Source organism: Lycium ferocissimum, chromosome 6 (genome assembly GCF_029784015.1).
Source record: "Lycium ferocissimum isolate CSIRO_LF1 chromosome 6, AGI_CSIRO_Lferr_CH_V1, whole genome shotgun sequence".
Taxonomy (NCBI): domain Eukaryota; kingdom Viridiplantae; phylum Streptophyta; class Magnoliopsida; order Solanales; family Solanaceae; genus Lycium; species Lycium ferocissimum.
The window spans coordinates 52,584,090-52,656,178 of record NC_081347.1 but is presented as its reverse complement, the minus strand read 5'-3'; the positions used below and the strand labels follow the sequence as shown (position 1 = coordinate 52,656,178).

General features: G+C 36.8%; 2 protein-coding genes and 2 pseudogenes across 3 annotated transcripts; 1 reads left to right on the top strand and 3 right to left on the bottom strand.

The window, feature by feature from the left end:
• Nucleotides 1-25,895: 25,895 nt before the first annotated feature.
• Nucleotides 25,896-26,879, bottom strand: LOC132061383 (uncharacterized; annotated as a pseudogene).
• A 5,032-nt stretch (nt 26,880-31,911) lies between these two features.
• On the top strand, nt 31,912-33,239 carry LOC132060444 (uncharacterized). The gene is made up of 4 exons (XM_059453485.1): nt 31,912-32,524; nt 32,614-32,713; nt 32,797-33,051; nt 33,093-33,239. Exons 1-4 carry the CDS (start codon nt 32,346-32,348, stop codon nt 33,237-33,239), a joined length of 681 nt encoding a protein of 226 aa, XP_059309468.1. The 5' UTR covers nt 31,912-32,345.
• A 13,901-nt stretch (nt 33,240-47,140) lies between these two features.
• On the bottom strand, nt 47,141-47,612 carry LOC132060811 (ubiquitin-conjugating enzyme E2 variant 1D-like; annotated as a pseudogene).
• A 514-nt stretch (nt 47,613-48,126) lies between these two features.
• On the bottom strand, nt 48,127-56,329 carry LOC132059801 (probable peroxygenase 5). Of its 2 annotated transcripts, XM_059452582.1 has the most exons (7): nt 56,287-56,329; nt 51,798-51,836; nt 51,616-51,714; nt 51,409-51,494; nt 50,404-50,498; nt 49,786-49,911; nt 48,127-48,424 (listed from the first exon to the last, which is right to left on the bottom strand). In XM_059452582.1, exons 2-7 carry the CDS (start codon nt 51,829-51,831, stop codon nt 48,289-48,291), a joined length of 576 nt encoding a protein of 191 aa, XP_059308565.1. In that variant the 5' UTR covers nt 51,832-51,836; nt 56,287-56,329; the 3' UTR covers nt 48,127-48,288. The 2 variants fall into 2 exon arrangements, with proteins under 2 accessions (XP_059308565.1, XP_059308564.1); XM_059452581.1 differs by lacking the exon at nt 56,287-56,329 and having other exon boundaries at nt 51,798-51,952.
• Nucleotides 56,330-72,089: the final 15,760 nt, after the last annotated feature.

The following is a 72,089-nucleotide window of genomic DNA, read 5'->3' as shown; positions in this document are numbered from 1 at the left end:
CCACTGCATCTGCAAGTTGAAGTCTTCAAGTCAGTTTTCAAGTTGAAGTTTTGAATACACCATGCCTGCAAGTTGAAGTCTTAAAATATAGGAAGACTTCAAGTTGAAGTTTCAAATCCACCATGTCTGCAAGTTGAAGTCTTAAAATCCAGCAAGTCTTCAAGTTGAATTTTCAAATCCACCATGTCTGCAAGTTAAAGTCTTAAAATCCAGTAAGTCTTCAAGTTGAAGTTTCAAATCCACCATTTTTGCAAGTTGAAGTCTTAAAAAGTGAGAAGTCCTCAAGTTAAAGTTTAAATCCACCATGTCTGCAAGTTGAAGTCTTCAAATCCGCCGAGTCTTCAAGTTGAAGTTTCAAATCCACCATGTGGCAAGTTGAAGTATTCAAAGTTCGCCAAATAGTCTTCAAGCTGGCCTTTGAAATTTCCAGTCTTAAGGTGGACAATTTCTATCCCTTTGCACCTTAAGCTGGCCTTTTCGCGGACTCGTCAATAAAAGAAGTCAAACTTGTCAGTCTTAAGGTGTCAGAGGCAATGTTAATCTCTCACACCCTAAGCTGATTGCTTCATGGATACATCATTAAAATGAGCTCTACTTGTCAGTCTCAAGGTGTCGGAGGCAATGTTAATCTCTCGCACTCTAAGCTGATTGGTTCATAGATACATCATTAAAATGAGCTCTACTTATCAGTCTCAAGGTGTCGGAGGCAATGTTAATCTCTCGCACCGTAAGCTGAATGTTTCATGGATACGTCATTGAAAGTAACCCCACTTATCAGTCTCAAGGTGTCGGAGCCAATGTTAATCTCTCGCACCCTAAGCTGATTATTTTGTGGATTTGTCTTTTGATACTCTGTTAATATGGACATTTGGCGTCGTGGATTAGTCCTTTGATAATCCGTTAATATGGATATTTGGCGCCGTTGATTTGCTGTTTGATATTTCGTCGATATGACTATTTGGCATCTGGATTTATCCTTTGATGTTCTATCGATGTGGATATTTGGCATCATGGATTTGTCCTTTAGTATTCCGTTGATAAGGATACTCTGTCGATAAATGCATTCCGTCAATATGAGAGTCCCATCGATATGAACATTCCATCATAAGGGCAAGCTGTCGATATGGACATTCAACCGATAAGGGTATTCGTCGATAAGAACATTCCATCGATAAGGGCATTCCATCTTCTTGAGCAAGAACTTGTCAGTCTCAAAGTGTCGGAGGCAATGTTAAAATCTCGCATCCTAAGCCGATTGTTTTGTAAATGTATTGTTAAAATGAGCTCAAATTGTCAGTCTCAAAGTGTCGGAGCTAATGTTAATCTCTCGCACTCTAAGTTGATTGTTTCTTGGATACGGCATCAAAAGGGTCTTTACTTGTCAGTCTCAAAGTGTCGGAGGTAATATTAATCTCTCGCACTCTAAGCTGATTGCTTCTTGGGGACGTCGTCAAAAGCATCTTTATTTGTCAGTCTCAAGGTGTCGGAGGTAATATTATTCTGTCGCACCTTAAGCCGATTGATTCATGAATATATTAATAAAAGGATGCCGCGTGTCAGTCTTAAGATGTCGGAGGTAATATTATTCTCTCATAAATTAAGCTGATCTCTCATGCACTTTTTATGTTGGACCTACAAAAAAAAAAAAAAGGGGGAGAAAATTACCTTCGCTTCAGCAATTCTTGATCGGCAAAACTTGAAGTCAAATTGACTTGAGGACGTGTTGAGTGATGCCAGATTAACATGAAGAGGGGTTTATATAGTTGGTGAAAGATAGGACTAAAATATATTTAGTCGATGTGGGATCAGATTCGGTTGCTGGACTCTCCATGTCCAAGTAAAAGTTCCCTAGAGATTTGATTCCTTGTCAGATTCGGTTGCTGGACTCTCCATGTCCAAGTAAAAGTTCCCCAGAGATTTGATTCCTTGTCAACTTTGAAAGTCCAAGAATTCATCACTTAAAAGAGTATGCATAACATGTGAAACAAGTTAATGACCTTCAGATGCAAAAGTGGTCACATGTAGACGTTAAATACCATGAGCAAAAACTATAAGTCATCTTAGTTTTGACAAGGTGAGATGTCTAAGTTGCAAATTGCCTCAATTTACACACACACAAAAAAAAAAAAAAATGAATTGCCGTTATTAATACTTCAAGTCTAGTCTTTAAAAGTTTGCACTTCAACAAGACTTGAAGTAGGGGGCATTTGTAGTGGTGTAAATTTTATTAAATTCAAATCCGTACAATAATTTTGAATTATATTAAATTCAAGATATATTAGTCCAAATAAATTATGGGCTAATGTAATTGGATTAATTGTTTAAGTCCAATAAATATGGATTTAATTAAAAAAGTCCAAATGAATTGGGCTAGCTCATTTAATTGGGCTATAAATGACGAGCCCATTTTGTTAAGCCCAAGATGATGTCTTTTCCAAGAGGTCCAGCTTGGTGCCACGTGTCAAATGAGGTGACACGCCAAGTCAAACAAGGGAGCCTATAAGATCATGCCACGTGTCAAAAATGACACAACAAGCCTAGTCAAATCAAAGGCCAATAAAAGTACGCCATGTGTACATGTGACATGTTCCGATCAGTCAAATATCGCCATGTAAACTGAAATCTGATTGGCCGAAAGGAGTTCGTCCTTATCACAACTCCTCCATCCTACAACTATAAATAGGGGTCTCATAATTCAGAAAAGGGGACATAAATTTAACAAGAAGCCGGTGAGAGCTCGTGGATCAAACGCGCGCATTTCTCTACAAGCCGAAAGCATTCAAGCACTCAAGTATTTCTCTTAGAAGTTCTAGAGATCCGTACGAAGATTCAAGACCAAGCTCAAAAGCCCTTGAATTCAAGTCCAAGTCAAAATCAAATCCATCAAGTTCAAGATCAAGCTCAAAAGCCCTTGAATTTATTGTTGAAAAGACGAATCAGAGGAATCATAGAGATTGTAACACTCATATTTTGAAATCAAATACAACGATTGTTGCGATATTTTCCTGTCTTGATTATTATTTTCTCGACACGAATTTTATTTTCTACACACTTATCTCTACTTGGTCCGTTCAATACATACAAAATGTACTAGCACAAGAAGATAGAACTATACCGTTCCCATAATGAAGATACATTATATTAATCTTGTGCCATAATCATACCAATGGCTTTGTCCAAATTCCATATTAGATTGTGAACATAAACTTTATGCTTATAAGAACCGATGATTTAATCTGTCGTGTATAAGCTAAACTCTATACACTAAATCATCTTCTATATAAGTAAACGACACACATACTAGTACATGACCTATTTAACTCTTTATTAAAAATTGAATAAATAATTATTCTATAATAAATACTATATCCAAACACATGGTTAATAGTATATATCCCAACACATATAATCTTTCAAGCGTTCAAATAGTGAGTGTCATGATGGAAGGAGGCAAATCATCACAACAAATACTATCGTAGGAGGCACGTCAATCAAATTTTGCTTGTCACTCTATTAAGTTGTGTTAGACAAGCTTCACTTTTCACTAATTCAAGTTTGTCTTTGACGTATCTCCTTATATGTAAGTCTAAATTCTATTTCCTAAGCACATGATTTTTATTTAAAAGAAGGATGAACATGATATGTGTGTGTCTGTTTTTTCCAGTCATTATTCCATTGTTGTAGCAGGTGGTTTGGGATGTGAGAATTTCTAGGGGTAGAGGGAGACGTGTGAGGATTGAGTAGAGTGGTTTTGGAGAAAATATGGGGGGTCTATCGTGAAGGTGGTGATTGGTATCCTCAAAAGTAATATATTCTTAATCAGGATATACGTTAACGCTCAGGTGTGTCAGGACTATTATTTTTTTCCAAATTTTGAAGAATGTTTTGTTCTCATGCATGTTCTTTTATTTAACTCCAAGAGATGTGTTTTTAAATTTTAGTTAACTTTATCAAGTACAATTAACAATAAAATGCATAAACTGTAACTATTTATTAATTTCCTGCCATCAATTAATTTTTGAATTATTCTTGAACATTTCTCATACTCTACATCTGTTAAACTAAATGAAATTTTTATCTTATTCTATTTAATTTTCTTCCAATATGCTTTACAAGGAAAAGGCATGGTGTCTCCCCGTTCCCTCCCACCAACCAGAAAAATGAAATGGAAAAGATTTTTTTCTTTTTCCCTTTTTTGTTTTTCCTTTTTTATCTTATTGTAAGAATAAAGTCTCAATTTTTTACTTCTTAACCTTTCATATCTCAATTACTATTTTTCTGTTCTGTATTATGCAGGAACAAAACGTTGGAGTGATTATCATAACTACTACTACCAATTTTTTCTTAATTTTCTTTACTTTGTGTGTATGGGATTGTAAGTTTTCCTTGCTTTCCTTTATTTTTTGCTTCAGGTGGCTCTCACTACTAAAAAACTGCAAAAAATCGACGGACAAAAACCGATGCACTGCGTCAGTTTGAAAAACCGCCGGAAAATCGACTCACTACGTCGGTTTTTTGCATTTCTAATTTTTTTTAATTATTTTAATTAAAAAACTGACGGACGACGTCGATTTTATTTTTAAAAATATTTTAAATAATTTGCAATTCATTTTGTTTTTAAAAAAAATAATAAACAATTTTTTTTTTTAAGAAACCGACAGACAGGGTCGGTTTCTTTTTTTTTTGTTGGTCAAAATCTGGTCAACAGGCGAAAAAAACCGACGGACAGGGTCGGTTTTGTCCGTCGGTTTTTTTTAACAAAATGGGTAGACGGGTTTTATTCCCATTTCTTCTCCTCTTCCCAAATAAAACTCCCCATTCTCCTAAAACCCTACCCACCACCCCCCTCCCCTCAGCCCATTTCCCCGCTGCCCAGCCCCGCCGCCTGCGCAGCCCGGCCCCACCTACCCCGGACTCGTTTTTAACTTAATAAATTGAGGTTAGTTTCTTTTAAATTAGGGCTTTTAAAATTCTTTCAATTTTAGTTTTATTTGTAGATTTTAGGCCTAATGTTAGTCTATTTAGCTTTGTTAAACATCATTTGCAATGTTATTAATGTTGAATTTGTGAAAAAAAATGTAAACTTTATTTGACTAGTTTCCTTATCTTTTTTTTTTTTTTTTTTTTTTTTTGCTTGAGATTGTGCTATATTTCATGTTCTTTGTCAATGTATTTGTGTTAGCTTAGTTATCATTCTTTGTAATATTATTGATGTTGAATATGTGCAAAATGTAATATTATTGATGTTGAATATGTGCAAAAATGTATACTTTAATTATTTGACTAGTTTTTATTTTTTTTATTTTGTTGGATTGTGTTTTTTGTTAGAATCCATAAGTTATTAGAATTGTTATTGATCATTCCAAATTAGAATTGGTTGAGATTGTGCTTTTCAAAGTTAGAATTGTTAAGTTATAGTATTTCTATAACCTCAATACTAAAATGTAGACTTTATTTCTCTAGATTTACTTTTCAATTTTTAGAATTGGTTGGGATTGTGCTTTTCAAAGTTAGAATTATTAACTTATGTTAGAATTATTAATTTATAATATTTCTATAACCTCAAAACTAAAATGTAGACTTTATTTGACTAGATTTACTTTTCAATTTTTAGAATTAAAGTTAGAATCCATAAGTTACTAAAGTTAGAATTGTTATTGAGAATTCAAAGTTAGAATTGGTTGGGATTGTGCTTTTCAAAGTTATATTAAAGTTAGAATCCATAAGTTATTAAAGTTAGAATTGTTATTGAGAATTCAAAGTTAGAATTGGTAAGTATTGTGCTTTCTTAAATTATTGATATTCAATTTGTGATAAAAATGTAAACTTTATTTGTCTAGTTTACTTTTCATATATATATATATATATATATATATATATATATATATATATATATATATATATATATATATATATATATATATATGTTATATCCCGTATCTTTGTACATTGGGATATTTTAAGCTAATCGCGATAAGTTAAGGACAAGACTATTTTGGGATACGAGGTAAAGACTTTTAACCTCCGATTTTATTTTAATGCACAAGTGCTTATAAATTTTATTTGGTATAGAAATATTATTGGAGGTTAGGGATTGATTAATTGTGATTAGATTACTAAGTTAAAATTAGTGATTAATTAAATTAATTAAGATTAATTACTAAGTGGGCCCCACCCGATATTTTAAAAAAAAAAATCCAAGAAGTGGATTTGTGACAAACAAAGGAGGGGGACATGTGTCCTCTTAGGAGCAAGCATATAAATAGAAAGTTGATGAAGACATTTCATTTCTTTCATTTCATTTCCAAAAAGAAATTCAAAGAAAAAAAAGGGGAGCAAACCATGGCTGCCATCGTTCACGTTCCAGCCATGGCTGTTTTTAGAAAAAAAAAAAAATTGCTTTGATTTAATTCCAAGGTGATTTACAAGTTCAAGGAGGTGATAGCAACATCGGATATTGAATCGAGGAAGGAGAAATTGCGAAATTGGAGCAATTAAGAGTAGAAATTCCTCCGAGAAAATCGTGGTAAGATTTTCCTATTTTATGGTGTAGTTGTGTTAATAAAGTTGTAATGAAATTATTAAAATTGAATTGGACGAAATCGGAAGTAAGAAAATACATGAAATTGTTAGTATGTGAAATCGTGGGTTGAAATGGATTTGGAATTGTTATGGGGTGAGTTGTGAGAATTTTATATGTATATCACATTGTTGTTGGTATTTTTGTTGACAGGAGGATAATTAGAAAGTCGGGTTAGGCGAATATATAGGGGAAATGCTGCCCGATTTTCGTTAGGTCCTTGAATAATGAAAAACCCTAAGCGAGACATATAAGTTAAAGAATAAGTTCTATAAGCGATGGCCTACGAATTTACGAACTAGAAAATATAGTTACTAACGATAACGTTACTCTTATATTAAATAGGCTAAAAGAGAGACGAGGCGAACGGATTTACGGATAGTCGCTAACAGGTATGTAAAGCCTATCCCTTCTTTCTTTTGGCATGTCCTAGACGTAAGTAAGATATGATATGAGCTTCGGGGTAATTCTATTCATAAGTTTCGAGCATGATTTATGATTCTTATTCACTTTTTGATATTAGAATTCTTAAAGTGGTCGAGCTACAGCCCTCGAGTCTTCTATATGATTGGATAGTAAATGATATATAAAGGTTCCTATTCCTAAAGGAATCTGTAATAAGTAATGTCCTTAACTTTCATAAGCTGTCTCGTATTGATTTGATACATATGTATGGTTCCTGAGACTTTCCTTAATATGACTATCGTTTGATACTTGAGTGTTAGTTAATTTACTTGTCGATTGAGTCTCAGATGGTGACCTAGTTGTATATTGTTACTCACTACTCGCTCGTGCATATGGTTGTTACATCTTTCACCGAGTCCCGGGCCGGGTATGTTATCACGCACATTTTACTACATTATCCACCGAGTCCCTCACTAGAGGGCCGAGTACGTTATATGATGATATAATGATATGATGACATGATGATATGATTATTCACCGAGTCCCATAATGGGCCGGGTACGGTATATGACAATATGATTATTCACCGAGTCCCATGATGGGCCGGGTATGGTATATGATAATGATATGCATGATCTCATTCGTAAGATACAGGTACAGTGACTTCTTGACTATTATACTTGTCTCCTGGAATCCCTACTTCAGTTATGATCTTTCTTATTGTATTTCATGCTTTATATACTCAGTACATATCTCGTACTGACCCCCTCTTCGGGGGGGCCGCGTTTCATGCCCGTGTACGTACGCTCGTTTTGGTGATCCGCTGTACTTAGGATATCTATTCAGCTATCTTGGAGTGCTCCCTTGTCCCGGAGCCTAGATTTTTGGTACAGATCCTTTTGTTGTATATATGTGTTCATCCAGGGGTACGGCGGGGCCCTGTCCCGTCATATGATACTGTTGTTACTCTTAGAGGTCTGTAGACATATGTGTGGGTTGTATATAGTCATGTTGTGTCTATATGACTTATGTTTAGGGGCGTTATGTTTTGGCAGCCTTGTCGGCTTGCGAGTATATATGTTTTGGGATGTTGTGTGTATATATATATATATATATATCGCGTATATATATATATATATGTATTGGAAGTTGTGTGTGTTATGGTAGCCTTGTCGGCTCGTGTATGGCTGGGACGTTCCCCTATATTATGATAGCCTTGCCGGCTTATGTGTGATGTTATCTGGACAGTTGTAACTCCTCGGGAGACAGGTTACTGTGATATGTGTATATATATATATATACGTCTTGCCTTTATATATATATATATATATATATATATATATATATATATATATATATATATATATATATATATAAGTTCCTTATCATGCTAGTTGTGGACTGATTATAGTTAACAGGTGTATACGAGTGTCCAGCTCGGGCACTAGTCATGGCCTACAGGGTTGGGTCATGACAAAAATGGTATCAGAGTAGTTCATCCTCGGAGTGTCTACAGACCGTGTCTAGTAGAGTCTTGTTTATCGGTGTGTTGTGCACCACATCTATAAATAGGAAGCTACAGGACATTTAGGATGTTATCTTTCCTTCTTACTCTAGATCGTGCGATAGAGCTATATTATCAGGATAATTCCTCCCTAACGGATTATTATGTTTACAGCGATGCCTTCAAAGAAAGCGACAGCGCCCGTAAAAGGCAAGCCGCAGGGGCCGGAGAGACCGCCAGATCCGAGAGTTACTAGGGCCCATGCCGAGCCTTGTTCCCGAGGTTGTGCTCCGTCGGCCGAGCACCGCCACACCGCCACTACCGTAGGGCTTAGAGCAGCAGCCACTGCAGATCGGGGGCGGCTCCACCGCCACCTCCCCGAGGTTCCGCATCCGAGCCTCCGCCCCTCGCCCGGGGGGCGGAGGATAGGGCTATGAGAGATGCAGCCTTCGCCATCGACTAGACTAGTGGCGGCAGGCGTACTCGCAGCACGGGTTAGAGGTGATTATGTGGACGTACATGATAGTTTAAGGGCTCGTGATTTCGACTTGTAATCCCCGTAGTTCCACGGTCAAAGCTCGGGGAGGATCCCCAGGAGTTTATTCGACAGATGCAGCGCACGCTGAGGATAATTAGAGCTTCTGAGACTGAGTCTGTCGAGTTGGCTTCATATCGGTTGCGTGATGTAGCTGTTAATTGGTATGAGTCCTGGGAATTGTCTAGAGGCGAGGGTGCTCCTCCAGCGGTGTGGGATGAGTTTATAGAGGCCTTTCTTGGCCACTTTCTACCTCCAGAGATGAGGCGAGCTAGAGTTGATAGATTCTTGCATTTGAGGCAGAACGGCAGGAGTGTTTGAGACTATAGCCTGGAGTTTGATTCTTTGGCTAGACATGCGCCTACTATTGTGGCTGATATGGCTGATAGAGTGCACCATTATGTGATGGGGCTGGATCATTACATGATTGATAGTTGTATGATAATGGCTTCTCAGCCCGGTATGGATATTGCTCGAGTGCGTGTGCATATGCACAGGGGGTAGAGGACCGACACAGAGGACGTCAGCCCGATAGAGATCATGACAGGGGTCAGCATAAGAGAGCTAGATCAGCTGGGTATTCTGGCGAGTTTCGAGGCGGGCAGCCTCAGCAGTATAGTAGATATCCTTCTCAGTCAGCCCGGAGTGCACCCCCACATCACCGGGTAGGAGATTTGATAGCACGGGGTAATCGGTGAGCCGGTCGCAGCTCCAGGCTTCGTGTTCGGCAGATGCACAGGAGTTCGGGTCGGGGTCGAGGCCACCTTGCCTCGATGTTCTCGTTGTGGTAGGCCTCATTTTGGGGAATGCCGTTTCGCTGCTGGTGCTTGCTTTACTTGCGGCCGCCAAGGCCATATTATGATGAGCATCCGTTTGGGGTAGTCCGTGGTGCACCACCCACCGGGTCGGTTGCTAGTTCATCTTCTTCTGTAGCTATGCGCCCTATGGGGCAGGGTATTCAGACACCAGCAGGCCGTGGTAGAGGCCGTGGCGGAGCTTCCAGTTCTAGCGGTCCTTCGAACCGCATATATGCTTTGGCTAGTAGACAGGATCAGGAGGCGTCACCAAATGTGGTTACGGGTATATTATCTATCTTCTCCGGACGCGTATATGCATTGATAGATTCAGTGCTCCACCTTATCATATATATCTCCTTTTGTTGCTAGTAGAATCGGGATAAAATCTGAACCGATTGAACCATTTGAGGTAGCTACACCGGTAGGAGATTCGTTATAGCAAAGCAGTATATAAAAAGTGTTCTGGTGAATATATATAGTCGTCATACTTTGGCAGATTTGAGAGTTAGATATGACCGAGTTTGATGTTATTATGGTTTGTGGATTGGTTAGCTTCTTGTTATGCTAACGTTGATTGTAGAAACAAGATAGTTCGGTTTCGCTTCCTGTGGGAGCCAACTATAGAATGGCTAAGGAATACGGCATCGCCGAGCGGGTGTTTATTTCATACCTCAAGGAAGATGGTTAGAAAGGGTTATATTTATCATCTGGTTCGTGTGCATGACTTGAAAGCAGAGGTACCGACTCTTCAGTCAGTCCCGATAGTCAATGAATTTCCAGATGTATTTCCAGATGAACTTCCAGGTCTTCCTCCTGAGCGGGAGATAGAGTTCATTATAGATGTGTTGCGCATACTTAGCCCATATCTATTCCTCCCGCGCAGTGGCACCGCAGAATCGAAAGAATCAAGGAGCAACTGAGGGATTTGTTAGAGAAGGGCTTCATTAGGCCCAGCACATCACCTTGGGGAGCACCTGTACTGTTCGTGAGAAAGAAAGATAGGTCGCTGCGGATGTGTATTAATTATAGGCAGCTGAACAAGGTGACCATAAAGAATAGATATCCCCTCCCCAGGATTGACGATTTATTTGACCAGTTGCAGGGTGCCAAGTCTAATTCATATGCTACTTGACCCACCTTGCGGATGATTTTGTAAGGTTCAACATACCGAGGACTCAACTTTCCTTTCTTACCAAACCTCATCACCCCTTTCATTGGTGACACCTTCAAGAACACCCAATCATCAACCCGAAATTTTAAATCTCGCCGGCGGTTATCCGCATAAGACTTTTGGCGACTTTGAGCTGTCAACAATCGATCTCGGATCATTTTGACTTTTTCACCGCTTGCCGAATCAGCCTCGGGGCCTATTAATCGTACCTCTCCGACATCAAACCATCCAATCGGAGATCTACACTCCTTCCGTACAAAGCTTCGTATCGAGCCATTTGGATACTAGAACGATAACTATTATTGTAGGCAAATTCTTATTAGGGGTAAGTGGTCATCCCAACCACCACCAAAATCTAAAACACATGCCCTTAGCATATCCTCCAAGTGTCCGAATAGTACGCTCTTTCTGTCCGCCGCTCCGATGGATGAAATGCCGTACTAAGCCTTACTTGAATACCTAGGCCCTCTTGAAAGGATTTCCGTAACTTGGTCGTGGAACTGTGTCTCTATCTCGAAATAATAGATATCGGACGACTAGCGAAGTCGCACAATTTCCTTGAGATACGGCTCGCATAGTCTTCCTCGCTGAGTACGTGGTTCGACCGGGGAGAAATGAGTCGCTTTCGTGAGTCCGTCCACTATCATCCATATAGAATCATACTTGCCTTGGGAACGGGGCAATCCTACAATGAAATCCATATTGATCACTTCCCATTTCCATGTAGGAATTTCCATTGCTTGTAATAACCCTCCTGGCTTATGATGTTCTATCTTCACTTGCTGACAATTCGGACATTTGACCACAAATTCTGCTATGTCTCTTTTCATGCCATCCCAAAGAATACATCGATTTAAGGTCATGATACATTTTTGTCGCTCCGGGTGGATGGAATACCGGGAGCAATGAGCTTCTTCTAAGATTTGGCGACGAAATTCTGCCACATCCGGGACACATAGCCTATTCTGGTACCTGAGAACCCCATCTGTCGAGACTTCAAATGGTGACCTTTCTTTTGGAAATTTCACACCTTTATAATATTCTAATTTGGGATCCTCGTATTGTCGCTCTTTTATTTCTGAATCCAAGGACGAAACTATGGGATTATTGATTCTAACTCCTGCATCGCCTGAATCAATTATTCTCACTCCAAGGTTAGCTAGATGACGGAGCTCATAAACCATTTCTTTCTTTCCTGGAGGGACTTCACATGAACTGCCCATTGATTGGCGGCTAAGTGCATCAGCAACTACATTGGCTTTTCCGGGGTGATATAAAATATCAATATCATAGTCCTTCAATAATTCTAACCACCGCCTCTGTCGCAGATTCAACTCCTTTTGTTTAAAAATATATTGGAGTCTCTTGTGATCTGTATAGATATCCACATGCACACCATACAAGTAATGTCTCCACATTTTCAATGCATGAATAACTGCGGCCAATTCTAGATCATGAGTCAGTAGTTCTTTTCATGTTTTCGCAAACTGCCTCGAAGCATAAGCAATGACTTTTCCATGCCGCATTAATACACATCCTAGCCCGACACCAAGCATCACAATATATAACATAGCCATCCGGCCCTTCCGGAAGCGTTAGAACCGGAGCCGAGGTGAGTCGTCGTTTTCAACTCTTTGGAAGCTACGCTCGATGTGCGTCATTCCACCGAAACTTTGCTAACTTTCGGGTTAACTCGTCAATGGGGCCGAGATGGACGAAAAGCCCTCTACAAACCTTCGTAATAACGCCAATCCCGTAAAGCTACGAACTTCTCTCGTAGGCGCGTCGGCCTTGGCCAAGTCTTCAGCCCCTATTTTCTATTTTCGAGTATCAACTCTAATGCCATCATCCGAAATCACATGGCCCAAGAATGTCGCGAATTTAGCTAAAACTCGCACTTTGGAAAATTTAGCATACAACTCTCGATTTCGGAGAATTCCAAGAACGATTCGCAAGTGATCTGCATGTTCTGATTCTGTGCGAGAATACACCAAAATATCATCAATGAAGACTATCACAAATAGATCTAAAAGAGGCCTGAATACATTATTCATTAAGTTCATGAACACTGCTGGGGCATTAGTCAGCCCGAACGACATCACTCGGAATTCATAATGGCCATATCTTGTTCTAAAAGCTGTCTTGGGAATATCTTCTTCTCTGACTCTCACTTGATGATAACCCGACCTCAAATCTATTTTTGAAAACCACTTGGCACCCTGAAGCTGATCAAATAAATCATCTATTCTTGGGAGAGATACCGTTCTTTATCGTCACTTTATTCAACCGCCTATAATCAATGCACATTCAGGGAGCCATCCTTCTTTCTCACAAATAAGACCGGTGCTCCCCACGTGAAGAACTAGGCCTAATGAACCCCTTTTCCAAAGAAATCTTTCAACCGTGCCTTTAGCTCCTTTAATTCTCACGAGCCATTCGAGGCAAGAGGAATAGAGATAGGCTCCTGATTCCGGCAACACATCAATGGCAAAGTCAATCTCCTTTCTCGGAGGAATCCGGAAGCTCATCCGGAAATACATCCGGAAACTCACTTACTACCCAATGTGCATCGGAAGGCAGAGACTCCGTCTCCGTATCATGAACTCGAACTAAATGATAAACGTAGCCTTTAGCGATCATCTTTCTTGCCCTAAGGTAGGAAATAAACCTACTCGGAGTAGCCGTATTACCTTTCCATTCAAGCACGGCTCTCCCGGGAATTGAAAGCGAACCAATTTCATTCGGGCAACAACATTACTGCGTAACAGAGGCCAACCAATCCATACCCATTATAACATCAAAGTCTAGCATCTCTAGCTCAACTAAATCGCCTTTGTCCGACGATCACATATCACAATTATACAATCTTTATATACTTGCTTAGCTATCACGGGATCACCAACCGGAGTGGATACCTCTCAAAAGGTTTGATCGGCTCCTAAGCCTCACCCAATAACATTTGCAATATAAGGAGTAATATATGATAACGTAGATCCCGATCTATCAATACATACACATCATAAGAGAACACAACAATGTACCCGCGTGACCACATCTAGGGAGGACTCAAGATCTTGCCGTCCATGCATGCATATAAGCGGCCGCGTAGGCACCCGGCGATACTCCCCTCGGCCTCTACCTCCCTTCGGGGGTCCGAAGTCCGCCCGTAGGACGATCGAAGCATCCTCGTTAATGATCCCGTGGCCGGGTCCTAGCTCTGCCACTCATCGACGGGCAATCTCTCATCATGTGCCCTACCCGGCCGCAAGTATAACAAGCGTCCGAACCCCACGGCGCACTATCCGGGGAATGTAATCTACCGCACCGATCGCATCGCGGCATCGGAGGTCTCCTTCCGACCGTGATCACCCCCGACCGTGAACCTCGGGGCCCTTGAACTCGGCCCTCGTCCCGATCGGAAAGAGCGATCAAATCTTCTCGTCCGCATACCGCGGGAGGTGCACTAGTCGCCGACCGACTCTCGAGTGCCTAGAAAATGTCCGCTCGATCCCCCTCTATAATCACGCCGCCCGTGGCCATAGATCTAGATCTTTTGCTCGGCCCTCTATCAACATCACGTTCACCTCTTTGTGGAGGTTGTTGCCCTTCAAGATTTTTGGGTACGCAGCTTGAATTCGGGAAATGTCCATCCCGTCTTGTAATGAAGCCGTTAGGCAATCTTTGAATAAATGTGGCCCTAAGCCACTCACAAATCTATACACCCGGTCACCCATGTCGGCCACCATCGCGGGGCATACCTAGCCAAGGAATTAAATTTAAGACTATATTCTCGGGCGCTCATATTACCTTTGCTTCAAATTCGAAATCTATCCGCTCTAACAAGCGGACCCTCGGGTGGCAAATAATGAATGAAGGCATCGACGAACTCTTGCCACACGGGAGGAGGCGCATTTTCTTGCCTCGACGCTCTCCAATTATTGTACCATAAACCGCCACATCTCGGAGTCTATATGATGCCAACCCACCGACTCGCCTGAAGCATGAATAATCCGCAAGGTTCTTAGTATCTCATCAATGAAGCTCTCGCGGGTCTTCATCCGGCTTTGACCCAAAGAATTCGAGGATTTAGCTCATAAAGTCACGAGCTCTCGTACTAGCTGAGCGATCACTTGGCCCCACGTTCTGTCGTTGTGCCTGAGCGGCAACCAACTGGGTCAACAAATTGATAGCTTCGGTCACTTGCTGACCCGGTAGCGGCGTGAGGAACTGAATAGAAGCCCCTTCCGTAGGCAGTAGGAGGAATATGGAGGCATTAGAGTGGCCTCATGACGTGACTCTCCTTCATCAACATTCATAGGCGGCTCTCTTCGCCCGCCTCTTTGTCGTAGTCTTGCCCTTCCGGGCGGCTTTAGCTTTCGGCGCATTTCGAAATCACAACATACTCATTAGGGAGGATTAAATCTTATACTCACTTATCGCACGATCTCATATGAAGAAAGATGGTCATTTTTCCTAAATGCCCCGTAGCCTCCTCGTTTATTAGCGTGGCGCGCAACACACCATAAACAAGACTCTACTAGACACGGCTCGTAGACACTTCCTAGGACCGAACCGGCTCGATACCACTTTTGTCACGACCCGAACTACGGGCCGCGACGGTATCCGGGTTGAACCACCGAACACCACTCACTTACCTGCTTATCTACTATTATTCATACTATAAGCTCATAATCATGTAAAACTGGAATCTTTCTGAAATACATTTGCTTTTATAACATAAGCCCTTCGGCTATCCAAAATAATATATACATGCATATACATAAAAGCCATGGGACTAGACTACCCACACTGTGTATCTAGGAGCCTCTACTGGAATACTAGACATCTGGACGGGACAGGACCCCGTCATGCCCAAAACATGAATATACAGATATATATATACCAAAAGAGAAATCTATGGCACTTCCTAATATGGAGGCTTCAAATCAACCTGCTAGCTCCTATGAGTCTGGGTCACCTCCCTGTCTACCTGTGGGCATGAACACAGCGTCCGAAGAAAGGACGTCAGTACGAATATTGTACTGAGTATGTAAAGCATAAACAATAAAGAAGCATCAATAACTGAGGAGGCATAAAACAAGGAGCAATCTGCAACTGACTGAATCATAAGGATGATCATGCATGCTGACTTACTTTCGTACTTATCATCGTATCATATATGTCCATACTGTAATAACTGCCCGACCATATAGGTGCGGTGTAATAATCAATATCATTAGCATCATCAATAGCCTGCGTCCAGCATCCCGCATCCAGATATTATCCTGCCGCCCTACTAGTGGTGTCTCCGCCCATGCCATTTGGCCACGGTGTGTGTGTGGGGGCCGCCCCCGCCTTGCGGTGATCGCCCGGCCATATAGGCGCGGTGTGATATTATCATATGCTCATTACATCATGCTTATCATAATATGCTCATCATAGCTCATCATGGTATGCTTGACATCATATACGTATTACAATACATGCATAGGGACTCTTATTATTCATACTTTATCGGGGTGACGTAAGGTCGTGGACCCCGATGTCATTATGAGCATTCTTACGTATTCCCCTCACCTTGAAGGAACAAGCGTAAGGTGAGTGTGCACAATGATCAATATCATTAAATTACATAAATGTCATCATTCGCTTCTTAGAGGCATCGTATCATAGGCTATAGCATTTCTAGACTTTAGCTTGCTATCATCATTTTCGTATTCATCTTATATTTCTTATCTCGTATAGCTATTCATGAGAGAGGACTCTTAACTTTCTTGGAGATGAAACATTCATAGTAAAAGAGGAAATTCATGCCTTAGAAGGAAAGGGATTAGCCTCACATACCTTTGCCGCTTAACTATTCTAGTGCTCGCTCGTGCTCCTTGAATGCACTCGTTTACCTTCAATGGAATTCGTATCATCATTAGCTATGTCATCGTAAAAACATACTTACTAAAGCTATAGAAATTTGGGCAGCGCTTCCTTTGTTTATACTACCTTCCGCCATATTCCATAACAACTCCCAACATTCATAATTATCATCACAATATGATTAACAACAATCATCATTCGTTCGTATGATTCGCATTTCATAATTCACCTCAATTTCCCATAATTATGACTAAAAATCCATCGTCATATTCTTTCGTATCCAACACTCATTTCATGTTCTATAGGTCATTTACAACATATTTATATCACAACCCAACAACATTCATGATTCAATTCCAACTATGTCTCAAAACGTCACTATTCATCATTCATAACCCATTTTGCTATTCTCTTTTAATGACCAAGTATTTCAACTCCCAAAATACCTTAAACAACATATAAATATCATGAACCTTACCTTAGATGTTTTAGGAACAAGCCTTGGTTGCTAATACTCCTCTTTGAGCAAACCCTAGTTTTTCTCCATTTGGGTTTCTTGACTTGGATGATCTTTGATGATTTCCTTTACTCTTGATTCACTTATTTAATGTTTGTTGATCCTCAAATATCCATTTTGAAAACTTGTGTAATAAATGAAGAGAGGTTTTAGAAAGTGGTGTAGTGTAGAAATGAAATGAAATAAGCCTTGGTCCTCATATTTAATGAATTGGAAATATGGCCGAGGTGAACAAAGGGTCCATGGAGGTTTACGGTCCGTATTCCACTTTACGGACCGTCCCTCGTGGTCGTCTTTAACCTTAAGCAGAACCAGAAACTTTGGCAGCATGCATGGTGATTTACGACCATGGTTTACGGGCCGTATACTAGTTTACGGCCCGTCCTCCACGCACGTATTTAAGCTTAAGAAAAACAGAAAGTTGAGATTTTGACTGCTTGGAGGACGATCGCACTATACAAATCGCAAATCACTTTACGGGCCGTGTACACTTTTGTTTTCTTGCCGGGAAATTCTCGCAACTTATTATTTCCACAAAATTCATGATTGGCCATTCCTAACTTAACAACACATCATATATCAAGTTTTCCATCGTTCTACTCGTCACTCAATGGAAAAACGGAAAAATTCCGAGGTGTAACAAAGACCCCATTCGAGATTACACCGCAGCAGTACTACTATATAGGGGCGATTATGTGTACTCGGGGTTGCCGGGCTACGGCGACGAGTTATGCGGGGAGAGGCGCTATGCCCGTTATTCCCGTTCATCCGGGTTCACAAAGATGTATCATGACCTCGATATGCTTGTACCGGTGGGATGGTATGAAGAAGGACACGTTAGAGTTTATTGCTCGGTGCCCAAATTGCCACCGGTTAAGGTCGAGCATCGAAGTTCGGTGGATTATTACGGAGATGGAAATTCCGACTGGAAGCCGTGGGAAGCAATTAATATGGACTTCGTTACGGGTTTACCTCGCGCTCCCACGGAAGTATGATTCCATATGGGTTATTGTAGATAGGGTGACAAAATCGGCCCATTTTCTTCCGAAATGTGACTACTTATTCGCTGAGGACTATGCAAAGTTATATATTAAGGAGATAGTAAGACTTCACGGAGTTCCCACATCTATTATATCTGACAGAAGTGCTCAGTTTACATCTAACTTCTGGAGATCATTCCAGGAAGGATTGGGGACACAGTGAGTCTTAGCACGCATTTCACCCTCGATCGATGGACGTGCCGAGCGTACTATTCGGACGCTAGGAGATATGTTGCGGGCATGTGTGTTATTGACTTCGTAGGGTACTGATGATCATCTGCCACTTATTGAGTTTGCCTATAATAATAGCTACCATTCAGTATTCGAGGATGGCACCGTATGAGGCTCGTATGGCGAAAGTGCAGGTCACCTATTGGCTGGTTTGATGTTGGGGAGTCGAAGTTAATCGGCCTAGATATGATTTAGCAAGCCATTGATAAGGTGAAACTTGTTCGGGAAAGGTTATTAGCAGCTCAGAGTCGATAGAAGTCATATGCATATAATCGACGTCGACACTTAGAGTTTCAGATCGGCGATTGGGTATTCTTGGCGCGTGTCACCCATGAAGGGTGTAATGAGATTCGGCAAAAAGGGGAAGCTCGGCCCGAGGGTATATTGGGCCTTATCGGATTGTTCGTAAGGTAGGCAAGGTTGCCACGAATTAGACTACCCACTATCCGATTAGGAAAGACACCCAGTGTTTCATATGTCTATGCTTCGCAAATGTATTGGTGATCCTTCCAGGATATTCCCCGTGGATGATGTCCAGGTAACGGAGGAGTTATCGTACGAGGAAAACCCTGTAGCTATACTGGATCGCCAGGTAAGAAGGTTGCGTACTAAAGACGTGGCTTTCGTTGAGGTATTATGGCGGAACAATAACAGGGAGGAGATGACCTGGGAAGCCAAAGAGGAAATGAAGAATAAGTATCCCTACTTGTTTCCTATGCCTACGGGTAATCTAAACTCCTAAATTGGTTATGTAGATTGATAAATGAACTATATGTGATAGCTATAAAAGAGACTCCCCGAAGTCCTATAAGACCTTGTGAGACTAGTATAACATTCGAGGACGAATGTTCTGTGGGGAAGGATGTTATATCCCGTATCTTTGTACATTGGGATATTTTAAGCTAATCGCGATAAGTTAAGGACAAGACTATTTTGGGATACGAGGTAGAGACTTTTAACCTCGATTTTGTTTTAATGCACAAGTGCTTATAAATTTTATTTGGTATAGAAATATTATTGGAGGTTAGGGATTGATTAATTGTGATTAGATTACTAAGTAAAATTAGTGATTAATTAAATTAATTAAGATTAATTACTAAGTGGCCCCACCCGATATTTTAAAAAAAAAATCCAAGAAGTGGATTTGTGACTCACAAAGGAGGGGGACATGTGTCCTCTTAGGAGCAAGCATATAAATAGAAAGTTGATGAAGACATTTCATTTCTTTCATTTCATTTCCAAAAAGAAATTCAAAGAAAAAAAAAAGGGGATCGTTGACCCCTATGGCTGTTTTAAAAAAAAAAAGAAGAAATTTTTGCTTTGATTTAATTCCAAGGTGATTTACAAGTTCAAGGAGGTGATAACAACATACCGGATATTGAATCGAGGAAGGAGAAATGGCTGTTTTAAAAAAAAAAAAAAAGAAGAAAGTTTTTTGCTGTAATGATTTAATTCCAAGGTGATTTACAAGTTCAAGGAGGTGATAACAACATCGGATATTGAACTATTCCTCCGTAATAAGTAATGTCCTTAACTTTCATAGTACGTATTGATTTGATACATATCCCGAGACTTTCCTTAATATGACCTCTTTTTTTAATTAAGAAATAAATCCTAAAATTGGGTCAATGTATAAAATTTGTAAACATATTAGTATTAAACCCTTTGGACATATCAGGCACCAAAATTTCTTCACCTTGGTCATATTACCACAGCTTACTTGGCCACTTTGCTATTTAGCGGCTTCAGTTTCTTCTCCAACAAAGATACCACGGCCAAATCTACAGGTTTGCTCCTCTCTATCTACATCATCCATTGATTTCTCTGATTGTATTGTTCTTTAAAATTAGAAATATTGTTAAATGCAACATTTTCCCCAAGTTTCAGATTCCTCAGCCCATTGTATTGATCCAAGATATGTCCTTTTGATAAATTTCATACCTACAATTCTTCTTATTGCCTTCTTTGTTGTGTTAAAACCCTTAAAGATAAGTGAAGATTTGTTTGTGGATTTTGCTTATTATGCTTTACAAGTCTTAAAGATTTGATCTTTTTTTGGTAGATAATGTACCCATATTTAATCTTGTGTAAAACCCTCAACGATGTTGAAAAGTCGAAAGAAATGAAGATTGATTTTTGGGTTTTGCTTATTATGCTTTAAAAGGTTAAAGATTGTATTTTTTTTTTTTTGGTAGATAAGATACCCATGCTTAATTTTGTTTGTAATTCAAAAGGTTGGTACTTTATTGTTATGGATGAGCAGGGGAATGAAGCTCACAAGTCTTTATAGTGGGTAGAATAGAAAAAAGAAAAGATCTTTATGAATTTATGATGTATTTAGTTGGTATTGGTAGTGGTTAAAAAATATATATATATTTCATTAATTTTACAAATTTCATTGAAAGGTTTTTGGAAAAGCTTAACACACAAATGGGTTTCTGTGAAATAGATGTTTTTTCTTCTAATTTATGTTTGTGATTTAATCCTATTGTCTGGGTTTGAGAAGAGTTAATGTTTTAGAAGCTGGGTTTCAATTTTTTGAGCCAAATTCTAGTTTAGAGTTGATTTTGTACTAATTTTTGAGTTCAACATTGTTTGGAATGAAATTAAAGTGAAGAATACCCTTCAAAACTCCATTATAGAGGTCAACAAAATTCTCAACCTTAAACTAGAGAAATTCAAAGCCTATTGAATTTTATTACTTGCAAAAAAGTGAATATTATGTTATTGCATTCAGATGTAACAAATAAGAATATGTTTTCAAATAAAAGTGACTTTTTTTTTACTTTGTTGTTTTTGTTATCGTGTTTTTATTTGCTAGGAGCCTTCCTCACTAAAAAAATAAAGAGATATAACGAAGATTACACAAAATGGGTTTTTTTAAAAGTAAAGATTGCATACTCTTGTTTACGTCAATGGTTTCGTTGGCTTTTGCTTATGTCCATCAAGATGCCATGTCGTTTGTAGGTATTTAACTTTAATGTAAATGGAAGTGACTGAGAAGTGTAGTGTGACTGACTGAGTTAGCTGTTACTTTTGTATATTTCAGATCTTGTGCGGGCATTTTCTAGAAAGGTGCTTGTTATTGGTGCCTTTTGAAGAGTACTTGGAGCTTGAGTGAGTTAATTTTTTATTTTTATTTTTGAAAAATATACATAGTAATGACTTGGTTTTGGTTTCTTTAAGACATTTCTTTGATGGTTTGTGTTTATAAGAAAATTTGAGATTATCTTTATGGTAATGTAACATTGTTCATTTATGTTCGTTGAATGTCTATTGTGTTATTGTTTGTTTGTTTTTTTTTGTTTTTTTTTTTTTTTTTTTTTTTTTGTGCAAGTTTGAATCTCTTGCATGATTTCATGGGTTTAATGTTGCTATATTTCCTTAGATCATTCATTTCTCAAATGGTTTAATTTTATTTTTGATGAAGTTTCAATCTTTGAGGAGATATTTGTTTGGTTTTACAATGTGGGATGAGTTTTTGACTCAAAAGCTTTGTCTTGTACATACTGATAACTATTTTTCAGATGACTGTTTTTCTTCTTTTTTTGGTTTTCTTCTTTTTTTTGGTTGTTTGGCGCGGTGGATAAGAGGTGTCAAGTTCTAAGGGAGTGCCCAGGTATTAATGCCCCCACACAATCTATAGTAGGTACATGCTGGTACTCAGTTCATTCCGTCCTGCTTTCTCTAATCATATTCCTCACTTTTCCGTGCAAAAGAGTATATTTGAGTGTAAAGGGCAGTACCTACTTTAAACCAAAAAGGCCTTTAAACAAGCTTTACAACTGCTGATAGTAGATGACGGCACCTGCTGATCGGTGTCTTCAATATCCATTTCACACGTATAACACCTGTTGCAATTCACCATACCTCCTCTACAGGTTAAACAAAGTCAGTGTTGCAATTCAACAGAGAAAACAATATTGAGAGTTTTGCTTTTCCTGAATCTTCCTAGGCCACTGTGTGATAGTGCTACCATATATAGATATTCCATTTTAATTTTTCTTTCATGACCTTACACACATTAATGATGGCTAAGTTATTACTACTGTTAAGTTTAATCGAAAGTCGTTTGAATGCCATGGTTCTTTAGTTGCAATAAATCTACACTGCATTGAGTGATAATGACATAATGGAAATGTGTATGTTGCAAGTCATGCTTTGTTGGCTCAACTCCAAATTTCATTTTTCAGTTGTGGCTTGACTATAGCAGCTTTTTAAATGCTACCAGTTGGATGATTGATGGTTGGAGCCTCTGCCTTTTTTTTTTTTCAATTTGTTTTCATGAAAGTGGGACACCGTCATGGTTAATCACAAAGCATAATCAACTGTATCTGTTTTTTTTTTTTTTTTGAATGAAATTGAAGAGTATATGCCTCTGTGTTAAAAAAGTGAAGACCCAGTAGTGCAAGTAAACCTTGAACTATTGCCGACACATTGATTATTGAAATGCACGAAGTCTGAAAACATAATACTGAAATGTACATGGATTATGTTCAATGTGGTCTCATTATATTCACCTTTATATTTCGGTATGGTTAGAACTATTGTCGGCTTTGCTTACCAATCATTAAATGCAAAAGTTGTGTATGGACTATGATGCCTTATACTTGAAGATACCATGATTCTGTTAAACTTGGATGTATATTAGTTCCTCCGATCGAGGCAGATCATTTCGATTGCGTGTGCCCATGGGTAAATTTTAAAATTCATGAAATTCAATTGCATTTACTTCTAGCGGGGGCCTTTGGAAAAGATGCACTAATTGCGCGGTAAGAATCTTTTTGTCATTTTTTTTGCCATTTTTTGATCAGTGAACAGAATAAATCTTTTTTGGTTGAAAAATCTCTACTCTTGCCTTTATATTTTTTTAATATCCACATGTGGTAACAACTGTGTGAGTGGCCATTGATTTTTTACTGATTTTTGGAGTTTTTTAAAATGGAAACCTTGGTGCAGGAAGGAAATTATGTTAGTAATCAAGTGATGATGGTTTTATAAATTTTGCGGATAACAAATACTTGAAGAATCAAGAGAATAGGTAACTTTGTGCTTCCCCCCCTGTGATACTAAATGTTAATACAAAATGTTAATACACTATTGTCGCCCTAAACTTAAATTTATTGTGTATTGACTATTTACATGTGAATACATTAAGAATAACAAACTTTGGTGTTATCTCTCATTTGAGATGTTACGAAATTGTTGCTTGATTTCTATGCTCTTATTCTTAATGGTGCAGAATACTAAATCCTCTGGCACATTTGCTAGAAAAGCAGTTGACAGGCTGAAAGCAACGTCAACACTCAAAAGCTTTCGATGTATAAGTGGGTTTGTTTAGTTCCCAAGCCCGTGACATTGTGTGCTTGCTTGCTCCATTTGGTTGCTTTAGTGCTTCTTATGTAGTTTTGATCATATTAACTCTGTTGCAATACAACATGTTGATGTCTTAAGCACGTAAGTCAATTGTTTCAACTCTCTTATGTGGTACTTACCTTTTTTATCCTGGGAAAAAGACCTCAGGTACTCCAATTGGAGTAGGGATCACTATCATGAAACTTGGATGAAATGGATCAATTTTGTGAATTGTATGTGCCTCTGGACAACTACTAAGGCTGGCCAGGTATATGTAAATTTTGATATATGACCCATCTCTTCTGGGGGTTTGAACTAAGGTATACATAAATTTTGATATATGCCTCATCTTTTCTGGGTCCGAACTCATAATTTCTACTGGACAACATTAGCTAACAATATGCGTTTCATTTATGTAGAGTATTTTGTGATGCTTTAGTGAGAGTTTCTTGACAGTTTGTTGATGGAGGTTCGTGGTGGTTACTCAGAAGATGTGGATCTGAAAATGGACAGACCAGCAAAGATGTTGCACCTGAGGCAAGTGAAGTAGTTGGAATTTAAATATATTTGAATTTTGCTCTGTTTTATGAACTTGCTTGGCTTAAAAGACTCATTTTTTTGGTTTTTTCCATTTACCTTTGTCCTTAACTTAATAACTGGTCGTATTCTATATTAAGTGTCACTTTCACACGATTGAAAAAAGAACTTTTTAATCATGGATGTCGTGATATATTAATACTTGTGTGGATTAAAGGAGTAGAGATGTATTAGGTAATACTACATTTAGAGATGTATTCTATTAGGTAATACTGCGTATTAAGATGGAACATCCGTTGTTCTTTTTCTTTGTTACTTCCCCATCCTGGTAAATTGTGCAATCTTGATCCATTGTACATTAACATTTTGATTAATTAGATCTAAGCATATGAGATGTCGATCTATTTTTATATTCCAAGTACTCTTTTACTTATCTGATTCTAGAATTTCTCCAGTACTTTATGTAATATGAAATTCATATGAAAGATACGACTTGTACTGCATTGTGAACACTGGTGCACTATAGACCATGGAAGATGACTTTAAGTGGTCTTGGCCATCGTTGAAATTATACATGTCGGTGATCTAGCAGAAAATGCAACAACATACGTGAGCTTGGAGCCATGTATTCATTATAAATAACTCTGCCAGAAGCTTACTCAGCTTTTATTTGTTACTCTTGGGTGTAAATCTAATATTCACAAAATTGTTCCAACTTATTAGGACCGTAATAGTTTGTGAACTGGTATATCCCAATTTTATTTGTGTCGTTTGCATATAGAACTATTTTGATGCATAAGGATTGATTAAAGTGAGCTTCTTTAGTATTTATTTATTGTTTTCAGCTTAAATTCAACGGTTTCTGACTTTCTCTGATTTTCATTCTGACTGTCTTCATGTTGTTTAATTGCAGGAAGTATCTTCCTTATTTTTGCGACTTTTGTTACTGGAAAAGAAAAGCTTTTTTGGATTCTCAGTCAATACAACTTCGCTTAGTAGTGGGGACCAATTATTGGAACTAGGGAGGATGAACTAACAAAGATGATATACAGGTTATTCAGCTTTTTTTGCCGCCTCGGTGTCCTATATTTACAGGTAAGTGGATATGCCGCTTTCTGTTTAAGTTTCTTGAAGCGACTTTGGACAATTTTGGTCTCATATTTTACGTGATTTTTGCAATTTTCTAGAACAATATTTATACTTGAACTGCATATCTAGCAACACTGCGAATACAACTTTTCAGAGAGATAATGTTCAGTGTTTATCTGGGAAAATAGTCTTGAAAGAAAATTTGCCCGAATCGTCAAGAAGTAATTTGGTCAATATTTTGGCAATGACGGTACACATCAAAATTATAACAGTAGATTCTTTAAGTTGCAACAGTTGGGTGGGACGAACAAGGTTATTTTCTCAGGTACTTCAATTGGAGTAGGGATCACTACCATGAAACTTGGATGAAATGGATCAATTTTGTGAAAAACTTGTAAGTCACTGTGATTTCCTCTATTTACCCACAATGGTTCATACTTCATTTTACTTAGCTCCCAAAGCTTTTTGCCATGTGAAATATCAACTACTTCATCTTCTGTACCATGAATCACAAGAATGGGACAACTGACATATGGGATTTTATCAATGTTCTTGTATATGTCGAGCCAAAGAGAATACTTTATACGATACATTACTCGAAGTCCATAAAGTATTGCACTTTGCAGAATCACACCCCTAATTTGAGGCAATTTTGTGGCTAATTCAAGAGTTGGACCACTTCCTGATTGTCCATATAATATAATGTCTTCTTCCTTCACTTCATAAATCTCTTTTAGACATTTGTAAACAGCTTCTATATCAGCATATGTGTTTTGCTCACTTGGTTCTCCATTAGACCTTCCATATCCAACATAATCATATCCCATAACATTTACGCGTAAACGATCACTAAGCTCGACGAAAAACTGGAACATTTGGCCTATATCAGCAGCATTTCCATGTGAGTAAAGTAGTGTCAAATTTGCAGCTTTGTTCCTAACAAAAACTGCAAAAATATAATGTCCTATCTTTGTTTGCAGAATTGAAACTTCACCCTTTTCACTTTGAGGGACACCTAATAGTTTCAATTTTTGTGTTTGTTCATCTAAATCAACTTGATATGATGGCTCGGTGGAAAAAATGATAACTTTGAGGCAATTGTTGATGCAAAGACACCCATTTTTTTAATATTTTGTGTGATTTTTCTAAGTCTTTTTTCTTCATATAATGAAGAAAAGAAAGAGAGATATCATGTTGAAAGGATTTTCAAGAACATGTTTTGATGATTTTGGTATTTGCTATTTTTGTTGAAGGAAAATGGCTTAGTTTTGCAAGATGAAAAATGTAATGTCTCTTCTTGGCCTTCTAATCGTGGGAATCTGAATACCATAAAGGGTCAACTGAAAGTGAGCTTTTCTAAAACCTTTATATGTTACTAGAACTTCAAGATTCTGTGTTTTCACAATCTATGAATTGAAACCATGGAAATATTATTATACTTATTTCAATACAAGCATGAATATTCCATTTTTGATAATAGAATGGTGTATGCTTAAACCTCACTGCTGGCTATTGCTTATTTGTCGGTAAAGATTTCGCTTACATAACAAATTGGCATCAATTTGTCTATAGCCGCTAAAATTTGGTCCGTAAAAGCAACTTTTGTAGTAGTGTTCAAAGTAAATTGAACAGTAGGCTGTCCATGAATATATTTGATAGGTTTCAGCTTGGTTTTTGGTAAAGATTGCAAGTTTCGTTCGGGTTTTAGGCTTGCAACATATGATGCTTGAGGATTATTGTTACGAATTGTCTCTCCCACAACCATGGGAGGTTGCAGAGAGGCTAAGTTTCCCATGAAACTCAAGTCGCCATGTTTCTCCAAAGAGAAGAGGGAGAAGAGAGCTTTTGGAGTTTAGTCGTTTCCTTATTTCTAGTCTTGTCATCATTAGTATGTATGCATTGTAGAGATTAAATTCTTTTATGAAAGCTTTTCTAAATCATTTTTCCTTATCATTTTTTTGTAGGTGGTGAAATTGAACAAGGGGATGAAAGTGAAGATACATGATCCACTAAGGAGGATTGGGTTAATTTTTTGGAAAATTGAAAACTTGTGTGTTCCACCTCTTGAATGGTCAAACATTATCTTGATATTTTGCTTTTATGTATATTTCTTGACCTCTTGGATTATTATTTTGGTATGATGTTGGATCTTGTATTATTATTTTGGTATGATGTCGGATCTTGAATTATTATTTTGGTATATATGATGTGGGATCTTGGATTATTATAGTTTCTTCTTGTGATTGATATATGTGTGGTCTATATTGTATCGATACTGTATAGTCGATTCGGTAGCCCCATAATATCCATTGCAGTAGCACCATAATACTCGTTGCAGTAGCATCGCAATAACTGTCACGGTAGCCCCATAATATATGTTGGGACGGACCTACAATACCCGTTGCAGTAGAATTATAATAATTGTTGCAATAGTCCTAAAAATAATCGTTGCAATATTAAATAACCGTTGCATTAGCTCTATAACAACCGTTGCAATAGGAAGAAGCAGTGGTTGAATAGTCAGAAATAAGCGTTGCAATAGCGTTGAATAACCGATGCAAAAATATATATTGCAACGGTTCGTAGCTGTTCCGGTAGACACATGACCGTTGCAATGATCTTGAAGGGCAAACCGTTGCGATAGGATAATCTATTGCAACGGTTTTAGGAACCGTCACAATTAACCGTCACAATAGACCTATTGTAACGCAAGCTGTTGTAACAGTCACCAAAACCGTTGCAGTAGAACTATAGCAACGGGAAAACAATCTACTGCAACGGTAACAGAACCGTTACCATAGGACAAATTTCTAGTAGTGGAGTCTCAGATGGTGACCTAGTTGTATATTGTTACTCACTACTCTGCTCGTGCATATGGTTGTTACATCTTTCACCGAGTCCCGGGCTGGGTATATTATCACGCACATTTTACTACATTATCCACTACTAAAAAATCAGCGTTTAGTGACGGAATATTAGCGACAGACCATATTCTGTCGCTAATTAACGACGGATTAGCTACGGATACCTCATTTTGTCGCAAAAAAAGAAACTAAAATTTTATCTCATTATATAGCGACGGATTAGCAACGAAAAATGAGTTTCGTTACTAATAATTAGCGCGAATTTTTGGCGCCTTAAATTTACTACAGATTTAGCAACAGAAGAGGCGCGACAAATTTTATTTTTAATTAGCGACGGATTCAAAGAACGAAATATCCGTCGCTAGGCCTTTAATTTTTCTAGAAAAAAATATATATTTGCAGCAACGGAAAATTTTGTCGCAATATTAACTATTAAAAGAAATCAATGTATTATTTAGCGACGGATTGTAAAATCCGTCGCTATTCCGTCGTTAAATGTAAAAAACAAAAGATATCTCCTAGCTAGGTTACGCATTCTTTCATTTCCAACACAGTAGCCAACACGGATAGAGAGATAGACTGTGCGAAATTGGTAACATAGAGAGAGAGAGCACAACATAGATCAAAATAATGTGAATCTAGGGTTTACATTGTGTTTTTCTCTTCTTCTACTGCAATTTTTATCTAAAGGAAAGGTATGTTTTGATTTTTGTATGTGTTATGGGCAGTTTCTTTCTTCTTTACCTCCTTCTTTGTGTTTTCTGACATTAAATCTAAAACGAAATTAAGATATCTGTGTTTTCTTGCTTATTATCTAAATGACAGAGTGTTTTAAGTGTTTTTTTTGGCTAAAATCGAAGTTGGGTGTGTTGAAAACTGTTGGGTTTATAATTTATTTGGAGGTTAAGTATTGGGAATCTCTATTTGGGCGAAAATCGATGAAAATGGAAATTCGACCTTTGTTTGTGCTAAATCTTGTAGGATAATATTATTTGGTGGTTAAAGTTTGTTTTAATTTATTGCATGTCGAGAAAAAGCTTGAAGAACTCAACATTCTTTATATAATCTGTGATTTGAAATCAGTGTTAGTGAACTGGGTTTCTTACTCGATTTTTTTTGTTTCAGTTTCAGTTTTGTTAATTTCAGTTTGTCATTTTTTTTTTAACTAAAAGGTGAATGATATGGTCTGTTTCACTAAGTTATTTCAGCTTGTTCTTCCATTTAGAGGTCATTCGGTTGTATTAATGATATGAAGACGAACATTAATTTGATTGCTCGTTTATGTCAACATTAATAGGAACATGAATAATCTAGAGCGTGATTGGATGTACAATAGGTTGGATGGCCGAGGGGGTATAAATTCTAGCTTTGTAACCGGTGTAGATAATTTTATCCAATTTGCACTTTCTCAACGAAATTACATGAGCGGTAACAAGGTTAGATGTCCATGTAAAAAATGTCACAACATTAAATACATGGATGTTGAAATCGTTGAATATCACCTTTTTAATTTTGGATTTGTTGAGGACTATTTTGTTTGGGAGTATCAAGGGAAAAAGATGTGATCGGTGAGATAGCTTCGGTAATGATTTGCATGATGGTTATCAACCTGAATCGGGATTCGATGATCCATACCGACAAATGGTCTTGGATGCAGCTGGACCCAACTTTGGTCAAGGTTCGAGTTCGCAATCTTATAGCAATATTGAAGTTGATTCTTCTCATCCTTATGAACCTTTAATGGAGGAGGAGCCTAATCCTTCAATGGAGGAGGAGCCTAATCCCGAGTCCCAAAGATTTTACAATTTGCTACAAGTCTTGATGAAAAATTATATCCGGTTCTTCTCTCTCTCAACTTGCGTAGTCTCCTTAATGTTAAATATTAAAATGGAGAATACTTTGTCACAGTAGAGGTTATAACCAAATGATACAATTGTTGAAAGACGCTTTACTCGAAGATAACAAAGTGCTTGATAGCTATTATCGACTAAGAAACTAGTGCGTAGTTTGGGTTTGCCGGTTGAAAAAATTGATTGTTGTGATTCGGGATGTATGTTGTATTGGGGTGATGATGAACACCTTACATCTTGTAAATTCGTGGTAACCGAGGTATAAGCGTCGTGTCGGCTCTCGTAAGAGGAAATTGGTCCCTTACAAGAAAATGTATTATTTTCCTTTGATTCCTAGATTGAAAAGATTATATGCATCCCATGCTACGCCGACATGAGATGGCATCATGAGCATACACAAGAGGATGGGGTAATGCGTCATCCATCAGACTCTGAGGCTTGGAAGAACTTCAATGAAACTCATTCTTTTTTTGCTGCTGAACCAAGGAATGTAAGGTTAGGGTTATGTACTGATGGTTTCCAACCGTTTAGTCAATCTGGGAGGAAATACTCTTCGTGGCCAGTGATTGTCACCCCATACAATTTGCCTCCAGGAATGTGTATGAAAGAGGCATATATGTTCTTAATCGTCATTGTTTCGGGCCAAACAATCCCAAACATAAAATTGATGTTTATCTCCGCAACCTCTAATAAAGGAATTGACTTTGTTGTGGGAGACGGTGTAGAAGCATTTGACATCTCGAAAAAGCAAAACTTTCAACTGAGGGCAGCTTTGATGTGGACAATCAGTGACTTCCCAGCATATTCTATGTTATCAGGATGGAGTACTGCGGGCAAGTTAGCATGTCCTTATTGTATGGAGGAAACACAATCCTTTAGATTACAACATGGCAGGAAACATCTTGGTTTGATAGTCATAGAATGTTCCTTGACCAACATCATCCTTTTAGGAGAGATCGTAAAAACTTTCTCAAAGGTAAGGCTCGTCAAAAGACTATCACCACTCTATAGAACAGGAGAGGAAATTTTGAACCAAATTTGTGACTTGGGGATAAGGAAAGTAACAGAGTTAGATGCACAGGAAGTTAATCAGAGAATATGTAAGTCTTGTGGATGGAAAAAGCGAAGCATATTTTGGGATTTGCCTTATTGGAGTTCTAACATGATTCGACATAATCTTGACGTCATGCATATTGAAAAAAATGTCTTTGATAATGTATTTAATACAATTCTTAATATTGATAACAAAACCAAAGACAATCTACAATCACGTCAAGATATGGTAAATTCGTGATCGACCACGGTTGGCAAAGGACACTAGTGGAAAATATCCAAAAGCTATATATACAATAGCTAAGGAAGAAAGAGTTATCTTGTTCAATTGGGTGAAGGGTTTGAAGTTTCCAGATGGATATGTTTCGAATTTGGGTAGATGTCCAGACACAAACGCGAAAAGATTATTTGGCATGAAAAGTCATGATTGCCATGTGTTCATGCAACGACTAATGCCTATTGCTTTTCGTGAACTGCTTCCCAGAGAATGTGTGGCAAGCACTTACAGAATTGAGCTTATTTTTTAAAGATCTTACTTCGACCACTCTACGAGTGGATGACATGGAAAGATTAGAGGCAGACATCCCGCAAATCTTGTGTAAGTTAGAACGTATATTTCCCCCTGGGTTCTTTGACTCAATGGAACATTTGCCTGTGCACCTGCCATATGAAGCAAAGATTGCTGGACCTGTACAATATCGATGGATGTATCCTTTTGAAAGGTAAATTTGAAACTTTATGTTCAAATTGTGACAAGTATGCTAAACATAACTTTTCTAATATAACGGTCCATCCATTTATGTATTTAGGTACCTCGGAACTCTTAAAAGAATGATTGGGAATAAAGCTAGTGTTGAGGGTTCCATTTGTGAAGCATACTTGATGAAGGAGTCAACACATTTGTTTTCTCATTATTTTGAACCTCATGTCATGACACGTAATCACGATGTGGACCGTAATGATGATGGTGGTGCTTGTAGAAGATCTTGAAGGAAATTTATCAATATTCACCCATCCCGGTCGACTATGGGGAGAAGCAAAAAAGAGGAATTTATCCCTTGAAGAAATCAAGGCTGCCCAAACTTACATTTTACTAAATTGTAAAGAGGTTGAACCGTTTGTGAGGTAACATTTGAATGTTAAACTCAATTATTATTATAAATGTCTCCATATATATCATGACTTTCTATTGAACTTAATTTGTTGCAATGAAGTATGTATGTGCAACGTCTGCAAGGAGAATTCCCGAATCTATCTCAAGGTCAAATAGATGAGAGCCTTGAAGCATATTTCTCTATATGGTTCAAGGAATATGTAAGTTTCAACAATCATTAATTTTTATACAATATGTTATTAAATTCTCAAAATTTAACTAAGTCTTACATTTTTCCAAATAGGTCCGCTGCAACCATATTGAGAATAAATTCTTGCGTAGTCTTGCTCATGGACCACTAATAGGCGCTACATGTCATTCTGTGTATTTTACTAATGGATACAAATTTCACACAGACAGTCATGGTAGCGCAAGATCAACAATGAACAAAGGAGTTTGTATCTCGGATCCAAATTTTGGTGATTACTATGGACGGATAAAAGAGATTATACAAGTGGAATTTCGTGAAGATCCTTTAAAGCAACTGTGTTATTCAACTGTGAATGGTTTGATCCAACTATGGATGTTGGTGTTAAAAAGCATAATCAGTACAAATTGGTTGATGTTAATCATCGTCGCCGATATAAAAAATATGAACCTTTTATTCTTGCGATGCAAGCAACTCAAGTGTGTTATGTGTCGTATCCTAGCAAGAAAAAGGATAAGGATGATTGGTCGCCGTGTTGAAAGTCAAACCTCGAAATGTTGTTGAATTAGCCGATGAGGAAGTAATGGTGACAGCTCCGCATTTGAATGTTCCATTCCAAGTTGAAGAAGTTGAAGTCCACGAGATAGATATGAATGTTTCGATTGATGAAAATATACTCTTATATGATCCAAACGGGAATGCAATTGTAATGGATGAACCCATCGATGATAGGTTATTGCCAGAGCATCATGAAATCCAAAATGAATCTACAGAAGAAGAGTTTGAAACTGAAGAAGAGTATGAAACTGAAGAAGAGTATGAAACAGAGGAAACTACGGAGGATGAGGAAGAGTTCGAAGAAGGAACAGATAGTGACTAATGCTTAGTAACATGTGTTGTTGTATCTTTATTGTATTTTGCTTAAGATTTGGGTGTAAAAATTTTTTCGATGGATGGTTGAGTGTTTTGATTTGCACCACAGCTTTTTCTTTATTGTTTTCTTTAACCTATTTTACCACTTTCATCATTACTTACCGAATCTTGTAGTGTACTATGCGACTATGTTGTTTGATAAATGCCATTATAGTTTTAGTTCAACCTTTGATAGAATCCTCCCGATGTTATTTATATTACGGATACGTAGTGGACGGTATGGTCGAATTCATTGACGTGCTACTCATTGAAGGTTCTCGCATTTTAGCCGTTGTTGTTGAGGTATTGTTACTCGTATTGAAGTTCTTCTCACTTAAGTTTATTTATCTCCTCTCTCTCTGTACAGTAACTTGACTATTGATTTGTATAAAATGATAAATAGCAGTTGTTGATGACAAAGAACTGCTACATTTTTTCTACAACTGATGAGCAAGTATGGCCAAAATTGAATTTGATGAAAACTACGCTTGTGTTGTCATGTATTCTCGCATTTTTCGAAATTCGCAAACCGTTAACTCATCATGTGTGTCATACCATGTGATTCTCGTTGTCATGATTTCGTTGTGGTGTTAATATCTTCTTGGAAGCCGTAATGTGATCTAGATTCTCATCAATGTATCAAATTGCGATGTGACCCGTAGTAGAAAATCGCATCCGTCGCTACTAGTCTTAAACTTGCTTAACAAGATTAGTAAACCAGGACTGCAGTTCTTCAAGAGATTTGCTAATCTGTAGCCTTTGAGATTGTGACATTTGTTCGTTTCAAGCTTGCCCTGAGTTAACAATTTGTGCCCCTATGACTTATTTGTTGAAAGACATCCGCTTGCGGTCTTTGTTTCCCCTTGTGCTATCATAACATCACTTCCCATATCCCTTCCTATAGATGTAGGATCAATGGAAAGAGAGATCGACCGGCTACCGTACCACATCATTTCCTACTTTACGAGAAGAAATTGAATGTCCATACGACCTTAGCCCCGCAAAAAAGAAAAATGTTAGTGAAAAAATATATCACCATGTTCTCCTCCAAAAGGATTTGAACATGATGATAATGTATTCTTTCCAATCCAAAGACCAAACATCACCTTCTTTGCATAAACATAGTCCCAAACCAAATCCTGTTGTTCGCATCTCTCCATAGCCGATTCTTATAGTTGCATTAGAGCAATGATACTCCCTTCATGGTCTCTTAGTATGCACTAAGGATATGCGGCAAGTTGTATCTCCCATTTCGCATTGATTCCTTGCGATTCTTGCCGCACATTTTATTCGCCTCCTTTTTTTTTTTTTTTTTCTCCCGATTCCCGATTCACACCAGTTAAATTTTGTTCTTGTGATTTGTTCTTTTGAGTCAAACCGCAATCTCCTTGTTTCATAATTAAGTTTCATGAGTTATGCCAAGGAATCCCCGCAATCTCCTTGCCATCACACCAAGAGTCAAATAACAAATCGGATGCGCATGCACCAAATCATGTTAATTGTTAAGCCACAACTTCGGTGAATTTCTCCATGAATTTCGATGTCAATTGCAGCATTGCTCGCAAAGTTATGCCCCTCCGCATAACTTTAGTTTTTCCTTAAGGAAGTTATGCCGGAGGGGACAGACTTTGCCTTGAGACATTATTTTTTTTCCAAGGGAAAACAACTTTTAAAGGCACACTTTTAGTTAAGGCATACTTTTGGTTATGCCTTAATTAAAAGTATGCCCCATAAGGCATAGTTCCTTAAGGAAAAATTTTGCCCCATAAGGCAAAACTAAATTATATCCCTTGAGTATGGCATAAGCCATTATGTCTCCCTCCCGCATAACTTTAGTTTTTCCTTAAGGAAGTTATGTTGTTGAGTTTAACCTTGCCAACTTTGCCTTGAGACATTTTTTTTTTTTTTTTTTTTTTTTAACTTTTAGTTAAGGCATTTTTGGTTATCTCTCCACCTCATAAGGCATAATTCTCCATGTTGAAAAAGTTTTGCCCCATAAGCAAAAACATATGATCCCCTTTTTTTTTTTTTTTTTAACATCATGCCATTTTCTTTCCCGGCCACCTTGAGTTTGCCTTGAGACATTTTTTTTTTTTTTAACTTTTCCAAGGCACACTTTTAGTTAAGGCATACTTTTGGTTATGCCTTAATTAAAAGTCCAAACCATAAGGCATAATTCCTAGTGATGTGTAAAGTTTTGTCCATAAGGCATAACTAAACTATGTCAAAAGTTGCCCTTAGATTTTCTTCCCTTTTTTTTTTTTTTTTTTTTAAGGAACCACATACCCACCACGTACACTTTCTCTCCACCTCACGGCCTTATGTCTCCTTATTAAATCACCCCAACATCGTAAAAAAGGCCCTTGTGCACCCATAGCATCCAAACCAAAGCCGATCAAGTTGCTCCCGTGATGCATATCCGATAGGCATCGCATGTTTGTTGCCTCTCTTAATATATAGCCTTATTTTTGTTTGCCATCTATATATATATATATAGAGAACCGAAGCTTGAGTTCTCAGACACCTATTGAAAACTGAAACCTTGCTTAATGTTAGAAGTGATGATCTTTACCATTTTTGCATCACATCCTGTCCAGTTGTTGAGGCATGCTGAAGTCAACACCAGCAACCAAACAAGACTACTGGTATGCTTATGTTTCCATGTACCACAGGCTTCATTCAACCCAAAAATTAGCCTGCAAACCAAATAGAAACCTCGCAAACTTAAACACCTTTGCACCAAGTTTTCAATAATACCCTTGATCCTCGCTTCCAAAGAACAAGATGCGGTCTTTGTGCCAAATCTCTCACTTTGAATAAAGTACCACATCATGTCCTATATGAGTAGAATCGGTGGAATTTAATGTCACTAAAGAAAGCGGTGCTCAAGTTTGCAACAATTTTTGCCGGTCTTGTCGGTGTTAGTTTTTTGTTTACAGCTTTGTTAACGGATCTATGTTCTTGTCTTTGTTGAAGTTGGTACGTAAATTAGGCTTTCTCGTAATCGTGCTATCCGCTTACTTGAAGTTGATCTCTATAGATTGTGATTTAAAAGCGCAACTTAGTGTTGTTATTTGGCTATTTAAAAATTTTTTTTGATGTTTTCTTCGAATGTGTGCATAATAGGTATATACAAAGAATTGTGTGTGTGTGTTTGTACGTTCGTTTGAAGATTGATCTCAATGCAAGTGACTTGTTTGAGTGGGTAGCATCATGATCGTCCGGATTTATTTAAGGATTTGTTTCATCATCCTCTCTTGTTTGAAACATCCTTATTCGTTGTTTAAATTTTGCAAAACACCCAAAGCATGCTAAACTGTCATGACTGTGACATCCGGCTTTGGATATTTTGACAGTCATGCTTTGGATTTAACCATGTCCACATTTTTTTTGTAGATATGGCTCGAGGCAGAGGTCGAGGTAGCGGAGGTCGTGTAGGAAAGTCCTCATTAAGGTGTGATTCTACTGGGTCGTGCAAACATGCCTACCATTCCCATTCCCACCAAAGCTAGTCCTCAACAAGGTGGTACGAGTTCCATAGGTGGGCCGCATCCTATAAACCAAGTTCAAACTTTACGTACGCCACCGGTTCAAGCATCGTGTCCGTTTATTATCGCCTCTCATAATAGAAACTATAAATTGTAGGTTTGCTTGTGTAACAAGTCGCATTTTGTAAATCAAGTCGCAGATTTTGTAAATCATGATTAGTCATATTTGTAGACTTGCAAACAGCCTTGTATAAAAACCTCTTTACCGATGGTTGCTTTAATTTCCTTACGTCAAAGGTCGAGGTAGTCCTCAACAAGGTGGTAGGAGTTCCATAGGTGGGCCGATCCTATAAACCAAGTTCAAACTTTACGTACGCCACCGGTTCAAGCCTCGTGTCCGTTTATTATCGCCTCTCATAATAGAAACTATAAATTGTAGGTTTGCTTGTGTAACAAGTGCGCATTTTGTAAATCAATATATATTTTGTAAATCATGATTAGTCATATTTGTAGACTTGCAAACGCCTTGTATAAAAACCTCTATCGATGGTTGCTTTAATTTCCTCACGTCCACATTTTTTTGTAGATATCGCTCGAGGAAAAGGTCGAGGTAGTCCTCAACAAGGTGGTACGAGTTCCATAGGTGGGCCGCATTCTATAAACCATGTTCAAACTTTAGGTACGCCACCGGTTCAAGCGTCGGATCACGGTAGTAACCCAACCATCCCCGAATTATCTCCCATTACACCCGATCCGAGCGGCCCGAGATGAGGGTACATCAAACCGAGCAACACCGTCGGCGAAGAAGAGTCCAAAAGAGTCGTCGTAGGCGGGGACACTTACACTTGTTACTCTTACTCCCCATAGGTTAGTCCATGCTTGTATTTTTTTTTTATATATATAATTTGTGGTAGGCCTTGAAATAATATTTTCAAATTTATGCAGGTTGGAACCTTCTAAAGAATGCTCTAATACCATATCCGCATCTTTCAAAAATCAACTTGATCCCAATGGAATCAATTGGAAAGGTGTCTCGAAGATACTAGAAATTTTTATTTTGGGGAATTCAAGGTATAACTTTCATCATAATTCGTTTTATAAGTGTATTAGCTTTTATAGTTAGGATACTAATAATATTAGTTTATAAACTGTTTTCAGAAGACATACCATTGGGACTCTTCGATTCCTGAGAGTGTAATAAAAAAACATTGGAATACTAAGGCAAAGAACAAAGTATAGGAATTTCATTAGCAAAATTAAACAAAAAAGGATTAAGCCGGATTATGTGTCCGATAATGTGTGGGAACGCGGTTGCAACTTTGGGCGGATCCTAAGTGTGTCGAAAAGTCGGAGATAAATGCAAAGAATCGTTGTGGAGGGAAAGAAAGCTGCCGGACTCACACGGGTGGCTCTATCCGCATCGGGGAGCATCGCAAGAGACTTGTAAGTATATATATTTCTTTTCATACACTCTTAAATTTTTTATATTTACTACTTGAAAAATACTACTTGAAAATTGTTTTTTCAAGGTGTTTTTGCAGTTCTTGATTCTGGTTTACCTAGGTATATATATTGCTATTTTCTTGATTACTATGTTATTGTCTTTCTTGAATTATTTAGATTTTTCTATTGCTGGTTATATCGCTATTGTTCTTGGTGTAATTTTTTGAAATGAGTAACTTTTGCATAGTCGTTACAAAGGGTCGAGATCCAACACTGTGTGAGGTACATTTGCATGTCCATACACATGATCATGATGGAGAATCTTTTTTGTTGATGAGCGTGCCCGAGCTGTCCATGTAAGTTCAAAATTTTATAATTTCAGAATTAAACTAATGACTCGTAAAGGTGTGGTAAACTAATTTCAGAATTTCAGAATTAATGGAGAATCTTTTACCTAGCTGCTGTAAACAGCAGTGTTTTGCCGACGTCTCGTAAAGGTGTGGTTAATGATAACTAAAGACTGTGTTTAGCATAAAGACTGGTATGATGGTTGTGATATGTTTGTAAAGCAATGTAGGATCCTATATTAAGATGTGAAGCATACATTATGAATCCCGTTAGATAGTCCGGTGTTCTAAATCAAATATACGACTAAGTTGCTTAGTGGTTATTATTATATATCAAACGAAACCAATCACCGTACAAGTAACATCGTCAAAATAAAAGCACAACAATAAACAAATTCTATGCTATGAATCATTGCCAAAGACCTATCACTATATGAACTTGGTTTGCTTCCATGCATTTGTTTGTCGTTAACCACAAACCAAAGTTGTCATCAAACCAGCTCAATATGTAAGTGCTTCTTGTTCCTCTCGCAGTTGTAATGCTATGTAGTTTTGTATTACTATATGTGTCAAACTTAGCCGTATATTGCAAGTTTTCAATAGGAATGAGCATAGCTAATATCGCCCATTAAAAACCATACAATAGCAAAGACTTGGTTGGGAATATGGCTAAGGTTGGGAATATGAAACTTATCCATGTTGATAAGCCTTCTTCCAAGATTACTTGGTAGTTCCGAAAAATGACCGAACTCAACTTCACTTTGATACTTCTCACCAATTTTCCGAAAGTCTCTTCCTTTTCCTCTCGAAAATTCCTTATTTGCCAATTGAATTTTCATTTCTTCTCTCTTTTTCTTGAGCTCATTGATGGCTACCAGCCTTCTTAGCATGCTCCTTTTGTCGTTTTGCAAGCTTTGACTTCTTTTTCTTACCTCGAAGCATGTGAACCATGAAGCATGATCCTTTGCTTAACTTGTGAAAGAAATCCTCGGATATAAATGAATAGAAATCTGGCTTAGGATGTTGTTAAGACCGATGAACCGATGAGCATAAAGACCGTGTTTAGCATAATTGTGCAGTTAATTGATGTTCGTCGTTCCCCCGTCGACTCGTTAAAGAAGAACAAGTGCCGCATTTATGCAACCTTGTGCCTCGTTAGTCCGTATTACTTGTACACCAACGAAAAATGGATAAATATCTCGCTTCTCTTTTATCTTTGGAATTCATTTCTCTTTTTATTTGGTAAAATTGAATGGTTAGTATTCTTGATGTTTTAATTTAACTAATTATTACTGTGAAAGATATCAAGAAATATTACGGGAAAAATCACAAATCTCACCGATATTGATCAATGTGAAGCATATTACGAAGTCAGCTGGGGAACAAGGAAGAGAAGAATATATGGTCTTGGATCTCAAGCACAAAGTTATTATGGGCCAAATCTTTGCGTCAATTTTGCCTTTAATGCTTCAAAGATGAAGACACCTTCAACTTCTCAATCAAAGACCTACGTAAAATATGGAGGAGTTAGTGATGCGATTGATTCCTACATCGATTGATCGCTTGCTTCCTTTATTTATTGAGAAGGCACGCGGAGTGATTTCTTCACCATCACATCATCCAAATACTCCTGTCGACAAACCATCAGTTGTGACACCCATAGTGCCTCCTCCTACTACTGCCAACGTTGACGATGTTGATCCTTTAGTTTCTGATGGTGATCGTAGTCCTTCACCCATGCATTAGTTTTTTATGTTATCCGCTTTTTGTTGGAAAGAACAAACTTATGCACTAACAATACTTGATGGATGTGTGGGTTCTTTTGGTAGTTGATAGCTTGGTGTTGTCGGTGTTTTGGACTTAACGATTGAGATTTCGCTATCTATTTTGAACTTTTTTTATAAATATTATTTTATGTGAATGTCAGTTATTTTTAAGGGTATTTATTAATTTGTATTTAGTATGTTTCAACAGGCGTATTTAAAAAAAAAAATGTGTAAGAAAAATATTTGTGATGATTTGCGACGGATTTTGGTCGTTGCTAGAGGGACAAATATTCTATTGTCGCTAAATGCAGCACAAATAATTCAATATTTTGCGACGGAATAGCGACAATGGTTTTCGTCGCTAATTTACTAAAACGACGAAATGAAATATGAAATTAGTCACGGAATTTATAACAATAGCAACAAAAATAATCCGTTGCTATAATGTGCAACGGATCTCATACGTCGCTACTCTGTCGCTAAGTTTGCAACGGATTTCAATTTTCCGTCGCTAATAGGTTAGCAACGCGCAAAATCGTAACAGACGCCATTCCGTCGCTAATCCGTCGCAACACATGTTTAGCAACAGATATATATATCGATTAGCGACGGAGTACGTCCGTCACTAAACGCTATGACATGATTATTCAAAGTCCCATAAGTTATTAAAGTTACGGTATATGATAATATGATTATTCACCAAGTCCATGATGGGCGGATTGTGCTATATGATAATGATATGATGATCTGAATTTGTGAAAAAATGTAAACTTCTTGACTATTATACTTATCTCATATATATATATATATATATATATATATATTATATATTGTATTTCATGCTTTATATACCATGACATATCTAAATCGTCCCACTTTCTTCGGGGGGGGGCTCGCGTTTCAAAGGCGTACGGACGTTCGTTTTGGTGATCCGCCCGGTGTTTAGGATATCTATTCAGCTATCTTGGAGTGCTCCCTTGTCCGGAGCCTAGATTTTTGGTACTAAATCCTTTTGTTGTATATATATGTGTTCATTCGGGGTACGGCGGGGCTCCAAGTCGTCATGTAATACTTGTTGTTACTCTTTAGGTCCGTAGACATATGTGTGGGTTGTAATAGTCAAGACCTTTTGTTTATATGACTTATGTTTTGGGGCGTTCGCGTTCGTATATACCTTGTCGGCTTGCGAGTATATATATTTTGGGATGTTGTGTGTAGTGGCAGCCTTGTCGGCTTGCGTATGTATATATATATATGTATTGGAAGTTGTGTGTGTTATGGTAGCCTTGTCGGCTCGTGTATGGCGGGACGTTATATATATTATGATAGCCTTGTTCGGCTTATGTGTGATGTTATACGGGTGACGCTTGTATATATATATATATATATAGTTCGTGATATGTGTATATATGCGACAGTTTTGAGACGACGTCTTGCCTTTTTATATATATATAAGTTCCTTATCAATCTAGTTGTGGACTGATTATAGTTAACAGGTGTATACGAGTGTCCAGCTCGGGCACTAGTCACGGCCTACGGGGTTGGGTCGTGACAATATATATATATATATATATATATATTTGCCTGCGATTGTGCTATTTTTTATGTTCACTGTCAATGTATTTGTGTTAAAGTAGAATTGGAATTCATAAATTATTAAAGTTAGAATTGTTATTGAGAATTCAAAGTTAGAAGTGGTTGGGATTGTGTTTTCTTAGGTTATATTTTAAGTCAGAATTCTTAAGTTATAATATATTTCTATAACCTCAATAATTTGTGGGTATATTTTTGTAGATGGATCGTATGTGGATGTATAATATGAATAATAGTAATCGTGTGGGTGTACATGATGAATTTGTTGAAGGTGTTGATGGGTTTATCACACGTACAATGTCACTTCACCCTTTTCAAAATGAAGGGGTAATTAGGTGTCCTTGTCTCATTGTCGGTTATGAAGTATTTGAAATTGGAAGCGAATTAGGGTAGATTGTACGGTAGGCCCAAGGGAACAAGTTAAGTCGCCTTCGGTCGGATTGCGAGTTGAAAGGTCTTCTCGACAAGCCGAGGGAGTTGATGGTGTTCGAGGTCGTAGCCTATGGCGCGACAGAAATTCCGAACTTAATACGAAATAGCGATCGAGGCAAAAAGAAGTTGAGGAAAGTAACTCCATGAAAGCAAGCCTTGAATCGCTCATGGCACAAGTTAAAAGCCACATTGCATGTGGACAATTTGGTGTGCCCCTTCCCCCTCCCCCCCCCCCCTACCCAGAAGATGATGATGACGGTGATTACGTAGCCTGGACACCGGATGATCAATTATAGTAGTTTGGATTTAATAATGGACTTATGTTTTATGGACTTATGTTAAAACTAGTTAATGGTACTTTTGGTTGGACATTTAAATATTTTTTAACTTTGAAGGTCTATTTAGATCGTATTTGATGTGTTTAGATAGTGTTTGATGTGTTTTATTATTACTTAGGGCGATTTTATATGTTGTAACTCTTTTAGAATTGATTTGGACCATTTTAATGTTAGTTTTGAAAAACTTTTTTGGTACTAGTTTTTGGTTTTTGTGCGAGTGTGGTGCCGAGAAAATGCAGGAATTGCATGCAGGAAAATTTCCAGAAAACCGACTCAGTCCGTCGGTTTTCTGGAAATTAATTCTTAAAATTTATGAAAAAAGTGTTGGTTTTTTATTTAAAATAAAAAAAATTAAATAAAAAACCGACTCATAAAATTTATATTGTTTTTATATAAGATAAAAAATCAGAAATTAAAAAAACCGACTCAGTCCGTCGATTTTTTTTATTTTTTTAAATTATTGGATAAAACCCGACGGACCACGTAACAGATGCAGTCCGTCGCAAAAAACCGACATGGTCCGTCGGTTTCCAAAAAGCGAGGCTATGTAAACCGACGGACCGTAAAGGGTCGGTTTCCCGTTGGTTTCATTGAAAAACCGACGCGGTCCGTCGGTTTTCATCGTCGGTTTTTCCCCTTTTTTTAGTAGTGTCTCCATGAAGGTTCTTCAGGCTTACGAACATGTGTTTTGTTCATGTTTTCTTTTGTTTTTCTTTTTGCTTGTACTTATTTCTCTTTATTGTAGTATTATAAATTAACTTTTTTTTTAATGGAAACAAATGTCTTTTAGCTAATATGCAAGGACTATTAATGCTATATCTTTTACTAATCAATAATAAAATTATGTATTTTTCTGTTTTACAATAAATTCACGAAGATTATAGTTATATAGTAAAAATAATGTAAGGACTAATTTGTATTCTTTAAAGACCTTATATAGGAGAAAAACATTTGGAATTGATGAATAAAATGTTTATACAACTTTTTGAGGATTAAAACTTAAAATCTAATCTTTCTGGTTTAAGAATTATATAAATAATATTTTAAAACTATTTTCAGTTTTCAACTACTATAAATATTAGTTTTGAATTTAGTGATGATTTTATGACCGCGCGAAGCGTAGACAAGTTCACTAGTATACAAATAAAGGAGCAAAAATAGGTATATATAGCGCATCTGCACATGTTTTACATGCACTATATTAAGTTTAAGCTAGTCCAGACTAATGTTAACTTATATAGCGCATGTACTACATATGTTATAGATCCGCTTCTTAAAAGCACTAGCCCCGCGATAGAACCCCTTCTATGGTCCCGCTTTTTTATTTAATGGCCCACCCAAGATTCCCGTGAATATAGGATCTCTTGCCCTCTTACAATTTGAATAGAAGAAATGGCTGTTTCAAATCTCTTATGTATTTTTTTCAGATCTCTTATGTGTAAAAAATGAATATCTCTTGTAAAAAGACCATAAAACTAAATAAAATTTGTAAAGGACCAAAAATTCAATTCTCCCTTCGAAGAATATAGCACATGATTTGCATACGTTATGTGGGGTTGCATTTAGCTAACGCCAGTTAGCCTCGACTTTAGCTCAAACTTATATAGCACATATATACCTTGCGCTATAGCTAATTTAGTTCCTTTTTCTTTTGGGAAAATAACACTGTATGACAATTATGGCAAAGTAATTACCCAGTTTAGCTCATCATTATTTTATTACCTGCTATAGCCATTTTTTCACTCTTCTGTTTTTTCCTTCCCAGTACCCTAGCTCATACCAATGGACAATGGGAAAGAGGAATACACTGGAGTGTTAAATTCTTCTGCTTCTCTCGAAATGCTTCACTAGAATTTTGCCCATTCATCCATGATAGAAACATCCATAGAAAACCGATATCAAAAGCATGCCAAGCTATTGTCAAAATTATGTCTTTTTAAAAGTCAAACTTGTCTGCAAGTTTTTGCTGGTATTCTCTTAATTGTCTGGAATACTACAAACATAAGTGTTTGAATTAATGAAGTTTAGAAACTAGAAACAACCTTGTTGAGATTAAACAAAAAAACAACTCCATAGAAGGGGGGAAATTGAAATTGGAGAGATAAGACCTCCATCAAACTCATTATTTTAGCGCTCCATTTCAGTAGATCGAAATTCGGTCAATGATGTTTTTTTGGGCTGCGCCGGAGAACCAGATCTAGGGTTTCGATATACACACCTCTTGTATAAGTTTGTATAATATTGTATACTACTCTTATACATTATTATACACCTTTATACAAGGTTGATACATTGTCTAATCTAGGCGTATAAAGTTTATATTGTTGTATAATGTTGTATACCATGAAAAAGGGGTTATGCGGGTGTATTTTAAAAATATGGCTACGCGACTGTAATTTTGCATGCTGGATTGGACATTATTAAAATTTCTCCTTTTATTTTTACACGTATGTTATTTCGATTTTTTGACAAGATTTTGGCATCACTTTAATTCCAGACTTCCTGGAGTGAGAACATAGTTTTGGGATAAAATTATCCCTTATCTATAAGAGTAGGTTCATTTTGATCCCTCAAATATAACTATGAGCATACTTAATACCTTAACTTTGTTAAAGTGGAGGACTTTTGATCTTTCCCACGGAATCAGTTTAAAAAGTAACGGTTGGGACCATTTTTGTAATGGTGCTAATTTCAACTGACAGTGCTTTCTCTTTGCTTGATTGAAGCACATTTTATTGGTTCATGCCTTCTTCATTTCTTAGGATAAGATGAAATTAATATATTTTTTATCAATCAACCCCTCTAATCGAGTGACTATTTTATTCAAATCAGTTTAAGTACATAACAGAGGAGTACCATCTCCCTGCACCTACCTTGTGTGGACAGTCCCATACTAAAACCATGGTAGGATTTCCACTTTAGCTTACGAAATTTGTCAGCGGAAGAGTTGTAACTTTTCTTTTATACAGAGTTTGAAATCAAGGGACATCAAAAGAGTACTTTCTATCTAACTTCCTATCCATATTACAAGAATTCTTAATGAGATTATTTCGGAATGTAGGTATTTGTAATCTGTCCATGTTCAACTCTCCTCTAACTTATTTTGGTAATGATTGAAAGTAAATTATCCAAGTAGTTGAGTTGCATTCCGATCCTCAGCTGGACAAACAGTCTGCCACTCTATTACCTTCCTTAAAACAGTGTATAATGCTCCATTTTTCAGCATGATCCAACAGTCTTTTTGATCTTCAAAATAGTCCATGATGTTCCATGGAGGATTGCAGTTATTTGTAATCCAATCCACAAGCAGCTTGAAATCAATTTCCAAACTAAAAGACAAGTGACGTTGGCACTTAGCACTATAAGTCGGTCACCCAAAACAAAACTATATAATAGAAAAATTAAATATTTTTAAAAATATAAATAACATTTAGAGTTTTAAAGTCAAGTATGATTTACATTTTTATTTCCTAGAATGTCGATAAATAATCGATTTCTATTCTCAATATTCTTTTACACATTATGTAATTTCACTTTTAAATAAATAAGAATTATCGACGGAAAGAGAAAAGTTTGTACCTAATCCAATTTAGGGACGGATCAATAAAATATTATTAAAAAAAAATAGATATAGCAATTTAGGGACGGGTTAGCGACGAAGTTCATATCTAAGTCCAACTTTTCTTTTCTTATAGTGTTCATTATCAAATGAGGTACACGCTATGGTCACGTGCAAAGCCAAAACTAGAATTAGAAAAAGCCCCTTGCATTCCCAGAGTATATTTGTAAGATTCAATTTTAGAATCATCTATAAAAGGTTCTTGTAGAGCAACAAATGGAGTGTTGTGCTCTGTAATCAAATATTTTAATCTCTCACTAGCAGCATGAGATTCCATCCCTCTATTAATATTCCAATTAAGGCACTTAATCATTAAGGGGATGCTTGAGATTTTTTTTTTGAATTCTTGTTTTGGTTCCTTGTAATAAGAATCACTCTGCTTTGCTCTTCAGTTTTGTTTCCTTTCTTTTTCTTGGGAGGGTAAGACGAAATTAAATTGACCTTTTGTCATTTATAGAGGAACCATATCCTTTTATAACAACAGTTGATTGAACAGATGTGGTTATGCTAGAAATAGGTGCCTTCCTGGGGTTGAACTAGCTTGCAATTCTGAGGAGCAGCCATCTCATTTTTCAGTTGAACCAGTATGTCTTCCATGGTGTACTCTCGCTGTCAATTGGCAAGTAAAGCAAATTTTTTTGGTTCCACCACTCCTGTCTCATGTGGTTGATACATGTCATGTTATTTCGAGAATGGAATCGGACATTTGGTGGCTTCTCTGGGTAATCTTTGTCGCAGAATAACTTCAATTGATAGATGCAACCTTCATGAACGGAATTATGCGGACCAGGACCAATAATGATGCCATTCCAGGAGCTCATATAGATATCATCTCCATCATCCATCTCATAGCTTACTTTTTTAGTTTAATGAAAACTGAGATGGTGTTTCTTGCCACAATTGGGTACTTCACTATCAGGGATCTAATAATCATTGTTGGAGAAGAAAAATTCAGCTTCTCCACTTGAGTTCTCTTCTTGTTCCAATCGATCACAGCTTTTCACAGAGAGGCTGGGGCTTTTTTCGGTGAAGTGTTTCTTCGCGTATGAAGTTGGGGGGAAAGGGGAATGAGTTTAGTGTTTTTCCTCCACGACTTTAGCCTCTTCTAAGTCACGTGAGTGTCACAAGGGTTTAGCATTATTACTTTTTAAACGGGTTCCGTTGGAGATATCAAAAGTGCCAAAGTTAAGGGATTAAATATCTTTCAGAGTTATATTTGAGGGACCAAAATGAACCTACTTCTATAGATAAGAGATAATTTTAGCCCAAAACTCGTGAGAACAAGAGAGACAAAGGTGGGGTTCTCTGGGATCACTGGTACTTTTCGTGTGTAATTTTTTTTTTTTTTAATCACTTCTAGACAACTTTTACGTAAAGCCCTCGATTTTTTCTCTCACTAATTCAGGACACTACAAATGCGTAAAAAAATAAAAAAAAATAGTATTAATTTTTTCTCTCACTAATTCAGGACACTACAAATGCGTAAAAAAATAAAAAAAAATAGTATTAATTTTTATTGCCATCTCATAATTTTTAGATATGAGAAAGAACTAAATCACAACAACAACAATATTAACAGAAGACAATACATAACTTAATTATAACAACCACATGGTACATCAAACAATGATAGTGGAACTATACGGGGCACTACTTAGAAGCATGCTCTTTTGCCTTTTGCTCGAAAAGGCTTCCATCATAGACAGCTTTTACGGTTTCTTTCGTCAATATCCCATCCTTATTGCCTAAATCATATAAAGACTTCCAATCTACAAAAGCATTTGCCCTGCACATATAAAGATTGAGTTAAAATAAAAAAGAAATACGTAAAACAATCTTACCAAAAAGGAAATAAGGATTATTGCACCTTTGATCCATTGGTAAATTATAACTTTTGTGTTTTTAATATTTTTCTACATAAGTTAAATTTTTAATTAATTAAAATGCATGTTTTAGTCCCCTTTACCAAATATGTCATATTTAGATTTTTTTTAATTAAATTATGTTGCTCTTAAATATGGAGTAACAATACAAATTTAACATAGCACATGAGTAACTGAATGAGTTTATTCTCAATTAACAATGAATATAATTTGCGAGGATTTATAAGCAGAATAATCAAAAGTGCACATTTCAATTAATTAAAAGTTAAAAATGTACTTAATTGAATATCAAAATGACCGAATAAAAATTTATCCATATTTCAAGGACTAAAAAAAATAAACTTCCAAGGAAATGATAGACGGCATTACGGCAATGTACACTAACGAATAATATCTCTGTCCAAATTTATGTAGTATATTTAAGGAAAAAGGGTCAAACATACCCCTCTATTTTGAAAAAAAAAGGCTAAAAATATCCTCCGAACTTATTTTGGGTCAAAAATACCCCTCTTATCCTTAATGTTTTCAAATATACCCCTGTCTTGACGGAAATTATCCCCGAAATCATTTTTTAAACCCGCTTCATCATTTAAACCCGACCAAACTAAATAATAACCCATAAGATCCCCTTATTCCCTCAATTCCCTCAAACTTCAAACCTACGTATTGGGGGAATAAGGGGATATTATTTAGTTGGGTCGGGTTTAAATGATGGAGCGGGTTTAAAAGATGATTTCGGGTTATTTTGGGGGATAATTTCCGTCAAGACAGGGGTATATTTGAAAAGTTTAAGGATGAGAGAGGTATTTTTGACCCAAAATAAGTTCAGAAGATATTTTTAGCCCCTTTTCCAAAGTGGATGGATAATTTTGACCCTTTGCCCTGTATTTAATGTCTCTGTCCAAATTTATGTGATATATTTTTCTTTTAAGTCTGTCCTATAGAAAAAGTCATACTTCCTTATTTACAAATAATTTAATTTTACATTTCTCATTTTTTAGACTTAGTGAGATAATTTATAGCAACATAAAAGTCCTTTTTTTTTTTTTTTGGTTTATAGCAACTTAGTGAGATAATTTATAGCAACATAAAAGTCTTTTTTTTTTATAGCCACATAAATGTCTATAATTTGTTTCAAACCACATATTTCAAAATTTTCTTTTATTTTTATTTGTTAAATTACATGTCTAGTCAAACACTCCCACAAAAGTTGGGACAGAGGGAGTAACAACTAACAAGAAATAGAGGGAAAAAAAGTGGATACCGTCCATAGTAGTCCTTTGGTTCTCTGTTTGTCTTGAGCAATTCTTTCACTTCGTTGTATGTCAAGGAATCTGCATTTTGATGTGCATGCTTTTTAAAGATCTCCTCAAACTTCTCTGGCACAAACCTTCAACAATAGCAAGTAAATTCAATTTATAATTAGTCACTGTACCAAGTGGAGCAATGCTAAAGTTGTTTCCGTGTGACCTCTACGTCACACGTTCGAGTCATGGAACCAGCCACTAATGCTTGCATTAGGATAGGGTTGTCTACGTCACCCCCTTTGGGATGCGGCCCTTCCCCCGACTCTTTTAATACGGGATGCTTTGTGCACCGAGCTGCCCTTTTTTACGAAGTATAACAATGTGCACAGTGACTTGGATATGCTAAACAAAATTCACTTACGGATGATTACCTTTTTGGGTCACCTTAAGAAATAATAGCCGGGAAAAAAATTGTGTTTTGTATATTAAGTATGAATATATACATATAACATACATAAATATACATATTATATACCTAATATGTGTATATATTTTTGGTCGCGCCCGTTATTAATATCCGGCGACAGACCAAAAATGAAAAAAGGTCATTTATTTACAATGTAGTATGAATTTACCTCCCTTCAGAGTCATAGGCACCAGAATCACTACCATGTATAGCATACTTGATATCTTTTACCACAATGGGGAAGAGTGGAGATGGCCATTTTCCCTATGTGACACAAAAAAGCATATACATATTACTAATCAATTTCCAGCCTAATTGCTTTACTGCTTGTTAAAAAGCAACACTAAGCATTAAATCTACTAGTTTCATCAAGATTCTATTCTTCATTCGTATCACATTAAATTCGAATGAATTCTGTTGTTGAGAAAATTAATGCAAATCGTATCCAAATATCACTTGCTTGTGATCCACTTTGTTTATTTTGGAAAAAAAAATTCAAGTCTAAATTACTTTGCGAAACTTCATAGAAGGAACTAGATCATACCCGTTGCCCATGACCTCATTCACGTTGTCTATGACGTCATTAATAAAATTGATTTTTAACAATTTCTTATATGTACTTATAATAGAATACTGATTAATTTCATTGAATACCAGAAAAGTATTTTCACTCTTCTGCTATCTGATTTTACCTCACCTCCACCAACCCACTCGCTGCCCTCAATCATAATTTCACCTTTAGGCACTTAACTTTACCCACTATGATAGCAAAGTCAATTTCATGGGTTTCATGGATTGATTCTGTCATTATAGTGAGTAAATTTTACGATTTCGATGAATAAAATTCAAAAATTTAGTGGGACAAAAATAACTTTTTAAAATTTACTGTTATAGTGAATAAAATTTAGTGTCTTTAACATCATAGCGGGTAAAATTAAATTACTTTAACGTAAGAAAAGGTAATTTTAAACACTCCGTGACACGACACCTGAAATTAACCCACTCAACCAAATATGCATGTCCGCAAGTCTGATTACTAAGTCAAAAGAGAATTCTGCTTGACAAATTATACAAGAATTTCTTTTTTTACTCAAATTATATTGAATGTCCTATTAAACCATAGTATAGACCAAAAGATATAGCAAAACCATAGATGTAGAGCACTTTGAATTACCGGTCGAGTCTTGTGACTGAGAGCAATATGAATGAGAACAGAAGCAAACATAGAACGGAAAATACCACGCCCCATCTTTCTAAAAGCTGACAAAATTATAAATCACAAAATAATTAGGCCAATTCAAGAAAGAACGAGAGCACATTTATAAGATAAAAGAAAAAGTTGAACTCTACATTTAGGAAATTAAAGAAAATAAGGAAAAACCTTGGTATGTTTCTGAAGGGTAAATTATTCCATCATTATTAATGTCAAAGAACATGACATGCTTCTCCAATGGAGTGAGCTCCTTATTTCCCATTAATCCTGCATGGATTGGAGCAGATATATGAAATATAGGACAAAAGATTAAGAAACTTTGATCATAAAGGAGAAAGAAAATTGCATACCGTCAGCTTGATTGCTGCTAGTTGAGGTAGCCATGGAATCTATCTGCAACGAAAATATAAGAGAATCGAAGATTATATATATGTCATATGTAGACAAGAATGTGCAATAAATAGAAGATGAAGGGAGAACCATAAGTTGAGATTACGTAAAGTATTTTTCTTTCAAAAAGATACATATAGCAAGCTTACATGTTCATTTAGAAGTCGTTAACTTACGTGTTAGTTCTTTGTATCGCCTCTTACTTCGGTGTCTAATAATAGCCAATTTATTCTATTTCTTCCTTCTAATAATTGCAGTTACTACTTTTTAGAAGTTAGTATATCCAAGTCAACTTCATATTTTTCTCCTAGGTGTCAATTGCAGAGATTTATACACCGAAGCATTACTATACTCTATACAAGGGGGTAGAAGCACACAGGTTTTGGTCGACATGTATGGTTGCCTACTTAGGGGCATTTATGGAATTCTGGAGAATTTGTGTGCTTTGTAGATGTTGTACTCGAGTAGTTCAGTGTGTGTACTATTCCACTGCTTTACAACAAAACCAATTACTACTACACGACAACTTTGTCAGAAAGATGCCCATTTGAATTTTCTTTGCATGCGCTCAATAGCAGCCATTTTGAACACTATAACTACTCTTCACAAAAATTGGGCCCTCACCAGAATTCCTTATGCCAGCAATTTGGAACCAAAAACAGAGTTACTCCGTCCGTTTTAATTTATGTGAACTGGGCATGGCATTTAAAAAAAAATGAAGACTTTTGAAATTTATGATTTAAAATATACTTTGAATATTTATGTGGCTATAAATCATTACATAAAGCGAATTTATTTCCAAATTAAAAAAAAGGTCATTCATTTTGGTACTGACTAAAAAAGAAATAGGTTCACATAAATTGAAACAGATGAAGCATATAAATAAGGGACCACTGAACTATTCATGCACATCTATTTATTTTCAGCATAGTATAACTATTTTCTCTGCTAGAAATTGAAAGCGAATTAGCATTTGAAAACAAAAAAAGATGACCTTTTGTATTTTTTAGTTATAATACTTTCTCAAGGGTTAATTTCATTTTGATTCCTCAATTATTGATAAATCTCAATTTTAATCTTTGTAATATTTGACTAAGCATATTTAATAAATTGATTGAAATGCATGTTTTTGTTCCTTTATGTAGAACATATATTATATTTTGACTATTTTATATCTATTTTATTATCAAATATAGAGTAACAGTACAAGCTTAACATAATACATAGATAATTAAGTAGTAGAATAAACAACAATCATGGTAAAATTGTGAATATCATAAACAAAGAAATCAAAGTGCACCTTTCAATTAATTGAAGATTAATAATGCTTAATCAAATATCACAAGAACTAAGTCACCCGTATACAACAATAAGTATTAGAATAGGGTATTAGCAAGAGAAATTGTTTTACTGCACACCATTCTACTTGAGAGGCAATTATTACATAAAATTATAGAAACTTCAAAGGTCATCACTTCTGATAATTTGATTTGTTTAGTTTCATAAAGTCGGAGAACGTAAAAATTGTTATTTGTCATAACAGCTATTTATCATCAGGCCTTTGAAACTTGTAACTTTAAATATGTTATAATATTTTTTTGATAATAAAAACTTGTTATCAAGAATAATATTAATAAAATAAATATTATATCTTGCTTAAGACCACGCTTAATACAATTTGTTGGGCCCGTGCTGGCACGGGGATTTGCATATTGTTACTTTATAAGAAGAGGGAATAACAGACTCACGGGGGCAGTCTGGTCATTTCACTGAATATGAAATAATCTGATTGGGCTTAAAAAAAGCACCACTATAAGGGGTCGTTTGGTTCAAAAACAAATTACGCTGGGATAAGTTATACTGGGATTAATTATGTTGGAATAAGTTATGCTGGGATTAGTTATTCTGGTGTTATTTTTTATCAATTGCCTAAAGATGTTGACTAAAAGTATTATACATTGATAATTTCTAAAAGCAATAGATTTCTTCCTTATCCCAGGATAACTTATTCCATCCCAGTGATAAGTTATCTCAGCACTATTGTTACTCCTGGGATAACTTATCCCATGGTTACTAACCAAACAAGGGATAAGAATTGACTATTTATGTTTATCCTTCGTACCAAACGACCCCTAAGTGTTGTATTAAAATTTTGTGTGAGTTGACAAATTTACCCTTTGCTTATGTCATTATACATCATCATGATTATCACTCTTTCATGTTTCGATTTTGTCCCTGCTTTGTTCTTTTATTACATGCTTACCTACATGTTTTTTGGTAAATATTTCTATAAAACGATGTCAGACAAACCTCTGAGTACGTGACGCTATTGGCACTTTATCCAATCCTCAATCCACTCTTCAGCTAAATTTTTATATATACATCCCTTAAACCAAGATATTAAATGACCTTATTTTTTAACATCAACAATAGGAAATATGCTAAATTAATTATTAACTGTGCAGCTCCATCTAGATTTTAGATAGGATTTTATCCTACCCCTGTATCCTAATTCCTACGGCTAAATCTTTATACATCCCCTAGGACAGGTATTAGATGGCCATATTTTCTTCACATCAAGATTGCGAGATTTGCTAAAATTACTTATTAACGGTAGAACTTACTCTGAATTTTAGAAATGGTATCCTATAATATTGAGATATCTGGGTAAATATAAGTTAACATTGACATTCTATTAATATAAGATCAAATTAATTTTATTTAAGGAAATCATTACGCTCTATTTGAATTTCAGAAATTTATTACAATCTACAATCATAAAAATTGTCCCAAAAGAAAGAACATCTAAATATAATCCTTTTTTACAGCAATGTTAGCTAAAATATTTAAAGATGACATACTCGAGAATTATACTTTTATGATAATAAAATAAAGCTTATTTATTTTACCAATTCAATATTCATGAAAAAAACTATTAACCAATTTAAACATTTTTATTTGTGTTTGGGCTCGTGCGCAGCACGGGGTTTCATAACCAGTAGTACTATATATGCCAACCTCAAGAAAGATGAATGTGTTACTGCCAATGAAAGGATAGTAGCTATTTTTATTTTTCATCATTTTGAAATCAGTAAAAAGTGAAAACTATATGGGATGAACACTTTTTGGGTTTAAAAGACTTACTAATTGATTGACTTGCACAGTAATCTCTCACTTTGTTTTCACTAGTTCCTTATATATGTTAAAAATAAATTTTTTATTTACTCATCCATTGTAGCAATTTAAAAGATTTCTTTTAAATATTATTCTTATCATCAAATAACTACATAATATACCGCAATAATCAAAATTAGATTTCTAAAATATATGAGTAATTTGATTAAAAAAAAATACTTTTTATAAAGACAATAAAGGATAAGTTAAAGGAGACGGAAGGAGTATTGAATTGTACTATACTTTACAAGCTTATGTTGGGGCACATGGATAATTAGACACGTAACATGCATTTCGAAGTCTGAAATTTATTTTAAACAGTTGAATAAGACCTGAATCTTATTTAGGGTGTCTTTTGGGTGAAGCAACTAAAGCCTAGACTTTAGGCCCTTTATTTTTGGGAGCCCCATTTTTCATCAATATAAATTATTATTTTTGAGAAATTATAAAGTATTTTGAGTACTTTTTATCATTAAAAGAAAATATTTGTAATTAATTGACAGAAAAAGGCCATTAAAGCAGTAAGTAACTTATAGTTATAAAAATAGTCAATCTATTCTTATAGTATATTGACAAAAAAGAAGGTCCCTAATTGATTCTTTCACAATAGTCGATCTATTTTTAACCTTTCTCTTAACTTTAATACACTTTAACACTTATATTTCTTCTTTGTTTCTTCAAAGGAGTCTTGGACTATATTGCTACGAAAGACAAGAGTTACAACGTATGAATTTGATATTTTTGTTTTCTCGGACACCAAATATTGTACGAGATATATTGAAGCACCAAAGAAGTATTCTCAAATCAATTTATCAACTTCTTGAATTAGGTTCTATTATTTCAATTTTTTAATATTGTTTTCATCTAAAACTTGCTCGTTTTGCTGTTTTACTACATAAGATATATTGACTCTTTAACTATTTATTAGAATATAAAATATGTCAACTAGAAAATATGAATTCGGTTGTTCAAAACTCAAAAAAAGAAAAAGAAAAAAGAATTGAATCTTTGATACAATATCAAAAAATAGCTCTTGAGAAAGTTAATGAGACATCTAACATATATCCTCAAAAAGTAGATTTCAAATGAAAAATATACTATAATTTTTCTAATTCTCATTTTTGCGATAAAAAATATTAATGCACCTCATTGAGATTTGGCTTTAGGCTCTTATCACTATTGAGCCGCCCCGAACTTATTTTAACAAAACAGTACATATATATATATGTGTGTGTAAGTGTGTGTGTGAGAGAGAGAGAGAGATATGCTGCACACCTGAAAGAGGAGTTATAATTGACGTTCTAAACCCAATTTGATCTTAAAAAAGTTTGAATACTGTTATGATCTCCAACCAAAATATTTGCCCTTTATAGCCAATTTTTGTTCTTGTTAGACACGCTGTTCCGCTGCACTTTCAACGCAAGCCGTGTGCGCAATATGAAAAGAAAAGAGTTCTTTTTTATTTTATTTTATTTTATTATAATTGTCTACTATCCTCCACAAAGGCGGAGCCAGAATTCGAAGCTTGTGGTTCGGGATTCTAATTCATTTAAGTTACTGGGTTCTAACTCAACAATTTATACATATTCAATGAATTTTTCAAGACAAATACAGAGATTAGGATTACTGGGTTCGGCCGAACCCCCCATTAATATGCTAGCTCCGCCCCTGACCCTCCATCTCAATTGAATGTATTTGACTAGATCATAACTTATGAGTGAAAGAATAATTTATGAAATTTGTAATCTAAAACATATATATATATATGTTTGACCATAGATCATCTCATTAAGTATAAAATTTAAACTATTACTAAATATAAAAATATATTATTCCTTTTTAGACTGACTAAAAAAAGAAGAGTGTCGCTTATATTAGGAAAGAAGTAGTAGTATTCATGTACACAGATCAAACTAACAATACAGTCATGCTATGTAGGGCTCATCAAAGGAGAAACATTTTTCTTTTAACCATGAGTAATAAATTCTCAGGTCATGAACACGAATCCTCTTATTAAGATTAAGAAGTTTTTCTAGTACATGTTGGTCGTGGGAGATGTTAAGTATCTCATGAAATTAATTGAGGTGCGCGCTACCTGATCTCGAAGACCACGCTATCAAAAAAAAGGATTAAGATCTCATTCGTCCTATTACACACCTTGATGGTATATGAAAATAGAGGCGGATGTGCATGCATTAAAGCTACGGCTCACCCTAGTTCTGTAATTTTGATTCAGATTAGTATGTATATTCAAAAAATACGAACAAACATTAAATTTTGAACTCAATAAATGAATGAGTTAATTGGGTCGAATGACATCTATATCTTGTCCCAAAAGTTTGATTGAAGTTGTAATGAAAAGCAAGAGGCGTGCCGTCCATCAACAAAATCAAGTATCCAAAAATATTAAATCATGATCTGTTCACAACTGTATAGGCAGCATAGTTTATTAATAAGAGAAAGAGGGAGAGAGAGACAGCAACAATCAGATTGCGTCCGATATTGCACTCTGAAACCGAATGAAAGTCACATGTTTTGCCAGCACAAAGATACGTGGTTATTATTAGTGTTATGCAAGTTATAATATGACAGAATTAAATCGTAGATCGCTATAGACAAATTCCAGTAGTTTCGACATCATATATAAAGTATGAAATGTCAAATTCAATCTGTATCTTTTTACACACTAATGATCAATAAAGATTTTAATTAATTTAATTATTTTTAAAAAAACTATTGAGCCTAAAAGAACATAAAACCGTAGTTATTAAATTGTTGTAGAAATATTATGGACGCCTATTGCAATTGTAGATTATATTAAGTTGTACTTGTTTTTTTTTCTTTTTTGATAATTGTGGTGTCCGGATCAGTTTGTGCGCACCTCGATTAATTCCATGGGATCTTTTTTGCAACCTCCCACAAGCAACAGTGCGGAAAACTTTGTCACTGAAATTGTAACGGATGGGAAGAAATCACCTAGTGTTTTGTCTCATGGTCTTTCAACTTACTTCATTGACTACTAGGGCACACCATTGGGTGCAGTTTACATGACTTTATTCCTTTTTAATATAGTTTTAAATCTGAAAAAGTTTAATTTTAATTTTTTTCATTTACTCTTTAATGAATTATTTTTATAGTTCACATAGATGTTATAATAAGTTTAAGATCTCAAGTTCCAAATCTTATAACCACACAAAAAAGTTACTATATCATTTCTCTTTGCTAAGTACTGTATTTTTTCTAACACAAAACTATATATTTATATGAGTCGGGTTTTAGAAGAAGAACTAGCTAATAGACTAACTAGCACCCTTATGTATGGACCTGTTTCAATAGCAATTTCCACCCGCATGAAATAATATACAAATCACAGGGAAAACAGCATCTAAGAAGATTTTGATGGCACGTTTCTCAAATTGATTTCTATTGAAAGAATGACAAGGAAATGGAAAACCATGTTAAATTGGGTATGTGGTTTTTGTGCCAAAGAATATTATAACTTCATTAAAACGTTCGTACAAGGAATAACGGCATGTGCCTAAGCGATTATGGCCACAGAGCAGTAGAGATATTTGATTTTAGAGGAATATGCAGTTTTCATATGTATTTTTTTTTTATATCCCTTTTCAGGCATAAACATATTTAGGGTGCGTTCGGTAGAAAGGGAAATGTTTTTCAGAAGGATAAGCGGGTTTTTTCTTCATTTTCTTGTGTACGGTACATAAACAAAAGTATTATCCTAAAACATTTGTATATAATCTGGACAAAACTTGAAAACATGTGCAAAACTTTTCAAAATTTGAGCCAGAATTGCCTAATTGAAATATGTTACTTGAGCCGAGGGTCTTGGAAACAACTTCTCCATCTGCCAAGGTAGGGGTAAGTTCTGTATACATTTTATCCTCTCCAGACTCCATTTGTGGGATTACACTGGATATGTTATTGTTGTTTTGTATTTAGGTGCTTAATCAGAATATGTCGTACTTTGAGTGTCTACTAATAAATTTGGGTGGGTTGATGTATTCCGAGAATGAAATTAATGAATTGAGAACGTCAAAATAAATAAATAAACTTTAAAGCGTGAAATAAGATATAGAACTTTTAAGTCATTTTCTTCTTTTTGGGAGATACTGTTGTCGAGATGTTCTAATCATACTCCACATCATGATCAACGTCATCTTACCAAAATACATGAAGCACAAAAATGCTTATGCTACAGTATTAATTTCTAATAGTGCTTTTAAAAATCCGGATCGTGAGACATAATGTACTTGGAATGGATTATTTTAAGTAAGAAAAGGGCACCAAAAAGTATTTTACATTTTAGCAGAAAAAGGTATTTTTTTTATCCAATTTATTTGTTTTATATTCCTTTTCAGTTTGAAAAGAATGTCCACTTTCTATATTTGTTCACTCTTAATTTCAGCATTTCACATGATATGCTTAGGACTACAAGATTTTAAGAATATTTTAGTACGTTATTCACATCTTTAATTTAAGAGAACGAGAGTCAAATGACGCTTTTACTTTATTAAATCCCATACTTAATAAACTAATTAACATATAGAATGACACGAAAGAACTAGTTTATATAGTCTGACAACCTTATTTATGAGTGGAATATAAATTTCCAACCGTCAGCACGTTTCATAACGTGGCTCAAAATGGAATGAACTAACGTGACTCAAAATGGAATGAACGTGTCGCTTTAAACAACCACAAATGAAAATAATATAATTTTTTAATGAACTATAACAATGGGGCACAAAAGAATAAAATAAATTTTACAGCTATTATTGAACAGAACATTAGTTCCGATTGAAGTCTTAAACTTTCCAAGAAACCAGCCGTAGACCCGTAGTAGTGGATAATAAATAAAACAATTGAAGAAAAAATTAAAAAAAAAAGGAAAACAGCCTAAGCTTTAGTAAATTATAATTTTTGCTTATTACTTAAGAAAAGCAACATGGAAAATTAACTGAAAAAATGTAAGGCCACGTTCTCCATATAATGCCTATATATATACGCAATGTCATGCAGTCATGGTACCAAATCTTAGGCCCTAAGTTAGGTTAGACAAGCATGGGCTGCAATTAGCAAAAGATAGGATGAGTGATTGGACTTATCACCATTATTTGTGGGGGAATTTACTTAGAATACACTTTTTGCAAAGTAATTTAGAAACTACTTCCAAATAGATTATAAATACGATTTATTTCAACTTTTTAATCAAATTACATACAACTTTTCATCGAGTTGACAGAGCTTGTAAGCGAGTGTTCATCAAAACCTCGACGTAAAAAAAAAAAAAATACTTTTTTTACAAGGTTAAAATTATTTTTTATGTATATATAGTAGATGTTGAACCCCCTTAGTCTTCTTCGTATGTTTACTTTTTTATATTTTGAACCCCGTCGGCGAAAATCCTGGCTCCGCCACTGCTTTTCGTATCTTTAGAATGGAAAATATTCATATTTACCAAAGATGTAAGAGTTAAGGGTATAACCGAGCTTAAGGTGGGCCGAGTTTTAAAGTTTTTTGCTAGTATGTAATTTTATACTCCGTCCCAAAAAGATTGTACTCTTTTGACTTGACACAAAGTTTAAGAAATAAAGGAAGACTTTTGAAATGTATGGTCCAAAATAAGTCTTAGATATTTGTGTGGCTGTAAATCATTGCATAAAGTTAAATTGTTTCTAAATATAGAAAGAGGACAATCTTTTTGGGACAGACCAAAAATGAAAGGAGGACAATCTTTTTCGGACAGAGGGAGTATTATTTTTAAAGGAAAGGAGGACAATCTTTTTGGGACAGACCAAAAAGGAAAGGAGGACAATCTTTTTGGGACAGACCAAAAAGGAAAGTAGGACAATCTTTTTGGGACAGAGGGGGTATTATTTTTAAAGCTATTTAACTTTGTAAGTGGACACAATTTTAAAAAGGAAAGGGCCTGATTTACCCCTCTACTATTGGAAATAGTCCACATTTACACCTATAATACTTTTGGCACAAATTTGCCCCTACCGTTACCTAAGTAACAATATTTGCCCTATTTTTAGCGCCGTGCTCCATGCGGCCATTAAAATTTCACGTGGCGACATTTGAATGAGCGCATGCGCGTGTTGACATGCCACCTCCCCTCTCCTCTCCGTTTCTTTCTTCTACCTCTAACCAAAGCCACCTCCAACCACCATTGAAGCCACACAATTTTACGCAAATTAGATTCAAGTAACTTAAAAATAGATCTGCAAACCCAAAACCCTTAACCACACCACCAAAACAACCTTAACTCCGGCGACCCCATCTCCACAACCACCACACGCCACTACCCCATCCTCTCTCTCTCTCTCTCACCTTTTCGATACACCAACCACTGCCTCGCCGCACCACTGCCCCCAAGACAACCAAATAGCATTTTTCCCCTCTCTCTTCCATCTCAACCTAACACCAAACACCACCCATCTCCGCTACCGTCCTCTTTATCCTCCCCCTTATCACTGTCACGAGCTCCCACTCCGGCTAACTCGCAACGCCGGAGAACACCACACCCGATCTGCCACCCAACAACCTCCACCACACCACCGCTTCGCCACCAAACTCCCTCACTATCACTACAACTGCTGCGCAACACTGTTTTCCCATGGTGAGAAATTGGGTGTTTTGCAAAATGGGTTTGCATTTTGGAGAAAATGTGTGGCTTCAATGGTGGTTGGAGGTGGCTTTGGTTGGAGGTAGAAGAAAGAAATGGAGAGGGGATATGGGTTTGGTTAAATTAGAATGGTGTGGGACTTTATTTTTCACCGTGACTTTTTAAAAATATTACAATTGCCACGGTGGACTGGCGTTAAAAATAGGGGCAAATATTGCTCCTTAGGTAACGGTAGGGGCAAATTTGTGCCGAAAGTATAATGGGGGGTAAATGCGGACTATTTCCAATAATAGAGGGGTAAATCAGGCCCTTTTCCCTTAACTTTATTAATCAATAACTTTGCAAATTCAAAACTTACAACAAAATTTTGTACTTTGGTAATTGTTTTTGAAAGAGAAACTTCAAACTTTAGAGGTTTTTAATCATTTTAGCAATTCATCCATACTAACAGTAGCAGGAATCGGATCGTGATTATCATAATCTTCATTTTTGGAATAGGTTGTCTAGATACAACTTCAAGTGACATGATCTCTTCAAGATCTTTGTCCTCTAAACAATCTTATGGTCTTCCTTGATTTCTTCGCTCCAAGCTACTCCAATTCTGAAACAGACTAGAACATCCATAGCATTGCTACCCAATGAGTATCAGTGAGCTGCTCCCATCCCTTGCTAAATGTACTTTCTGAGCCCAAGGTTGAAACTGGATCGTTTAGCACGTCTCGAGCCATTATGGAGAGAACGGGATGTTGTCGTGCACTGTTCCTCCACTATTCAAATGTGCTAATATTATTCGTGTAGGACTCCACATTAAATTCGTCAAAGTTTCTATTATTTTGTTGTGGAGTAAATATTTGGTCCCAAATAGCAGATGCCGAACCATATCTTTAAGAAGGTGTTTCTTCTTTAAAAGAAGTTGTAATTTAACATTTTAATCCCTTTTTCTGAACATTTGCATTCCATTTCATGTTTTGAACCTTCGTACAAGTCAATATAACCATTTGGACAAGAACTTGTTGGAGTGGTTCAGAATGAGATTTGAGGGGCTCGAATGAGTTTTGGTATGCTCAGAATAAATTAAGAAATTGTAGAAAATCTGCAGGTGCGCGCTTTGATAACTGTGACACAAGCCATCGCATGGGCAAGTGCCCAGTTGATGGTTGTGTGAAGCATGGGTCATGATGCCACAAGTCAAGAGTGTTACGATCCGTTTTTAATCGATTAAATTGTATCAATAACTTGCCTATCTGTGAAAATTACAGAGTCGCCATCTAATTATTTGTTTAGACGAATTGGAAAACTCATTTTTTAAAGAATGTCTTAAAACCTTAACGTTTTTGAAAATTGGAGAAAGTGCAAGGATTTAATTGATTTCCGAGAAAGGTTTTAGGTATCTCTGAAATCCATAAACGTGGTTACTGGCAAATTTAAAACACTTTGTGGCAAAAAAATGTAACTTATTTGTAAAGGGAGAGCTTGAAAGTAGTTTTAATTGAAATTGTTTATTTAGCGCTTAATTACTCTATTAATTCAATTACTGAATTGATTTAATTACTGAATTGATTTTATAATTCGGTTATTTTTGTGAATTGGTTATTCTTTAAAATGTTTGCTCATGTAATTATTTAGATTTTGAATGAAATTAATTAATTCAATCTCTAAACTTTCATGAATTCCTTGTTTATAACTGTGAGAGATATAAAAATCCTTAAAAAGTTTTGAGCCTCAACTTGAATTTTGAAAATTTGCCTTGGGCCTTTATTAATCTGAAATCAACACACTATAGGAAATAAGCCTATGGTTTATTTGAATGATACTTTCAACAAACTCCATTTTCCTCAAGAGGTTATGAAAGTCCATGGCTTCTTATCATAGGCTTTAGACATATCTAATTTTATCACAACATTACCTCCCCTGCTGTGTGACCTGATCCCACAAACAATTTTTGGGTAAAAAGAATTTTCTCAGTTAATTGTCTACCTTGACAAAATCAGACTGGTTATCAGATATGAAGTTAGGAAGAAGGGAGTGATTCTCATAAACAAAATTTTGGATAGAATTTCATTGGAAAAATTGCATAGGCTAATTGGTGTTTATAATGATCTGACACTAAACTTTAAATTTTAATGCCTTGTTTTATAATTCAAGACTTTTCACAAGTCAATATAACAATTGGGGATTCGTTTGAGGAGTTTGGGTGACTTTGGAACAAGAAAACACAAAATAGACTATACGGATCTTATTATTCTTAGGTGTTGGTGTAGACATTCGTGATCGCAAAGGTCAATTATGTGATCTCATTGTGTGGATTTTTTGTTCATCTCAGTCGCCAGTTCCTGATCGTGGTCATGTATAGGCCACACTTATTTTCTCTTCGTGATCATGTAGAGGAGGTCTGCAATGTATAAAAGTTTAAGTTTTGGGAATTATTTGATTCCAACATATTTTTGGGGGCTTTCAGATCGGCTTGCTGCAATTTTTTGAGAGGAAATCATCAATTGAGTTGGATAAGTCTTTCAAACTTATTTTTTTATTATATGTTAAACTACCCGTTAGATTTAAGCCCTTAATCATTGACTTCAAAGTACTAAATTTTGCTCTAGGTCTTAGAACGGATAATTTGGAACTTGGAGGTCGATTTGGGGTCAGGTTGAGAATCTAATTATAGATTTGAATTCGTGAGGTTATGAGTAACCCGATTAAAAATTTAATTTTAAATTTTGATCATAGGGCTGGGGTTTAACCTTTTTTTTACTTTTGTTGACTTTAACCTAGACTGCATATTAACTTATAAAAAAAAAAATTCCGTAACTTCGTTTAACGCTGTGAAATATTCTTTGGGCTAGAGTTGAGCAGATTGGACACAGTTGGGCGTGGATAGGCGGTTGTGAAATTGAAAGCTCACTTTAGTCTAGGAAAGTTAAGACTTTGACATCAATAGGGAAATTTTTCCAACTTATATGTTGTACATGACCTGTAATGTGTGAGGATAACATATACATGGCTTGACGAGCATATATAATATGACTATATTTTAGATGTTGTCACGACCCATTTCGGCCTAGGTCATGCGGGCACCTACCTTTCCCACTTCGATTGGCGAACCCTTAATTCGACGTTCGCAATCAATAAAATAATAGTGGAAGAAGTAAAATGACGTAAGTCTCACAATATGATATAATATAGATAAGTGCGGAAGTAAATGAATCCACCCCAGTAGCATCTAAATCCGAATACTAAAGTCTGAATAATAATACATAAATAGTCTCAAATCATGTCTTGAAAGAAAAGTAAGACATAAGCAATAGAAAGAGTCTTTGAGGTCGGCCGGACGCTATGCTCGCCCCGGAAAACTCAAGCGAAGCCGAGTCGATCGATCAGCCACGAGTCGAGAGAGATCCGACCTGATACTCTACATTCATAAAAGAATGCAGCAAGTGCAGGTCATTACAAACAACAGTACTGGTAGGCATCATAGGCCGACTAAGCATAGTTAACACAATTCAGAAAATAACGCAGATAAACAAGTAAACCAATCACGCATGGAACAATATAATCGTAACCGAGTATCCATCAACACCTATGTAAGTATCTAAACCCCAATATAATAAGTCTGAGTATATCCGATCCTGAAACAATCACCACAATAGAATCATCACAGTCCAATCATCAACAACACAATCGTCACAATACAGTCATCACGACATCTCACTCAAGTCATAATGCAATATAATACAATAATGGTATGAATGTGATGCCATGCCATGCTATGCAAATGAGGTGTACACATGCACTCCGGACGGAAATATCAACGTCTCGGCAGCACAACCTAGTGTGACTCGCGAAGTCTAAGTACCACCCGTCCCGAATCTTTGCCAAATAAACAGACGGGGCCCTGGCTAATTTTTCACAGGGGGAGTCTCATCGGCACCACTCTGGGGGACCCGCAAAGCTCATGCACTACAATCGATTCCGGAATAACATCGGAATCGTCCATGCAACAACGATGCCCAAATATAATCCATCGGACATCGGCCTCCTCACAATCACTCAAGTAAAAGAGTTTATCAACTGTCAGTTTCATATAAACAACGCTTTCGGAATGGATCTTCGGACATCGGCCTTTTTCACAATCACTCAAGTAAAAGAGTTTATCAAATATCAGTTTCGCTCAATCAACGATACCAGATCATCACCGGATATCGGCCATGCATGATAATTATAAGAGAATGCGTGCGATGCATATGTCAATCATCAACAAGCAAGCTCAATATCACAAGTACCTCAACGGGGTACGCCAACAATGCATCACGTCACAATACCAACAGTGGGTATGCCAACATATATAAATCAAGTACCAACAACGGATACGCCAATAATATATCAATAATCTCAAGTACCAACATCGGTATGTCCATCCTGTTCGAATCAGGACAACAAGCTACATTCGTTACTACCAACTACACATGGCATCAAGCCAACACGATTAAACAATCAAACACATATGACGGGGTGGCTAGTCCCAACACACATCAGGGCCCAACCTAAGGCAATATCCATCCCAACTTCACACCCGAAGGTTCACATGTTGTCTCCGACATCATAATCTAAATATGTGATTCACTATATTAAGTCTCACCAAAGGTTAACCATAACCTACCTGGACTGCCGAACCGCAACACCAACAAGTCACTCTATCATCTTGCCCTTCCTCTAAAGCTCAGAACCAAATTAGTCTAAGCATAATCGAATTCTAAATTAGAAATCATGAATAATGATACCAACATTGCTATGATATCAATTAGGTCCATTTTAACCCTAGAAATTGGGGAAACTGGCCCACAAGGGCAAAATGGGAAATTCGCGGGTAAAATACCAAATTGAATCCTAGGTAATCATAACCCAATCATTAATTGTTGATTTAGCTCAAGAATCATCTCCAAATCTGATTTCTAGTAAAAAAAACCCCAATTGGGTATGAACCCTAATTCTCCAAATTCGAAATTTAACGTCAAAAGTGGAAGATATGGGCTTACTAAGCTTAGATTCATCACATTTTAACATTAACATCATCAATTTATCAAGTATAATCTTAGAGAAAAATCTCCCAAAACCCTTCTTTAAATTCCATTTCTAAGGGATTGGAAAGGGAAGGGATAGTCTAAGATGATTGTAATTAAAGAGAAGTAAAGGATTAGATAAGGTTTTACCTCCAAGATTTCCCTCAATTTGTCTCCAGGAATAGCTTTCCCAAGCCCCAATATCGAGATATGAAATAATGAGGGTCTAAGACTCATTTAAGACTTATTAAATGAACAGTCACTGCCCGTCATCGCTGTAATAAGAATCGGACCGCCAGGGCCACTCCGACCACTTCGCCGGTCAAGCCAAAATGGCGGGACCGCTTCGCCGCTGTGGCTACCGTGCGGTGCGGTCGGTGCCGCCAAAGCATGTACCAGACACCAGAAACTTGGCCCAATATTTTCCTTCGATCCAATTTTTTGAATAAATCCCGAGGCTATCTGCTCACATACCAGATACCTAGTCCCACAAAAAATGCGCTACGAATGAGCCTGTGGCCTCGGAATTCCCAACAAAGGTCTCGCTGACCGAGTCAACCACCGATGCCTTAATTCTCATTTCCCATCCAATGTCTCGAAATGCATCCGAATGCTTTGGAAATCGAATCAAATGCACACACAAGTTCTAAAACGACTATCCAGACCTCTTGAAATTGACGAAATTCTGAAAAAGGTTCGTTTGCCCAAAAGTCAACTTCGGCTCAACCACTTTCACTTTTAAGCCTATATTTTCACCAAAGTTACCTAAATCCAGTCTAGATGTCTCGAGAAGCGTGTCAACGATCCCTTCGGGAGCGGGCGAAAGTGCCAAAAGAACTATAACGACCAAACGGGTCATTACATCAGATACCAATTGAACTGTTGCTCGTCCTCGAGCAAAGAAAATAAGGAAAGTAGGAAAATACCTGAATCAGTGAACAACTGGGGATATCGGCTATGCATATCAGACTCTGTCTCCCAAGTAGCCTCTTCCACAGGACGGTACTTCCATTGCACTTTCACAGAAGCAATCTCCTTGGATCTCAACTTTCGAACCTGCCTATCCAAGATCGCGATAGGCTCCTCTTCATAAGTCAAATTCTCATCAAGCAATATGGAATCCCAACGGATAATGTAGGTACCGTCAGCATGGTATCTCTTCAGCATTGAAACATGGAAAACCAAGTGAACTCCCGCCAAGCCTGGCGGCAATGCTAACTCATAAGCTACATCACCTATACAATCCACGATCTCAAACGGGCCAATATATCTAGGGCTCAACTTGCCCCTCTTACCAAGCCTCATAACACCCTTCATGGGTGAAACCTTCAATAGAACCTGATCACCAATAGCAAACTTCAAATCCCGAACCTTCCGGTCGCAAGATACATCTTCTCGGCCCGAGCCACTACGAGTCTGGCCTGAATAACTCTCACCCTATCAAAGGACTCTCTTAACAGATCCGTGCTCCCAGGTCGAGCCTCGAACCCATCGAACCAACCAACCGGAGATCTATATCTCCTACCATATAAGGCCTCAAAAGGCTCCATACCAATACTCGAATGATAACTGTTGTTGTATGCAAACTCCACCATGGCAAGGCCGATCCCAATGACCACCAAAATCAATAACACACGCTCTCAAACATGCCCCGAGAACTCGAATGGTCCGCTCGGACTGGCCATCGGTCTGGGGATGGAAAGCTGTACTAAAGTCCAATCGGGTACCCAACTCATTATGAAATGCTCTCCAGAATCGGGAGGTAATGATAGTACCCCGATCAGATACAACAGAAATAGGGATCCCATGTAATCTCACAATATCCCAAATGTACATCTTGGCTAACTTCTCCGCAGTATAAGAAACCTGAATTGGGACAAAGTGAGCGGACTTAGTCAATCGATCCACTATCACCCAAATAGAATCAAACTTGCCAAGGGTCTTCGGAAGACCCGTGACAAAATCCATGGTAATCTTCTCCCACTTCCACTCGAGAATGGGTATCCTCTGAAACACCCCACCAGGTCGCTGGTGCTTATACTTTACCTGTTGACAATTTTCACACTTAGCCACAAAATCAACTATATCCCTCTTCATACGGCGCCACCAATACATTGCCTCAAATCATGGTACATCTTAGTCACTCCCGGATGAATGGAATAGCGAGAGTCAACGGGCCTCGTATAAGATTAACTGAATCAGATCACCAACACGAGGAACGCATACGAGTCCCCTAATCCTCAAAATGCCCTCAGAATCGATCACGGCCTCCTTGGCCTCCCCTTTCGACACCCTATCTGGGATCTTGCTCAACTGAGAATCCTCAAACTGATGAGCCTTGATCCGATCCAATAACGATGACCTCGCCTCTATACAAGCCAAGATCCTATCTGAGGTCGAGATGTCGAGACGGACGAAATTGTTCAACTGGCGGTAATCAATGCATATCCTCGCCGGTCCCATCCTTCTTCTTCAAATAACATCGAGCACCCCAAGTGGAGACGCTCACCTAACGAACCCCTTGCTCAATAAATCCCGCAATTGTTCCTTAAGTTCTCTTCAACTCGACCGGTGCCATCCGATGGTGGGATGGAAATAGGACGAGTACCCGGGTCCACGTCGATACGTAAATAATGTCAAGATCGGGTGGCATACCCGACAAATTTGATGGAAATACCTCCGTGAACTCGCTCACAATAGGAATAGACTCAAGGGATGGAGATGCAACAGTCGTATCACGAACATACGCCAAATATACTAAACACCCCTTACTTACTAACTTCTTCGCCCGAAGGAAGGAGATAATCTTCTTCGGAGCGGGACTAAGAGTACCTCTACACTCAAGCCTAGGGATGCCTGGCATGGCTAAAGTGACTGTCTTGGCTTGACAGTCTAAGATCGCATGATAAGGAGAAAGCTAGGACATACCCAATATAATATTAAAGTCCACCATATCCAAAATCATCAAATCTACCCAGGTGTCATACCCTATAAAAGTAACTAAACAAGACCGGTAGACTCGATCAACAACCACAGAATCTCCGACTGGAGTAGACACATGGACAGGTATATCTATGCTATCACAAGGTAAATCCTAACCAACGGCATGAAATGCAGATGCATACGAATAAGTGGATCCAGGATCAAATAATACGGAATAGACTGACCTCGAACGGAATTAATACCTGCCATCACCCCATCAAGGATCTCCATCCGGAGGCCTGGCTGCTCTTGCCCTCGCGGCCTCAACTCTCACTGCACAGTCAATAATGGCCTGGAATGAAGCGTCCGCCGCCCTCGCCGGACACGGGCGGTTGGAGAGGACCATCCAACCGTGCCAACGAACCATCGAATCCTACCCCCTCCGTCAAAATCAAGGGGTAGGAGTAACGAGGCAAGTAGGAAAAAGATAGCTCGTTGGTAGCAACCGGCATGCCCTCCTGACGTAGAGCGAGGAACTGACCCTGACGCTCGTCCCTCCGAAAACCTGGCACGTAGCTCTCCAGAAACACCTTATAGAACTGCTCCCAAGTAAGTGGGCGCGCGCATGCTGGCTTGTAGTCCCTCCACCATGACCTCGCGCCACCACTGAATCGAAAGGTAACATACCTAACTCCGAGGGTATCTGTGATCCCTGCTGCATGGAGTAGCTCGTGCGTGATCACGATGAATTCATAGGCATCCTCGTCTGGTGCGCCTGTGAAGATCGGTGGGGTCAACCTCGACATTTGGTCTTTCCAGATACCAATTTCAATAAAGTAGCACGATGGAAAGAAAGAAGATGAGATTTCCTAAATGTCCCAAAGCCTCTCGCAGATAAGTACGGAGCTTATCATACCGATCCACGAAACTCTACTAGACACGCTCTTGTATTAAAGACCGAGTAACCTAGGGCTCTGATACCAACTTGTCACGACCCATTTCGGCCTAGGTCATGCGGGCACCTATCTTTCCCACCTCGGTAGGCGAACCCTTAATTCGACGTTCGCATCAATAAAATAATAGCGAAAGAAGTAAAATAATGTAAGTCTAACAATATGATATAATTGTTATACCTCGCATTTTATGCGTATTCGGAAAAATTGGAAACGAGTCGGGATGGTAGGAATTAAGGTTTCCATTGGATTCTACATAGCGTGCATGTGATATTCAAGGAAATATTGACGCGGAAATATTAAGGAAGGTTAAGGACGTTGAAATGTATTGATTTTGTTTGGTTCATAAGTTGGTCATGGAAAATTTAGAGGTGGAAATATCGGAAAAGACTAAGGGCAAAATTGGAATGTCGGAAAAGGGTTTCATGAATTACCAAAGTTTGGGCTAAGGAAAGTGGGCTTGGAAATTAAAAAAAAAAAAATAAGTAAGCCAAGCCCAACCCAACGGGTGGCCGGCCATGGCCTATGTTTGGACCAAGTTTAATGAGTTGGTCACATGATTAATCATGTGACCAACAAATTAATATAAAGGGACCAATTCATGACATTATTCTAGAGAATTCAAGACAAATTGAGAAGGAGAAAAACAAGAGAAAAACAAGAGAATAACACCAAGGCCATTCGGCCAAGGTGAAGAAAATTCACCTTCAAAATTCTTGATCCAAAAATTTATTTCTTGTGGTTTTCATACTAATTCAAGGTCCATTTACAACATGGTGCAATTGGTTTGGAAGAATAAGCATTGGTTTCCTCAATTCAACACTTGAGGAAGTGAAGAAGTTTGAAGAACAAGGTAAGAATTTATCTCCTCTAATTGTGTTTTGAAGGTTAGTTTGTGTTGTGGTGCATATAAATGAGAAGAAAAGATAGAAATATGGAAGTTTACATGGTAGAAGTACAAGCATGCAAATGGCCGAATATATGTAGTTGAGTTATGTTGAATTTTATGTTGTATTATAGTTGCGGTTAATGTGAAATTCGTATTGAGAATGAAAATTGAATAAAAATTGAATGAAGTTGAAGGTTGTATATTGGCCGTGTGGTGTGGTGATGTTAGAAAGGGAGTGAATTAATGTGTGTAGTATGTTAATTATGTTATTGTGATCCTTGCAATGTAAATGGAAGTAAAATGATGTAAGTTTGCATTGAAGTGGAATGTAGGAACTTATGTCGTATCTTTATGATTTTACGTTCTTATGATAATTGAGTTGTTAAGGTGTGGATTATGATGATTGTTAATGAATTTGGAAGATGGAAATATGTTATGAATATGTTTGTCGAAGAATGGAAGTTTTGGACGAATTATGACTTTGGTGGAAAGTTGGTATATTTTGTATATTTTGATAATATATTGTAGAAATGCTATGGAATGCTTCCGAATTATATTGTAATGACCTTGGTCCATAATAGATGAGAGCATGTTGGTATTGAATTGGA

Bases quoted from the DNA above. Each gene is read 5' to 3' on its own strand.
- LOC132060444 (XM_059453485.1), top strand. From the start codon at position 32,346: ATGTGGACCGTAATGATGATGGTGGTGCTTGTAGAAGATCTTGAAGGA. The intron at 32,525-32,613 runs GTAACATTTGAA...GTTGCAATGAAG, and splicing joins GAGGTTGAACCGTTTGTGAG to TATGTATGTGCAACGTCTGC. The intron at 33,052-33,092 runs GTGAATGGTTTG...GGTGTTAAAAAG, and splicing joins AGCAACTGTGTTATTCAACT to CATAATCAGTACAAATTGGT.
- LOC132059801 (XM_059452581.1), bottom strand. From the start codon at position 51,930: ATGGTTCTCCCTTCATCTTCTATTTATTGCACATTCTTGTCTACATAT. The intron at 49,912-50,403 runs GTAAATTCATAC...CTATTGTTGAAG, and splicing joins GCCTATGACTCTGAAGGGAG to GTTTGTGCCAGAGAAGTTTG. The intron at 48,425-49,785 runs GTATCCACTTTT...TTATATGTGCAG, and splicing joins CCAAAGGACTACTATGGACG to GGCAAATGCTTTTGTAGATT.